This window comes from Sphaeramia orbicularis, chromosome 9 (assembly GCF_902148855.1).
Source record: "Sphaeramia orbicularis chromosome 9, fSphaOr1.1, whole genome shotgun sequence".
NCBI lineage: Eukaryota > Metazoa > Chordata > Actinopteri > Kurtiformes > Apogonidae > Sphaeramia > Sphaeramia orbicularis.
Window position 1 is genome coordinate 2,542,741 of NC_043965.1, and position 72,089 is coordinate 2,614,829.

General features: G+C 35.1%; 2 protein-coding genes across 4 annotated transcripts in view; both read right to left on the bottom strand.

The window, feature by feature from the left end:
• Positions 1-1,545: 1,545 nt before the first annotated feature.
• On the bottom strand, positions 1,546-43,766 carry ppm1f (protein phosphatase, Mg2+/Mn2+ dependent, 1F). 3 transcript variants are annotated; one of them, XM_030143204.1, is made up of 9 exons: positions 43,702-43,766; positions 39,970-40,193; positions 29,308-29,423; positions 28,118-28,320; positions 24,550-24,738; positions 24,301-24,444; positions 22,109-22,202; positions 19,422-19,788; positions 1,546-2,234 (listed from the first exon to the last, which is right to left on the bottom strand). In XM_030143204.1, the coding sequence occupies exons 2-9, from the start codon at positions 40,131-40,133 to the stop codon at positions 2,228-2,230; spliced, it is 1,284 nt and encodes a 427-aa protein (XP_029999064.1). In that variant the 5' UTR covers positions 40,134-40,193; positions 43,702-43,766; the 3' UTR covers positions 1,546-2,227. The 3 variants fall into 3 exon arrangements, with proteins under 3 accessions (XP_029999064.1, XP_029999063.1, XP_029999065.1); XM_030143203.1 differs by lacking the exon at positions 43,702-43,766 and adding an exon at positions 43,587-43,682; XM_030143205.1 differs by lacking the exons at positions 1,546-2,234; positions 43,702-43,766 and adding an exon at positions 43,587-43,682 and having other exon boundaries at positions 18,899-19,788.
• A 2,031-nt stretch (positions 43,767-45,797) lies between these two features.
• Positions 45,798-72,089, bottom strand: part of top3b (DNA topoisomerase III beta) — a 28,709-nt gene continuing 2,417 nt past the window's right edge. Inside the window, exons 2-18 of the mRNA XM_030144379.1 lie at positions 68,411-68,542; positions 66,309-66,415; positions 65,511-65,585; positions 65,239-65,435; positions 61,732-61,888; positions 61,525-61,638; positions 60,309-60,399; positions 57,277-57,431; positions 56,120-56,225; positions 55,508-55,654; positions 54,466-54,639; positions 53,084-53,212; positions 52,436-52,585; positions 50,330-50,430; positions 48,233-48,434; positions 47,351-47,538; positions 45,798-46,300 (exon numbers count right to left, since the gene is read on the bottom strand). Coding sequence (XP_030000239.1) covers positions 46,055-46,300; positions 47,351-47,538; positions 48,233-48,434; positions 50,330-50,430; positions 52,436-52,585; positions 53,084-53,212; positions 54,466-54,639; positions 55,508-55,654; positions 56,120-56,225; positions 57,277-57,431; positions 60,309-60,399; positions 61,525-61,638; positions 61,732-61,888; positions 65,239-65,435; positions 65,511-65,585; positions 66,309-66,415; positions 68,411-68,542 — 2,471 coding nt within the window. The 3' untranslated portion in view covers positions 45,798-46,054. The remainder of the gene's footprint in view (positions 46,301-47,350; positions 47,539-48,232; positions 48,435-50,329; positions 50,431-52,435; positions 52,586-53,083; positions 53,213-54,465; positions 54,640-55,507; positions 55,655-56,119; positions 56,226-57,276; positions 57,432-60,308; positions 60,400-61,524; positions 61,639-61,731; positions 61,889-65,238; positions 65,436-65,510; positions 65,586-66,308; positions 66,416-68,410; positions 68,543-72,089) is intronic.

Sequence of the window (72,089 nt, forward strand, 5' to 3'; positions counted from 1 at the left end):
GAACGTATTATTACTATATTACTATTTCGGACAATATAGAATATTATATGTATTTATATTATATATGTATATGTGTTTTTGTTTGTTTTTTTTGGTTTCTTTTTTTTTTTTTTTTTTTTTAGTTTTTATTTATATCTGGTATTAATATCTGGTAGGGTAAGTTGTAAATGGGTATTATCATATTAGTATATATAGGGAAAAGGATATGTGATATTGTTTTATTATAATTATTATTAATAATAATCAATATACTGATATGTATACAAAATAATAAATGCTATATAGTGATGATAAGGAATAGAAATTGGGGGTAGGAGTATATAAGGTTTTACTTCCTACTCCTTTTCGAGCATGTATAATTTTTATTTATTTATTTATTACCATCATTTTTGTTGTTGCTGTTTGTTTGTTTGCTTATCAATCATTTATGTACCAGTACTTATATTTTGTTGGCTGATTTTTGTTTTGATTTCACTGTCTACATGTTCAAAATAAAGATTTCATTCATTCATTCCAGGTTTCTACTCTGTGGCGACCTATTTATGATTATAACACTTGCATTACCTTTACAATAATGATTTAATGACCTGTTTAAATAAAGGATTCAATCAGTAAAATTTCCATATGTGAGTTATTTATTTATTTGTTCATTTGTTGTGTTCAGTCTAGCACCAGCAGAGCCAAATGATCTGTTATTATCCTGGGAGGTTTTGTGTGTGTGTGTGTGCGTGCGTGCGTTTGTGTGTGTGCGTGTGTGTGTCTTGTCTCATTTCCTGTCGCCTCTTCTCTCCAAACTGTACCGACTGTATTCCAGGCCTGTCAGACTGATCTCATTTCCCTCGGGGGTATTTAGTGCACAGTCAGCACATGTTGTGTTTAAGGCTGGAATGGAACATCCGGTTTCACATGTTGTGTCTGGTTTAGGGGAATAACCTTTAATTTCCAGGAAAGAGGAAGAGTCGAGCAAACTGTTTTAAGTGAAATGGAAACAGTTGCTTCATCCATGAATCTGAGTCCATGCTTTGACATCATTTTCATAAACTGATGTGTGTGCATTTTTGTCACCTTTAATATTTCCTATATTTTATTCTTTCATCCTTCCCCTTCCTTCACTTGTTGCTCCAAATGCACGGCTGCTTTATCAATAAAACCATCATTTTGTTCTTTTTTTTGTAACTTAAATCTTTATTGAGTGTTATGTACAATTATAACAGTAACCCCCCAAAAAAGACAAAAACAAACACACAAAACAAAAAACACCAACAAGCATAACAGACAAACAATAAAACAAATGAGTACAAAAGAAAACAATGTGCCCAGGAAGCAACTTTTTACTTTCTCAGTATTTATAGCGCTTAATTTTCACACTTTACAGTCAATAATAATCTTAAATGACAACATTATTAGTTGCATTTTTCATTTTTATTTTGCTTTTGCTACTTAAGTTTAGCTTTAATTACTTTTTTTGACACTTATTTTTTATTAGTCGTTTTATCTTTTAAAACCATAATTTTTTTTTTTTTTGCTTTCTTTAAATGACTGTAAAGTGTGAAAATTAAGCACTATAAATACCATAATTTTTTTCATTCATTCAGCATAATTCTTTAGGTTGATTTTTTTAAAAATACATAATCTACATACACCTTTTGCTTTTGTTGTTTTATTTCCTCATTCATTTTCTTTAATTCTTCCTTGAACCTAACCTTCATCCTTTCATTCTTATGAGTCTTATGTGTTATAAACAGCTTTTTTTCGCCGGACTGACCCTTTTTATCATCACGTCATCCCCAATGTTACAATAAAAAAATTAAATCGTCAAATAGTTGATGTTTTTAAGAATTCACATCAGTTTGCAAAGTGGTCACAGTCAGTAAAAAAAACTCCATGGTGACAAATAATCATAAATATGAACAAATATTTAACGTAACAGGACAATAATGATTATGACGTTTAAATAATCTGCATGATATTCAGCGTTGGACTCTGAACTGGATTATATGAACAGATGATGGAGCACGTTTTCATCAAACTCTAGTGGAATATTTCCATTTTCTGCAGCTTTATGTTTCCATGCTGTTGCATCAGTCTGATATATTTTGTTCCTCTTTAGGTCACAACTAATACTTATTCTGAGTTGTCATGAGGTCGGAGCATCAGTCACTCTGTTGTGCAAGTTCACAAGAATTTTTCCAATAAAGGTTTCCTGTATAAAACATCCAGGTAGTTTTCAGTATCTTCTTGAAAAAAAAGTATTTCATTTATTTTTTTACTATTTGAATGAATAAATTAAATCTTTATTTCGAACATGTAGACATTGAAAACAAAACAAAACAAAAAAAAATCAACTAACAAAATATAAGTACTGGTACATAAATGATTGATAAGCAAACAAACAACAACAAACAAACAAACAAACAAACAAATAAATAAATAATAATAAAAGTACAACAAATGAAATGAAATTATACATGCTCGAAAAGGAGTAGGAAGAAGTAAAACCTAATACACTCCTACCCCCAGTTTCTATTCCTCATGATCACTATATAGCAATTATTATTTTGTATGAATATCAATATAATAATAATAATAATAATAATAATAATAATAATAATAATAATAATAATAATAATAATAATAATAATAATAATAATATCACACATCCTTTTTCCTATATACACTAATATGATAATACCCATTTACAACTTATCCTACCAGATATTAATAAAATCTAAAAAAAAAAAAAAAAAAAAAACTAACAAAAACACATATACATATATAATATAAATACATATAATATTCTATATTGTCCTATATAGTAATACAGTAATAAGGTTATTTATTTAACCAGGTAATCCCTTGACATTAACCCTTTCATGCATGAACTGTGAGAACCTTCATGGGTCCAAACACAGTCATGTCCCGTCACAGAGCGAACTTTAACTGACTGCCATTCCAACATTTATTTCAGTAAACAGTAGCTCCTTGTTTTGGATAATCCCTTATGGTCCAATTAAAGCAAAAATGAATTTAAAAGTAACAATGTGGGTCAAATTGTCTCTAAAATATCCCGTCAGAGAGATTTTGAATACCGTTTTTTGACCCTAATCAAGATATTGAGTGTTTTTATTCCTCTTTAGGCATGAAAAAAAAATGCAATTGAAATTTTTTTTATGAACCTATTTTTTATGGAGTTGCAAAAATATCCACTCAGCTGGACATCATGCATTTAATTTTTTGAAGCAAACATGTATTTACTGATGTACTGAGTGAAAACTATGAAATAATTGTTTTAAATGCTGCTAATTTGGTGTTTGGTCACATTTTAACGTACTCTAATATTAGTTCTTACTCACTTTATAGAGATAATGTGCAAAAAAAAAAAACCATTTTGTTTAAGAAAAATGGTTAATTACAGTCTATTAACAATAACAAGCAGTTGATTCATACTCAAACATGTCAGTGCAGATCAGGTTTATCTAGAACAGCACAGTTCCAGTACTGGTGTGAATGTCAGTGTATGGGATAATGCACAGGCCACAGTCCACTGTGTCGGCTGATATGGAACTAAAACAATAAAACTCATGAATATACAAGAGAACAGCTGGAGAATAGCTGTCCACTGCAGTGACCACTACGCATGAAAGGGTTAAAATCTCTTTTTTGAGGGACACCTGGCCAAGACAGCACACCATTATAAAGTTCCAACTATTCTAAAATAAAACACGTTATAAACAGACAAAGGACAACACACACACACATACAGTAAAATCCATCTTAGGAAAAGCAATTGCACTCTTCAGTAACACTGTATTTATTTATTTTTTTATCAGAGCTTTGAACTCTCCCAGGTGGACCACATCATTCAGCTGTGATGTGTTCTTCAGAGTGTTCCATGACCACGCTGCAAAATAAGAGGAAGCTGCTCTACCAAGTTCTGTGCAAACCCTGGGTACCTGGTGGAGCAGCGTTCTACTGGAACCAAAGTTAGAACAATGAGAACGTCCCCACAGTCTACAACACTTACAAACGTAGCCTGGATAAGTGTTTTCTGAACTGCTGAACTAAGGCAGGTCCTGGTTCAATACTAAAAACCCATGCAGCCCAACTTTTAGGTTTTTATTAGTTATCAATATGCGCTCTGACACAGAGCCTGTCATCCACCCAAATTCTCATGTATTTAAAGATGACTCTTACTCAGTTGAATCTCCTCCTACGATCTGAACGACAACGTTATCTGAGATCTGGGAGTGAGCTCTGAAAGACCACAAATGGGGTTTTGTTAGCGTTAAGAACCAGCTGTAGTAGACCAAACAATGATGAGGCCTGCAGCTGTTAATACTGATTTTAATGCTTAATGATGACCACTAAGTTTTCTTTTCTCGGCTCCTCACAACTGTTAGTTTGTCAGACACCTGTGTCCTTCAAAACATGAATGTTTCTCTCAGTCAGCTTCTCAATTCTGCATATTGTAAGCTACTTTATCTCTAAAAATAGCACAACTTACAGTTTGACCTTTTAGCCCATAGCAGAGCATGAGCTCTCTCAGTTCTGGAATTCAACAAAGAGTTACTTTCCCTAACTTCCCAGAATGACTCCAAGGTCTTCCATTCTGTCCTGTGTCCATCTGACATTCTTTCTTTTACTTAGCAGCAGCATCATACGTCATATTTTATATTAACCAATCCCATGTAAGCTTAGCACAGCCTCTATAAGTTAGACTGATTTTCTGTATTAGGTAGAACTGACTTCTGACAGAGGGCGAAGCTTCGTTTGTCAGTTTCTCACTTGTGCACAATAAAGGAAGGCCTGACTGACAACCAATCCATTCTCCAGGAATTTCTTTGTCGTTTACGCCTCCACGACACAGCCGTTCAAAGGCACTCGTTTTGCACTGACTCCTTGTGGAAAGTTAAAGTTTTTTTCTTTTAACGATTGTGTTCTTACTATTGTGTTTTACTACTGTTGTTTCTGAAATTTGTGGATACTGCTGGAACCTGTAAACTTCCCTATGGGATGAATAAAGTATCTATCTATCTATCTATCTATCTATATCTATATCTATATCTATATATATATATATATATATATATATATATATATATATGTCGAGGCCCAAAATGGAATCTGGCCCGATTCAGAATCGGGCCGGCCCAGAATGGAATTCTATTCTAGGCCGGCCTAGAATGGAATCCTGCTGCTATAATGTTATTTTTATACCATGTTTAATGCAAATGATCTAAATTATTACAAAAATCAATACATGGAATTTGCAAATATGCGAAAAAAAAAATGAAACAAACCACATTTTAATTGTAAACTATAATAGACTTTATTTACAAACAGAACCTAGTGGTACTCCCCACCAATATATGGTACAGTGAAATCAATTGAAATTGACAATAGTTACTCAAGATATGTAAGACTGAAAATGTAAAATTATGACAAATTATGGAATTATGGATCATTTGCATTAAACATGGCATAAAAATAACATTATAGCAGCAGGATTCCATTCTAGGCCGGCCTAGAATAGAATTCCATTCTGGGCCGGCCCGATTCTGAATCGGGCCAGATTCCGTTTTGGGACTCGACACATACATATATATGTAATCACAGAATAAAAACTCTAATGAAGTGACAACAGTGATAGTATTCATAATAGCAAGATAAGATAAGATGAGACTTTATTTATCCCACTGTGGGGAAATTTCACAGAAAAATAAGACATTTATATTTGATAGTTTAGGTATTTAAATAAATATTCATATAAATAAAGAATTAGAATTAAAAATTAAATATTTACATATTCATGTTATCATGGTATAAAAGTAATATAAGTATTTAGGTAAAATAAATAGATAATAATAATAATAATAATAATAATAATAATAATAATAATAATAATAATAATAATAATAATTAGTGGTGTTAGAGCTAAATTTCCAACAGTAGGAATCCAAACGTTGCAGACTGGATTAGCGTGCATTAGTTTCATTTGTCGTATTTTCTCCGTTGCGTTCGTACTTTATTGAAATAACAGTTAAAGGAACGTTAGTTAGTTTTCTCCAGATGTAATTAATCTAAAGCCAAAGCAGCTTCATTTGAAATGCATCTGATTCTGAGAAACTGGAAGAAGAAAGAGAAAGCAGAAGTGAAAGTCAAATACAAACTGGATATTGAAATTAGCCTCTGGGATCAAATACCACTGACTCAGCGATTACAGGATCAACTGTTGTGGTTTTTCAAGACTGTGAATGAATCATTGTGGAAATGGATCAGTTTCTAGTAAACATACGGAGAGTAAAGGAGGTCAAAGTACACATACTGTTTACTCACATAGAAGGGATTTAACGTCTTTACTGCAGTAGAAGGGGTTTAGGTTGTTTTCATCTTTTGTCTTCTATTTACTTTTCATATAATACATTTATTTACACTTTTTCTCATGTGATTTTGTCTATTTCTGTCTCTCACATCTTTGTTACATCATCATCTTGTTTCATCTTTGACGCTGTTTTCATCTCATGGTTGTTTGTCATGTCATATATATTTTTATGCCATATAATAAATATTCAGTTTGGTCTTCTGTCATTTTCAGTTTTTGCATTGTTTTGCATCTAATTTCATTTTTTGCCAGTTTTATCTTGTTACATTTGAACATTTTCATCTTCTTACATGTTCAGTTTGTTCCGTTTTCATTTTGTCACATTTTTCTTCTACCATCTTGTTACATTTTCATCCTGTTTCATCATCTTTATCCTGTTTTTTATTCCATCTTTTACTTAACTTTGGTCTTCTTCATTTTCATGTTATGTTTTCATCTTGTTGTCATTTCATCTGGTCTTATTTTCATCTTTAGAGTTTTGTCTAATTTCTTTCTCCTTATTTCATTTCTCATGTTCGATATGCACTGATGTGTCCAGTGCATGAAGGCTTTTTTTTTTTCTCTGTTATTTTTCATCCATTTAGGCTGAAATTCATCTTTATGTGAAGGCTTGGAATGATGCAAAAAAAAAAAAAAAGTGTAATTTAACATGAATAAAACTAAAGTATGTCTTGGAAATGTACGGAAGCGTATTGCATTCACACTGAAAAAGAAATTCAGCTGTTTTTCTGAATTAATGAGATATTCTGGTTAATTCAGAAAAACAGAGGCCAGAGTCCGTCCATCCATCCATATATGTATCCATGTATCCATCCATCCATCCATCCATCCATCTATCTATGTATTCATCCATCCGTCCATCCATCCATCTATCTATGTATTCATCCATCCGTCCATCCATCCATCTATCTATGTATTCATCCATCCGTCCATCCATCCATCCATCTACAGTATCCATCCATCCATCCATCCATGTATCCATCCATCCATCCATCCATCTACAGTATCCATCCATCCATCCATCCATCCATCCATCCATCCATCCATCCATCCATCTATCTATGTATTCATCCATCCGTCCATCCATCCATCCATCTACAGTATCCATCCATCCATCCATGTATCCATCCATCCATTCATCCATCTATCTATCCATCTATGTATCCATCCATCCGTCCATCCATCCATCCATCTACAGTATCCATCCATCCATCCATCCATGTATCCATCCATCCATCCATCCATCTATCCATCTATCTATGTATCCATCCGTCCGTCCATCCATGTATCCATCCATCCATCCATCTACAGTATCCATCCATCCATCCATCCATCCATCTATCTATGTATACATCCGTCCGTCCATCCATCCGTCCGTCCGTCCATCTGTCTATGTATACATCCGTCCGTCCATCCATCCATCCATATATGTATCCATCCATCCATCCATCCATCCATCCATCCATCCATCCATCCATCTATCTATGTATTCATCCATCCGTCCATCCATCCATCCATCTACAGTATCCATCCATCCATCCATGTATCCATCCATCCATTCATCCATCTATCTATCCATCTATGTATCCATCCATCCGTCCATCCATCCATCCATCTACAGTATCCATCCATCCATCCATCCATCCATGTATCCATCCATCCATCCATCTATCCATCTATCTATGTATCCATCTGTCCGTCCATCCATGTATCCATCCATCCATCCATCTACAGTATCCATCCATCCATCCATCCATCTATCTATGTATACATCCGTCCGTCCATCCATCCGTCCGTCCGTCCATCTGTCTATGTATACATCCGTCCATCCATCCATCCATCCATCCATCCATCCATCCATCCATGTATCCATCCGTCCGTCCATCCATGTATCCATCCATCCATCCATCCATCCATCTACAGTATCCATTCATCCATCCATCTATCTATGTATCCATCCGTCCGTCCATCCATCCGTCTATCATCCATCTACAGTATCTATATATCCATCCATCTGTGTATCCATCCATCTGATGCACAGTGGTCAGTCTTGATATTTTGCTGTGGTTTAAAGATAAGATAAGATAAGATAAGATAAGATAAGATAAGATAAGATAAGATAAGATAAGATAAGAAGTGCAAAGTCCAGCTAAACCCTGTCCATTTCACTCTGTCCACTCTTCACAGCGGTGCACATGCTGGTCCTGTCACAGCTTCAGTGCACCACTGACTGTATTTATTGTGTTTATTTTCTGGTTATTGCTCAGAATCTTTGGAGCAGTTCTAATCGTGGAGGCCGACAGCTGCAGGAGGTCTGACCCGGGTCACCTCTGCTTCACACACTCGGCTAAAGGCTCCTGAACACAAATAATCCTGTTCCTGCTTCTGGGAAACTGGATTATTCTGAGGAAAAGGGATGTGGAGAGAAAGTGAAAGTGATGTGAAAGTGGTGTGTCACTTCACCCTGAAGGCATGTGTGGGGGTGGAGCCAACTGCACATAAAAACCCCAGGATTCCCCAGTTTAGCACCAGCATCAGGACTCAGGACTCAGAGACAAACACTGATCATCCACATCCACATCTACAGCCATGAAGTCGGTGGTCTTCGCCCTCCTCTGCTGCCTGGTCTTCCTCCATGTACACGGTACGTTCATTTGACATGTGTCAGGTCTGGTTCAGTCCACACGGATGCATCAGATTCTGTAGTTTATTTACTTTTATTGAGTCTTTTAGGTTAGTTCTACTAAATTCGAACTAGTTTTAAGTCAGTTTTTGTTTAGTTTCAGTATTAGTTTGAGTTTTTTGGGTTTTATGAAGAAAAACGACAAAAGTAGGAAAAAATATTTTAATGTTGTGCATCATGAAACATAAACATAAACTCTAAAAATTCCATTTACTTGATAAAACAGGTGAAAGGTAGTTTTATACTTTATATTATGAATGTGTTCAAACCATTTTTGATCACATTTAATACATTTTAGTAGAAATAATCTGTAGACATACTGTAGAATAAACTTTTTTTTTCTTTTTCTTTTGTGTGTATTATTATTTTTTGCTTCCTTGAATTTTCATTTCTATATTCTGTTGTGCAAAGAAGTCAATTAGTAGCAATCAGGAAGCTTGTATTGTTTCCATATTCGAAATAATAATAATAAAGAATATGAAAAAGTAGCAAAATATGCATTTATTTTAAAATAATTGGTTTCAATTGGCTAAATTTGCACCTAATTTTGCATGATTTTGTCATTGTTTTACATTTAGTTCAATGATACTTCATAAATAAAAAGTTTTTATTTATTTATTGAAAAATTCTTTGAAAATTGAAAAATTGTTTACTAAATCTAAATGACTAAATCTGTTTTTGGAATCACATTTGTTTGCTTTAAAATGTGTTTTAATTGTATTCATATCCTTTCAAGTGCAGCTGCAGTTCTGTTTTTATTTCATGTATAATATAATTTTTTTTGGTCAATTTTATTCTAATTTCAGTTGAAAACTACATATCAGGTGTCAAGAGTCAGTTTCAGTATTTTCAGTAGTTTACACTCAACACATAAAGGAAATACTTCATCCTACACTTTATGACAAACAAACGATCTATAAAAAATGGAACTGAAACTCAGACAAATGTATTGGAGTAAAAAGATGAAAAAAAAACCAAACCTCTAAAATGCAGCAAAGTAGAAGGATGAAGCTGCAAAAAAGGAAAATAGAAAAAGAAATGTCTGTAAAATGATCAAATGAATGAAAGTGTGTGTTTGTCGTCTTTCAGCAGGTCAACAGGAGAAAACATCCAACAACTGTAAATGTAAAAACGGTTACATCACCAAGAGAATCAGCTCCAAACACATCAAATCAGAGCCGGTGATCCACGAGGCCAGTGTCTTCTGTCCAAAAACAGAGATCATGTAAGAAAAGAAAAGATAAAACACACGCTCTGCCTCCTGTTTCTGCTTTAATATGTATGTTTGTATATTTACAGCTTTATATTTACACACACTCATATATATATCTTTTTCTGGTGTATTGATAATTTATTTCCTATTACTTTTTTATTCTACTTGAATGGAGTGAGAGCGTTACATCCAAATAATTTAATTCTGATTCTGATGTCGATCTCTAACCGGAAACTTGCATTTCTTCTATTATTACAGCATCACAACCATCACAGATGAGAAAAAGTGTGTGAACCCAGAGTCACCGCTGGGAAAACTCATCCTGAAGAACAAAGAAAAGTAAGATGAACTCCAGACTGCACTTATATACGCTAGTTTCCTTGGTTTTGTGAATTTTCAGCCTCTTTTAAACACATTAGTATTAAATACATATCATATACATCAGGGAAGTCAAACTTATTTTAGTTTAGGGGACACATTCAGTCCAATTTGATGCCAACTGAGTCAGATCAGTAAAATAATATGCATAATATCCAATAAATAATAACTACATTGATGTAATAATTACATTATGAAACTGTAAATCATGGCTCTTAAACTCCTGTTCTTTCAGGTTCCACATTCAGCCCAATTTGATCTGCAGTGGGTTGGACCAGTAAAATAATAACAGAATAAGCTGTAAATAATGACAACTGACAATTTTCGTCTTTGTTTTAGCGCAAAAACCCCATTAAATTATGAAAATACTTACTTTTTTTTTTTTTTTTTTTTTATAAAGTATCCAAACAAAAAAGATGTGAATAACCTGAAAAAAACTGACATTTCTTAAGAAAAATCAGTGTAATTTTAACAGTCTTCTGCCTCCACTTCTCATTAGTCCATGTGCATTCTGGATCAGATCTACAAAGACACTAAACACTGAGGAACAGGAAGAAAAGAGTTCAAATAGTGCTCAGTTTTCTTTGGACATTTCAGGTTGTTCATATTTGTTCAGGTTATTCACATTTTATTGTGACAGGAGAGTTTGTAAATGTAAACATTTTTATAATTTAATGTTATTTTTTTGGACTAAAACAAAGACAAAAATTTGAAGTTGTCATTATTTATAGACATAATGTAAGATTTTTTTCACATCAAACTGAGAAAAAAATCTGCAGTCATTATTTCTTGTTGGTTCTTCTGCTGTTATTATTGGACTGTAGATCAGATTGGTCTGGATGTGGAACCGGAACTAAAATGAGTTCCACAGCCTGGACTGTGGAATTTTTACACTTTACAAATTCATCCCACGGGCTGGATTGGAACCTTTGGGGGGACGCATTTGGGCCCCGGGACGCATGTTAACCTTCCTTTGACTTGGCCCTCAGACAGAATAGGATCAGAGAAACTTGTTTTTTTCTCATAGATGTGTGTGTTCCCTTGACCTGACCCTATTAAAGACTTTTTATGACCACGTGGGAACCATGTTTACTAACTGTGTTTTGTCAATGGTTTTTCAGGCACGACAAGAAGATGGCAGAAAGAATGACGACCTCCAGCCAAACCCACACCTCCAGTCAAACCACGTCCACCAGCCAACCCACATCCTCCGCCTCCTCGACCAGACGACGCACAACCACCCAGACTCTGAACTGAAGACACTGAAACACCGTTAACGTTAAAATATTCCTCTAAATTCAATAAGTCGTTAGAAAAAGAAGTCAATGGCCAGTCTTTTTTTTATTCCTCTGTTTTTATGTAAATAGTTCCAATATTTAATATTTCTAAGGTACTTTTTAAAATCAAGAAATAAACTGTGAAATGAACTGCACTTTGTCTTCAAGTTTTTGGATGAAGTCAGGGGTGAAATCCACATCCTTAAAAAGGACCAACAGAGAATTTTTAAAACTGAATAAACCTCTAGTTCTGTCTTAATTTCACTGCTTTTTTTTAACCCATAAAGACCCAAACATCCACTGGTGACCAAAACCATCTACTGATCTAAACTGTTTAATACCTGTTGATCCACTAATCCGATCAATACATGTGGATAACTGGTGTAAAATACAGTTTTACTTCAATTATTCATGGGATAAAATGTACAAAAACTTGTAAAATGAGAATAAAATGAGCAAAATACTTGAAAAATATGGAAAAAATGAATTTAAAAAACCTTAAAATACGGCAGAAAAGTGAACAAATTCTACTAAAGTGACAAAAAGATGAGTAAAATACTTGAAAAATAAGAATTCATCATTTCATCCCATCCAGAACCCTGTATTTATTCAGTTAACCCTCAAAAACCAAAACATCTACTGATCTAAACTGTTTAATACCTGTTGATCCACTAATCCTATCAATACATGGAAATAATTGGTGTAAAATACAGTTTGACGTCAATTATTCATAGGATAAAATGTACAAAAACTTGTACAATGAGAATAAAATGAGCAAAATACTTGAAAAATAAGGACAAAATTAACCAAAAAACTTTGAAATATGGCAAAAAAAGTGAACTGATCCTTCTAAAGTGAGAAGAAAATGAGTAAAATACTAGAAAAATGAGAATTCATCATTTTAATACCATCCAGAACCATGTATTTATTCTGTTAACCCTCATAATACAAAACGTCTGCTGAACAAGTGTGAATGTGAGAGGGAATGAATAATGGATCAATAATGTAAAGCACTTTGGGTGCCTTGAAAAGCACTATAGAAATTTAATCCATTATTATTATTATTATTATTATTATTATGCAACTGTTTAATACCTGTTGATCCACTAATCTGATCAATACATGTAAATAATTGGTGTAAAATTCAGTTTTATCTTGATTATTTATGGAATAAAATGTACAAAAACTTGTAAAATGAGAATAAAATGAGCAAAATACTTGTAAAATAAGAAAAAAATGAACCAAAAAAGTTTGAAATACGGCATAAAAGTGAAGAAATCCTTCTGAAGTGAGAAAAAAAAATGTGTAAAATACTTGAAAAATAAGAAGAATTCATCATTTCATCCCATCCAGAACCCTGTATTTATTCAGTTAACCCTCAAAAACCAAACCATCTACTGATCTAAACTGTTTAATACCTGCTGATCCACTAATCCTATCAATACATGGAAATAATTGGTGTAAAAAAATAGCATAATATCCTATAAATAGTCATTGCAAATGTTCTTCTTCATTTAATGTGAAAATAATATATTATGTATATAAATAATGACAACTCCACAAGTTTCTTCGTTTTAGCGCAAAAAAAAAAAAAACACATCAAATTATCAAACTATTTACATGAACAAAGACGAGACAGACATTTGTAAATAAGAATCTGTTCTTAATTGCTTGCCTGGGTCAATAAAGCTTTAATAAAATAAAAATAAATAAATAACAAAATAACGTTTAACAATAAAATGTGAATAACCTGAACAAATATGAACAACATGAAATGTCTGAAGAAAATGAAGAGTACTTTTAACACTGTTCTGCCTGTTACTGAATATTTTGTGCCTTAGCAGATCTGATGTACGTATAAATGATAAGTTGAGGCCTAATATTGTTAAAACTGCACTTCTTTTTCTTGGCTGGACTATAAACAAAACAATACATCATTATTACAGAATGTCATTTAAATATTTTGTATTAAAACAGTGACCCTAGTTTCTGTATTGTATTGTCTGTAGATAAAACAAATAAAAATACAGTGTGTGTGTTTATATAAAACAAACTGCACTTCTTTTTCTTAAGAAATGTCTTTTTTTTCCCAGGTTATTCAGATCTTTCTTGATTGGATATTTGTGAATGTAAATATTTTTGTAATTTAATGTTAGTTTTTGCACTAAAACAAAGAAAAAAATGTGTCATTATTTATTTATTATTATTATTATTCATTTATGTCTTTTTTTTCTCCAGGTTATTCAGAACTTTCTGATTGGATATTTTGTAAATGTAAATATTTTTGTAATTTAATGTTAGTTTTTGTACTAAGACAAAGACAAAAGGCGTCTATATTTATTTATTTATTTATTATTATTCACTTATTTGTTTTGAGAAGAAGAAAAAAACAAAACATTTTTATTTGTACAAGGAATTAATATAAGAGGAAACAGACTAATAAATAAAGGTGATCAAGACAATATAGCAATTGTCATGTACACTATTAATAACAAAATAAATTCAAATAAATTCGTCTCACATTTATACAACATAACACATTACTAGAACTTCCTTAATGATATAATAACATCTGTTTAGAGTCCTAATAATATAAATAACCAACAATGTAATAATTTATGGGCTGTTATGTTATTATTTTATTGGTCCGACCCTGGTTTAAATGGATAAAAATGACAATGACATGGAATCATTGGAGATTTATTATTTATTGTAACAAAAAGTCCAGGTTTCATATGACGTATTGATGAAATACTGCCTCCAAATTAGTTTTTTGATCCTTAATGTCCTTTTAAATGTGACCCTTTTCTAAGTGGATGTAAATAAAAAGACGTCCACGTTTCGTTCACATCGGTTTTAATGCAGCCGTCGATGTTAAATACAGTAAGACATCAAACACACCAATCGACGTTACAGTGCATTAATACGACCTTCAGTCATTACAGATGATTTTAATAAACTTAGTCTGACACGATTAAGATCCGTTAATAAAAAAGAAAAAAAAAAATAAAGAAAATCACACACACACATATACAGGCGTCTGGAATACTGTAAGAGTTTGAGATGAAGTAAATAAAACAACAGAGCCTTGAGCTTTTTTTGTTTTGTTTTGGCACTAGACATAAATACTGACGGTTTTTCCCCTTTTACACCAACGCAGTTAAACGGATATTTACCTTATTTTAGTTTCAACAGAAGAAATATCGAAGAGAACGAAGAAAACCACGGACGTTTTCTGGACAATTCTGCTTCAACTTATTGTTTTTTTTTTTTTTACCTTAATTTCATTTTACACTATCTTAAAAGGGAACTACGCAAGATTTTACCGTAACTAAACAGTTTTGAAGTAATTGTGATGCTTAAATGTCTTGTTGCGGGGAAAATGGAGACTCTCCCCCTTCCCACTAGGGGGCGAATACATGCAAAAAAAGCAAAAAAAACAACTAAAAGTAAAAAAAAGAATTTAAAAAAGCAAAACAACAGCCAAAGTCATGACTAAAATGAACAAAAATGAACAAAATAATGAATATTGTTGAAAAAAGAAGCACCAAAATGAACAAAAACAGCCAAAGTAATGAATAAAATGAACAAAAATTAATTTAAAAAAACCCTAAAAAATAATAAATAATGTGGAAAAAATAAGTAAGGATGTAAAAGAAACATCGAATGTTAAATCCAAAGGGAATGAAGAAAACCACAGCTTTGGTTTTGGACGTCCTCTGGACAATTCTGCTTTTACTTATTGGCTATTATTTTAACCTTAATTTCATTTTATAGTTTTATTAATATTGTGATCGATATAAAATTCTCTTAAAGTGCATCAGAAGGAGCCTGAGGAGGAAAAAAAATCTGATATGTGGAGTAAAGTCTCAAAAAATTACAAGGAGAATCATGATATTTCAAGAAAAAACGCCATATTATTATAAAATCATGATATTTTGAGAAAAATGGCAAATTGTTTTAGAGAAATAAATCAGAACAGTATGAAAATAAAGCAATAATTTCCGAAAATGTTATATTATCACACTAATAAAGTTGTAACATATGTAATAAAAATACAAATGAGTATAATTGTAATACTATGGAAATGAAGCCAAAATATCCTTAAAAAGTACTTATACTTTAACAAAAATGTCAAATTATTACAAGAATAAACTCATAATATTATATGAATTAAGTTAATTAAAACATTACAAAAACAAAGCCATATGTACAATATAAAAAAAATATATTAAGACCATAATATCCTAATATTACAGTAATAAAGTCATAATATTCAGAGGAAAAAGATTTACGATTGTAACAGTTAAGTACTGATAATTTTATTTTTAAAAAAAATGTCAAATTATTACAAGAATAAAACTGTAATATTATGGAAAGTCAATAATAATCCTATAATCCTTGAAAACATGTAACATTCGAATAAAAAAGTCCTAATATTGTAAGAAAACGTCAAATAATTGGGAGAATAAATTCATACTATTGTTTGCATTAAGTTGTAATATTTAGAGTTAATTCTTAATATTATAAGACTTCAGTCATAACATTTGGAGACAAAAAAAAAAAAAGACTAAAACTGTATTATTTTAACACGGAGGTCGTAATATTGTAAAATTATCACCTTTTGCACTTAAATGTCATTTTGCACCTTCTCTATTAGAATATTTCAGCTCGTTTTGCACCTTACAGTTCTATTTTTAGCACATTTCAGTTATTATCCAGATTCCATTCTGATCTTTTATACTTTTAATTTATTATATATAGTGTTTGCTCTTGTGCTGTACTTGTTTTTTACTTATATTTGCTGTCATATTTGCTCTGTTGTTATTGTATGTGTGTCATGCTGCTGCTAAATACTGGAATAAATAATAAATAATGTCTGTGTCTATTGTGACATTAACTTAGTAAAGTAATTATATATTAAGGAAAAATATCCTAAAATTCCACTTTTATTAATATAAAAATAGAGCCGCTGCTGTTTTCATGTATTTGATGAATTTAAAAAAAAAACAAAAAAAAAAAAACAAAAACAGGTTTAATGTTTCTTTATCATGACATTATTTCAGACGGATTAAATTAAAAGTTTATTGTTGAATTATCAGTTTTTTTATGCTCCTCCTCCTCCTCCTCCAATAAATGTTTCAGACCTGTTAAACTGTGGTTGAACCTCCTCAGACCCACCTATGGGTTTTATGTCCACGTTTACAGACAAGAGTTTCACAGCTTTACACAAAAAAAAAAAAACAAAAACAAAAACTGTCCACTGCAAAGGACATTCCAGAAAAATGTTTTAAAAAATGCATCTGAAAAAAACGTTGCGCCACGATGTTTCCAATATGGTACGGAAGAGGATTAGGGCCACTGGGGAAAAAAATAAAATTAAGGTCCAATATATATATTTTTTATTAATATTCTGAGAAAAAAGTCAGAATTCTGACTTTAGTCTCAGAATTCTGACTGTTTTAAATATTTTTAAAATAATTTTTCTGAGATTAAAGTCAGAATTCTGAGAAAAAAAGTCAAAATTCTGACTTTTTTCTTAGAATTATGACTTTAATCTCAGAATTCTAACCTTAATCTTAGAAATCAAATTTAAATCTCAGAATTACGACTTTTTTCTCATAATTCTGACTTTTTCCCCAGAAATCTGACTTAAATCTCATAATTCTGATTTTTCCACAGAATTCTGATTTAAATCTCAGAATCATGACTTTTTTTTCTCAGAAATCTGAATTTAATCTCAGAATTCTGATTTAAATATCAGAATTATTAATTAAATTCTGATTTAAATATCAGAATTATTAATTAAATTCTGATTTAAATATCAGAATTCTAACTTTTCTCAGAATTCCGACTTTAATCTCAGAATTCTGACTTTAATCTCAGAATTCTGACTTAAATATCAGAATTCTAACTTTTTTCTCAGAATTTTGACTTTTTCCTCAGAATTCTGACTTTTTTTCTCATAATAATAATAAAAATTTATGGACGTTAATTTTATTATTTTTTCCAGTAACCCTAATTCTCTTCCATAGTACAGGTAATTATTTAATTAAAAAAGCCAAACCTTGCACTTTCCTGGGTCTCAGGCGGTTAAGACATTTTAAGACCTAAAATTCAGATGACTGTTCATTTTTGACATTTTTAAGGTTCGTCAGTCGCTTCGCGTTGGTGGAAAAGGGGACGTTTGTGTTGGTTTTTTGTAGCAGCTTCCGTATTTTATATTTTCCAAACATCTTCCTCCTGTTGGTCTAAAAAAACACAACACTGGGTTTTAATTTGTTCATTTCCTGCAACGGCTGAAGTAACAGACGACAATAAAGGCACCGCGGATGCTACGCAGCGACAGGAAAAAACCGAAGCACAGTGACGACGAATCCAGTCCCGCGACAAAACCCCAGTCATGAGATGTTTTTAATGGACCACAGAGTCAAAAACCTCCGAGGCACCGTTAATACTGATGAAGCATAGAAGAAGAAGCAGAAGAAGAAGAAGAAGAAGAAGAAGAAGAAGAAGAAGAAGAAGAAGAAGAAGAGGCGTACACGATGTGGACAAAAGTATGTGGACACAAATTCAGATGGTTTTTACTTCATTTCTCTCAACATTGACTATGATTTTAAATGTTCTTCCTCTAAATTTCTAAAATATTTTTTGTACTCTGACTGTAAATAATACTTTTCTACCACATCTAACCATGTACTTTCATCACATCTCACTGAGGAAGAAGAATCTAACATTAAACTTTAAGGAAATATTGACGTTTTTATGTCAAATCATCATGGACAAAATTTTGAAATTTAGAGGTAGAACATTTAAAAGCATAGACGGATTAAAAAAAAAAAAAAACTAAATAAAACTAAATCAATGTTGATATAAATTAAGTCAAATCCATCTCTGAGTCATTTTAGAGGCAAAGATAACAATTTAAACCAAACTCACCAATACACTGATATTCATCTCATAATATAAAACTATATTTTTCATTAGTCATTATTGTTTTGTATCCCAGACCCGTTAGAAAAGAAACACCTGAATTCAACGTGTCCACATACTTTTGTCCACATAGCGTATGTGTTACTGTTCTACAGAATAAAACCAAAACCCTTTTTCAAACTTAAGGTAAATGGTGATGTGATGTTTTTCTTCGTAAATAGACACTGACTGATTGTTTGGCCTTAATGCCTGAATCCATCATGTTCCATTTTGTTGAACAGCTGTCTATAATTTGTGCCCTAGTGGGTTGTGTTGTTGTGTTGTTATGTTGTGTGTGTGTGTTGTGTGTTGTGTGTGTGTGTCCGTCTCAGCGTCGGTGTGTAAAGCCCTTGGATGTGAAACGTGGCGTTGTGACCCTCTGTTGCGTTTTTAGCCTGAAATAGCACCTGGGAAAAAAAGAAAAGCACCAACAAAGCAGATTCATGCTGAGACAGGCAGTAGCTTGGCACAGTGGGGTGTGTGTGTGTGTGTGTGTGTGTGTGTGTGTGTCCTCACTGCTGTGGTGCATCCTGGGTAGTAGAGTCCGCAGTGGGTTTAGAGTTTTTCTCCAGCAGCTGCAGCGGCGGACGCAGGAACACCAGCATCACTGTGATGTTGTCGCTGGACCCCGCCGCCTTGGCCTGAGCGACCAGCTGCTGAGCCACCCTCAGTCCGACGGCGTCCTCGGACGGAGCGTCGTCGCCGCCCGCCTCAGGGTCGGCGGGCTGCAGGAAGGCATCCCGGACCAGCTGCGGGACCTCCGAGGGTTTGACGGTGTCGAAGAAACCGTCGCAGGCCAGGAGAATGTAGTCCTCGTCCCCCTGCAGCGAAACGGTGGAGCAGTCGGCGTCTCCGGACACGTAGGGTTTCTGGTCGAAGTCGCCTGGAGGTCAGAGGTCAGATTAAGATCCTTTGAAAGCAAACAGTTGAACAGACAGCAGAAATGTTGGAGGGAATGTGGAGAATTTGATGTAGATCACACACGATTTTTTGGAAATGTGATAAAATAACTGTGTTTTGGGAAATGGTGTGTAGAGAACTAAAACAAATAATGGGGTATGAGATTCCATTGTGCTGTGATGTTTTGTATTTTTGTAACTTATCTGATGGAAATGTAGTGAGAAACGATGTATACTTGGTTAAGATACGTTTAGTGGCTTGCAAAAAAGCTATTACAAGGAACTGGGGAAGGACAGAAGCACCAACACAGGAGCAGTGGATGGCAGTCATTGATGGAATTTACACAATGGAGAGGGTGACTCACAGACTGAACTACAGGAAGCACAAACGGACAAAAAGTGGAATAAATGGACTGTTTACAGAGCGAAGAATGATGGAAAGACTGGATAAAAATGTGCTGAAACAGGTATAATGTACCCAAGCAATGTTGGTTTGTTCGTTTTTTATTGTTTTGTCAAATATGTGTAAAAAATGTCAATAAAAACTTAAGTGACAAAAAAAAAAAAAAAAAAAGATTAAGATCCTTTATTAAGATTCTTACATTTTGCCACACACTGAAATTCAACCTCTGCTTTTAACCCATCTCTAGAACATGCAGGAACACACCAAGGTTATTATCGTTAACGAAAACTAATGAAATGACGAAAACTAGAAATGAAAAAACAACTTCATGAACTGAAATAAATAAAAACTATAATTAAAAGAAAAAAACGATAACTAACTGAAACTGTATTGTGTGCTTCCAAAACTAACAAAAACGTATAAAAACTGTGGATAAAATTCTCTTTGTTTTCGTCTTTGTCAATGTCTGATTGATACGAAATCGATTTATTTCGCTCGAGCAATTTTAGCTAGTGGCACCATACGACACTTCATGGTCCATCACTTGTGTTCACTTGTGGTTTCCAGTCGTCTTCTGGTCCCCACTCTACCTGGAAACATGGAGACTGAAGTTGGGAGAAAGCAGCAGAGTCCTGTCTGGGATTTATTTGAATACGACGACAGAGAAGAAGAGAAAAGATATTAAAAAAAAAACAAAAACCTAAAACTAAACTAAAATGAAGCATTTAGAAAAAAATTAAAACTAATAAAAACTAGAAAACCTGCTCTAAAAATGAATTAAAACTAACTAGAGAAAAAAAAAATCCAAAACTAAATAAAACTAAACTATAATGAAAAATCCAAAACTATTAGAACCTTGGAACACACTACACACTGCAAACCAAGGTTATAATAGTTTTGGATTTTTCATTATAGTTTAGTTTTATTTAGTTTTGGCCTTTTTTCTCTAATTCAGTTAGTTTTAATTCGTTTTTACAGCGGGTCTGCGAGTTTCGATTAGTTTTCATTTTTTTCTAAATGCTTAGTTTTAGTTCAGTTTAGTGTAGTTTTAGTTTTTTCATATTTTTTTTATCTTCCTCACTGTCGTATTCCCAGACAGGACTCTGCTGCTTTCTCCCAACTTTAGTCTCCATGTTTCCAGGTAGAGTGGGGACCAGAAGACGACTGGAAACCACAAGTGACGGACCGTCAAGTGTCGCATGGTGCCGCTAGCTAAAATTGCTAGAGCAAAATAAATCAATTTCGTATCAATCCGACATTGACAGAGACGAAGGGAATTTTATCTATAATTTTTATCCATTTTAGTTCGTTTTAAACGCACACAATACAGTTTCAGTTACTTATGGTTTTTTTTCTTTTAATTATAGTTTTTATTTATTTCAGTTAACGAAAATGTTTTTACAATTCTAGTTTTCGTCATTTCGTGAGTTTTTGTTAACGATAATAACCTTGCTGCAAACTAGGAGCAGCGAGCTTGCCATAGCAGGAACCTGGGGAGGAAACAGGGGGGTTAGGTGCCTTCCTCAAGGGCCCATCAGCCAGCAACTTTTTTCTGCCAGGCCGTGGAATCGAACCGGCGACCCTTTGGTCACAAGCCAACTCTCCAGTCGACTCTCCAGCCCTCTGGGCCACGGCCTTCATTTCATACTGATCTGACAGCGTCATGTTCTGTTATTTCTGCCCTCTAACACTAGGATACATTCAAAGCTAGTCATGTTTTCATGTTTGCTGAACTCATCTCTTTTGTTGTGTTGTGTTGTTCACTATATTTTTTCTATTCTGCTGTTGTGCACTTTTGCTTTGTCTGTCAAAGCACTTTGTAAACACAGTTTTTAAAGGTGCTATATAAACAAAGTTGTTGTTGTTGTTGTTGTGATTTGTGTCATCTGACGTGGACTCACCGATGGCTCTGGACACGGCGTAGGTTCCGTTAACGCGCCAACAGCCCATGAAGGTGATGCAGCCGCCCAGATCCTCGATTCTCTGTTTCTCATCCTGGACAGTGAAGAAGCGGACGTTAGAGTCATTAAAGCCTCATGGTCTTAAGTCTGGGGGGGGGGGGGGGGGTCGAAGTCATTTTAGTTCAGGTTCCACATTCAGCGCAATTTGATCTCATGTAGGTCGGACCAGTAAAATAATAACATAATAACTTCTAAACATCGACAACTCCAAATTTTTCTCAGTTTTAGAGCAAAAAAAGGACATCAAATTAGGGAAATATTCACATTTACAGACTGTCCAATCACAAGAGACTTAAATAACTTGAAAAAAGGGAAATTTCTTGAAAAAAATAAATGCAATTTTAACAATATTAGGCCTCAGTTTATCATTTATTCATGTGCATCACAGACTGGATCTACAAAGGAAAAAAAACATTAAGTAAAAGGTAGAATATTGTTAAAATTACATTTAATTTTCTTTAGATATTTCAGGTAGTTCTTATTTGTTCAGGTTATTCACACTTACTGCTAAAGGATAGTTTGTAAATGTAAATATTTTCATAATTGAATGTGGGGTTTTTTTGCACTAAAACAAAAAAAAACAATTTAATTTTTCATTATTTATAGACATAATGTAATATTGTTTCACATAAAACTAAGAGGAAAACCCCTGAATTAAAACCAGTTCGACACCCTTAACTGTAAATATCTTCAGTGTAATTTCTGCACTTTGTAAATTCATCCCATGGAGCGGTTTGGAACTTTTGGTGGATCGTAAGTTTGCACCGAACCGTTAACAGCAGCAAAATACAACAGGTATGTGCAGGGAAAAAGATAGAAAAAAAAAAAAAAAAAACGAGTGAAAAATGAAATATAAGAGAAAAACACATTTGGCATTTACATTAATATTTATGTAAATAAAGAATTACAATTAAAAATTTAATATTATTTACACATTTACATTGTGGTTGCACATACACATAGTGTTATATGGGGGGAGGTTACAGTGAACTGTTTAGGTCCTTGTGTTCTGGTACCAGTCTGCCCCCTATTGGTGAGCGTGTGGAATATCAATACTACACTGTTGCCCATAAAGTTGTAACAATTTTCTTTTCAGACACATTTCTGTTTCTGTTCCCATTTATACACATCGGTATCACCTTCGACTAGGTCTATAGATTACACGCTGAGTCCCAGTTTAACTTTATCAACAACAAATGACATTATCACAATCATTTCATGAGAAGAGGTAAAAATATTTTATTCCAACTTTAGGGGCAACACTGTAAGCCCAGACATTGTAATTACTAAAATGCTTTAATTACAATGTACTTAAATGATTTCAGTTTTATGACACTACTCTAAAATGTTAAGTATATTCTACTAATTTGTAGACAGCTGAAAGTATGAAAAAGTTTCAGTTGAAGGGATTTAAATAACTCAGTTTTTAGTCATGACCACACCTTTTTACATGTGCATTGCATTGTGGGTATTTGGCATGTTGTTGTAAATGTGTTCTTTTTCTGTGCAGGGGTTCAGCGGGGTTGTGGTGTTAGTGTTCATTTGGACTGAATGTGTGTTTGTCAGTGTTTATTGGCCTTTTTGTGTTTGTTTTTGTATTTTTGTAGAGCTACACCATGAGTCAGAGCCAGAAGAAAAACAATGGCTTTCCTGTTCATTTCATATTATTTTAGAGTGATATAATTCTTCATACCTTGCCAAATTAAAAGCACTTCCTGTGATGGCAAATTGCATTGAACTAATTTCCTGCTTTACACATATCCATGCTACAATATACAAAGTAAAATAATTATATAAAGTAATTTATATCGCAAAAGGTTCTAATTTAAATCAACTTGGAATTGAGTCCAATGAACTGATGATATTAAGTCAATGAGCAATTGACATTGCAACAAAATTTAAGTTAAATTAACTTGGCATTTAGTGTGTTGTACTTAAAATAGCAATTCCATTCAAATCAAGCATTTAAGTTTAATACACTCAAGTTTCCATTACTTACATTTTTTAAGGTAACGGGCTACTTCAGATTTTTTAGTAAACTCAACTTATCCGGTCTTACAGTGAACTGTGTACACAGAACCACTTAAGAACACACTCTGTTTTGTTTTTGTGTGTGTGTGTGTTGCCACTACCTCTCGTTCTGGTTTATGTGGATCCATGAGCGTTACAGCGTCTCCGTTTCGGACCAGTATGGCCTGGGAGTCTCCCAGCCAGGCCAGAGTCAGCTCCTGATCCTGGATCAGCACCGCCACGCCTGTGGAGCCGCTCCGCAGACGCTGACGACGCAAACGCACAAACAAACATTACCTGGTGTCCCTTCAGTCCAACCCGGGACCGACTGTGGATTTACGCCTTGATGACGTGCGTGAATGTGTCGGTACCTCTCTCTTGGCTTTGGTTCGGAACATGTCGTCTGTTTGCGTGAAGGCGGTTTTAAACGCCGTGGATGCGTCGGTCTTCAGTGTGTCCTGTTTACTCAGAGCGACGTGGAGGTGAGTGGCAGCGTACGTGGCGGCGTCCACACCTCCGTGACCATCGAACACAGCGTAGTAGGCGCGATTAATCCCATCCTAAATAAAAGTAAAACAGACAGAGAGGAAAGGGCAGATTAGACCAGTGTTTCTCAACTTTTTTTGAACAAAGGCCCACTAACGGCATCATTTCTACCGTTGTCAATAGGGCTGTGTATTGGCAAGAATCTGGTGATGCGATACAAATCACAATACTATGATCATGATAAAATATATCCTGATATATCATGATACTGTCAAAAAGGCAATTTTTTGTTTGTTTCTTTTTTTTTTTTTAAAGATTATTTCCTGGAATAATTGAATTACACCAGAAATATGCACAAGTACTAAACCCATTTTTATTTGATCAGAACAGGATCTAATGCTATATCACAAAATTGTTCTAATTCTCCAAGTTTCCAAATAAACTACCATCTGCCACTCTCAGACAGCGAAAAGTGCTTTTAGGATGCTTCAAATAACCGTTATTTAATAAAACAGTGTAAAATAATAATAAATAAGGTATAAACAAAAAAGAAAACCAAAAAAACAAAAATGAACCTCCGCCATATCTGCATTTGAATAAATAACTAAAAATATCGATACATTATTGTGAAATTAAATATTGCAATATATTGCAGGACCGATATTTTCCAATACCCCTAGTTGTCAAGCGTCACTGCCTTCATACAGTCGTGGAAAAAAATTTTTAGACCATCAAAAACAATGGTTATGCAATGAAGTCCTAACTCCTGTGTGTATCATGTGACTAAAACGGACAGAACATAAAACATGGAATGCCTAAAAGCACTGTACGTTCTGACCAAAACAATACGGCGTGCGCGTGGCGTCATCACGCATGCGCATCAAAGGCAAAATCGATAAGCAGAATCTTTAAGCAGGCAGGCAAACGATTCTAAGGAATCGAGCTACTGGGAACCGGTTCTCAAAAAGAACCGGTTCTCGATTCCCATCCCTAATCATATCTGCTACTGTTGTTCTGATCCATTATTCACCTCCTCACCAGAACCGCTACTGTATTGCACTACCGCTGCCATTGCAATTAAACCGATGCATACGCTTTATGTTCTATTATAGTTTATTCTTTATGCCACTTACTTATTGTTCTATTTTTACCTCATTAAAAAATATAAATAAAAAGTGCATGGAATTCCTTGTACATATATGATCATTTTTAATTCAAATTCTATATTTATACTGTCGTGGAAAAAATTATTAGACCATCAAAAGTCATCAAAAACAATGGTTCTGCAATCCAGTACTAACTCCTGTGTGTATCATGTGACTAAAACAGACAGAAAAGAAAACATGGGATGCCTAAAAACACTGTTTTTGTCAGTACAATGCCATAGATATTGATGTAAGAACTGAAGGGATTTTGGTTTTTATCAAGAAAACATGTTAAATGGATAGATACCAGCTCTGAAATTAAACTACTATGAGCTATTTCTGTTGTTATCGTTATATTTGTCCAAACAAATGGACCTTTAGTTGTAGCAGGCATTAAACTGAACAAGAACTTGAAAAAACAAGGGGTGGTCTAATAATTTTTTCTGCGACTGTATTTCTGTGCGTCCAATGAGTTGGAATGAGCATTCCTCAATCAAAGAGGGCGCTGCTCTGAATTATCAAACTGGCTAAATATCACAAAGAAGAGTAAAGTTTTATGAGAAGAAGAGAGTCAATAATAATAATGATAATAATAATAATAATAATAATAATAACAACAATAAACATGGCGATGTCAGAGGGGGTTCTACTAATGTGGATATTAATGCTGATATTGTGAAGGGTAGTTGTCATAAATATGTTGGTAGTTTTTTACTAACAGTCACTCTTTGAAAAGTTCCGCCATTTGTGCAAATTATTCTCTTCAAATCTCAACACTGCCTCCATGGTTCCTGGTGGTAGTGGAACGTATTCTCCGTCTGAGTACGCATCCACATGCTGCATTTGAATACAGTTTTATTCATCAGTTCAGATCTGCACTGTTCCTTTTAAGCTTAAAGTTTTTATCTGTTTATCTGTTTTTGTTTTCTCATGTCTATACTGTCGTGGAGGCATAAATGACAAAGAAATTCGTGGAGAATGGATTGGTTGTCAATCAGGCCTTCCTTTATTGTGCACAGGTGACAAACTGACAGACGAAGCTTCACCCTCTGTCAGAAGTCAGTTCTGACCTGTCCAGGAAGTCAGTCTAACGTATAGTAGCCTGTGCTAAGCTTACATGTGATTGGTTAATATGATGTATGACTCTGTTGCTAAGCAGAAGTAAGAAAATAAGATAAAAACGGACAGAATGTAAGACCTTGGAGTTGTCCTGGGAAGTTTTAGGGAGTTGGGTTATGCTGTACCTTGTGGTATTGTAAGAGATAAAGTAGCTTAGAAAACATGCAGAACTGACAAACTGACTGGGAGTAAACATTCATGTCTAGGCCTGTGGTTAGAAAGAGAATGAAAACTGAAGAGCCATCACAGGTGTCTTATCCACTAACAGAATTCTTATGGTCAGTATTAAAATCAGTATTAATACTTTTCATTGCTTCCCTGCTTTAATGCTTTTAATGTTTTATGTGAAGCACTTTGAATTGTCTTGTACATGAAATGTGCAACATAAATAAACCTGCCCTGCCTTGCCTTAAATGGGGTCTTTTTTTTTTTTTTTAATTATTTATCATTTTTACTTACAAAATCACAACAACAACAAGAAACTACAAGTCACCGGAAATAAAAAAAACAATAAACCACAATGAACAAAAGAAAGCCAATAGTCATGAGGGAAAAACAAAACAAAACTGATGGATGACAATGGACAAGAACCAAGACAATAGACAAAAATAGCGAGAAAAAAAAAAAGACAATAGACAAAGTATACATATGCGTGTATATATATATATACACACATATATATTAGAAGTGAATAGACAGAAAAGAAAGAGACTAGACAGAAAAAACAAAAAAAATAGACATACAACAGATGACAGACAAAACCAAACATCTAAGAAACACCTTGGAGCCCTTACACGGGGTCTTTACATATATGTCAGGGTAGAGACTGCGATCTGGTAGGATCGGCGATTCTACCAGTAGAGACTGCGATCGTAGTCTCTACCAGTAGAAACTCCGATCAGAGTCTCTACTGGTAGAAACTCCAATCCGAACCCTAACCCTAACCCTAACCCCTAACCCTAACCCTAACCATAACCATAACCCTAACCCTTCTACTGGCAGGATCGGAGTTTCTACCAGTAGAGACTACGATCGGAGTCTCTACTGGTAGAATCGCCGATCCTACCAGATCGCAGTCTCTACCCTTACATATACAACAACCTACTGAATACAGTGTGAGGTTGTGAATAAGTGCTCTGTCCAAACGTTCCTGCTCAACTGTTTGTGGAGGTTAAAGGGAGTCTGGTACCTGGAGGCCAAACAGCTGGTTGAAGTCCGCCAGAGCCAGGTGTTTGTCCTCCATCTTCCTCCTGGTGTTCTTGATGGCGTGAACAGAACACTGGAGGAACTGGGACGGTGGGGGCAGGAGCTTTGGGAGGTTCTGATGCCAAGCCAATGCCACATTTATCAGATTATTGAAGAAGAGTCGCTGCACTGCATCTGACTGGAGCACTGACAGAGAGAAAAAAAAAAAAGAACAAACAGACACGAGGTGATCCTCAGTGCAGTTAGTGTTTAGTGCAGGGGTGTTAGCTTCAGTTCAGGGGCCACATTCAGTCCAATATGACCTCAAATGGACCAGACCAGTAAAATAATAACAGTGAAGAAAGTAAAATTAAACCAGAAAATATTTACATTTACAAAACTTTCATTCAAAATCTGAACAACATGAACAACATGAAATTTCTCAAGAAAAATAAGTGCAGTTTTAACAGTATTCTGCCTCAGTTTATCATTTACATGTACATTATAACTTACAGACCAAAGTGGATCTACAAATACACTAAACATTTAGTAACAGACAGAATACTGGTAAAAAATACACTTATTTCTCTTAAGACATTTCAGGTTTTCACATATTTGTTCATGCTATTCACATTTTTTGTAGAGTAGATAATAGAAAGGATGTAATTTTCTGTTTTAACACTAAAACAAAGAGAATAATTTGTAGTTTTTCATTTAATTTCATTTTTCATTATTTATAGGTCATGTTATGATAGTATTTTACTGGTCTGACTCACTTTAGATCAGATTGTTCTGTATGTGGAACTGGAACTAAAGTTATTTTGACACCTTTGATTGTTCATATCTTCAGTGCATTCCACAAATTCATCCTGAGGACCAGACTGGACCCTTTGGTGGGCCGGTTTTGGCCCACGGACCACATGTTTGACTACTGTGGTTTAGTTTTATTAAGACGTGTGAGACAGTTCAGTGTTTATATCAGAGGCATATACACTATATGGACAAAAGTATTACGAAACGTAGAATCCAGGTGTATCTTTTCTAACGATGTTGTTTATAAACTATGTGGACAAAAGTATTGGGACACATCATGTCTACAGCTGTAAGATGTCCTGTTCATGAGGATTTGAGATAAAAACTTCTAATATCTAATAATATAAACATCTACAAAGTAAACTAAAATAAAGAACTTACAGACAACCTCCTGCTCCTCGTCCTCCTGAGGGAGCTGGAAAGGTGAAAGGTCAGCGTTGAGCAGCTGGGACACCGCCACCTGGCAGAGGAGGGCGCTGAGGCGTGGAGGAGCGTTCCTGAAACCACAACAACATGATGCATTTAATCACCTGATCTGACTCAGCACCACAAAACAACCACCGCCACCGCCACGGTTCATCCTGTCATTATGAGGCTCAGCACCCCCGCACCGGTGCCACTGTGGAAACTCAACACTCACTGAAGTGACTTCACCCACATCTGAGAACTGCTACAGTCCCACAGTGAACTTCAATAAATTTAGTGTTTTAAGGTTTTTGGACGTTTTGGATGCTTTTCCAAATGTCAGTGTACAAATATGACAAGAAAAATAAAGCTACATAGAATAGAATAAAATAGAATAGTATAGTATAGAATTGTATGACATAATATAGTACAGAATAATATAGAATAGTGTAGAATAGCATAGTATAGTATAGAATTGTATTATATACTATGGTGTAGTATGGTATAGAATAGTATAGTATAGTACAGAATGATATAGCAAAGAATAGAATAGTATAGAATTGTATGGTATAGTGTCATGTAATATGGTATAGTACAGTACAAAATAATATAGAATAGTATACTATAGACTTTACTGTCACTAAAATATCATTGTACAGTGCAACAAAGTTTGTTTATATGTTCTATAAAGTGCTCAGAGTAAAATACACATATCAATTATAAGAACAGTTAAGAATAAAAATAAAAATCACACACGTATGCGAGGTCAGTAACAATAGAACATGTGCGGATGAACAGGTGACAGTAACAGCTATAATGTTAAGTATTGTCAGGTTTTTTAAGTAAAGGGTTAGGGTTAGTAGGACCATGTCCTGAGTATGGGTTCCATTATTATTTATATAGCAGCAGAATGCAGTTACATAGTAAAGTGTCCATTACTATTTATTCATCATTATTTATTTATTTAATTGAAAAGTGTAAATCTTTCTTCTGTAACGACAAACCTAAATCTTTTACAAACTCAACAGCACCTGCAAATCTGAAAACCAAGAGGAAACCCTGACAACTGACTGATGCACAATAACAGACACAAGTCAACCACACTGGGCCTCAACAGTGGCATGACACCATCCTGTTCTTTTTTTTTTTTTGCTTTGGAGGATCCTCCCTGAGTCAAATGACCTGAAGCATGTGCATGGAATTCAAGAGAAGAGCTGTGGAAAGTAAAAAAAAAGTGTGTCGATGTTTCCTTTGGCGCCTCCTTTCGCCGCTGACTTCTCTCAGAACCACAGATGTTCTTATGAGTCCTCCTTCCTAATGATGTTTACGTGTTTGGGAAAAGGACATGAAGTCATTTTTTTTTGAGTCACCTTGGTTTCTCCTCCTTTGCAAAGTGATGTTTTACTGCAGAGGAAAGGCAGCGTGAGCAGAACAATAGCATTTCACAGACAGGAAGTGAACTCTTCCTGTCAGAGCCTGAATCTGCATAAGAGGGCACAAAAAACCCAACATACCACCACAACGAGGCTTCAGAAAACTACTGAAGCCATTTGTTCAGGTTTCAGCTGATGCACACATGGATTCTGTGTGTTTTATTTTTTTGTTTTTTTTTTTACATGTTTTTTTGATTTTGGAACGATAGCTTATATTACAGAGCATAGCATGTATAATAATTAGGGCTGTGCATCAGCAAGAATCTGGCGATACGATTCAAATCACAATACTAGGACCACAATGCGATATATCACGATATATCATGATACTGTTAAAAATACAATTTTTTATTGGTTTTGTTTCTTTTTTTAAAAGATTATTTCCTAGAAAAATTGAATTACACCAGAAATATGCACAAATATTTAACACATTTTTATTTGATCACAACAGGATCTAATGCTATATCACAAAAAGTTCCCGTGTTCAAACTTAAATCATATTTTACAGACATTACAGTTTAAGATCCTGTTCAAATGTTCATATTCTATTAGTTCAGAACTAACATCAGAACAGTATTTTAGTTCAATCCCAACAAAGGAACTAGCATTATTTAATAAAAGAGTGTTAAATAATAATAAACTAGAAAAGCACTCCGCCAAGGTACATCAGTGACATCCCCCATCACCACCAAAATTTAATCATTTGTTCCTTGTGCCAGTATCAGCATTTGCTGAAATTTTCATCCAAATCCATCCATAACTTTTTGAGTTATCTTGTACACGGACAGACAGACAAACAAACAAACAAACAAACGCCAGCAAAAACATAACCTCCTTGGCGGAGGTAATAAGATATTAATAAAAAAGAAAAACAGAACAACAAAAATGAACCTCTACAATATCTGCATTTGAATAAATACCTAAAAATATCGATACAGTACTTTTTAATATCGATATAGTATTGTGAAATTAAATATTGCGATATATTGCAGAACTGATATTTTCTTACACCCCTAATAATAATTAGGGCTGTCAAAATTAACGCAGATTAACCCATCATCATGGTTAATCTGATAATAAATTTTAACGCAGTTAACCCATCTGAACATCTCTGGTAACACATTTGGGTCAGTTTATCTAAGTAGAGTTACATGCATGGCAAATGGGCAGTTGAAAAGTAATCCACAGCAACCGTGTGATTAATCCGATTAAAAATTTAAATTGTTTCACAATAATAATAATAACAAAAACAGTTAAAATTTGGTTGTAAAGGCTGAATATACTTGACCCATTTGGTCCAGCGTATAAAGAAAAACGTTTTCTTTCTTTTCTTCTTCTTTTCTTTTGGAACTGAAAAAGTCGTACCGTGCATCCCTGTCCAGACCGACGTTCTAATAGTTTTGGATTTTTCATTATGGTTTCATTTTATTTAGCTTTTTTTTTTCCTCTAATACCATTAGTTTTAATTCATTTTTAGAGCAGGTTTGCAAGTTTTTATTAGTTTTCATTTTTTTCTAAATGCTTAGTTTTAGTTTAGTTTTAGTATTAATTTTAGTTTTGTCGTCTCTTTTCTCTTCTTCGTCATATTCAAATAAATCGCAGACAGGACTCTGCTGCTTTCTCCCAGCTTTAGTCTCCATGTTTCCAGGTAGAGTGGGGACCAGAAGACGACTGGAAACAAGTGACGAGAAGTGACGGACCGTGAAGTACCGTACGGGGCCGCTAGCTAAAATTGCTAGAGCAAAATAAATCGATTTCATATCAATCCAACATCAACAAAGACAAAAACGAAGGGAATTTTATCTGTCATTTTTATACGTTTTAGTTAGTTTTGTAAGCACACAATATAGTTTCAGTTAGTTATCATTTTTTTCTTTTAATTATAGTTTTTATTTATTTCAGTTAACGAAAATGTTTTTTCAATTCTAGTTTTTGTCATTTCATTAGTTTTTGTTAACTTTGGTCCAACCAGGTCGGATCACAGGACATTCCCAAAATATATACCAGTGGTTTATCCAGAAACCCACACTGTCTCCAACATTTGGCATCACCTGCAAAGTGTGCAATAAAATAACAAAAATAAAATAAAAAAATATTTCCACTCAAACTCCCACCAGATATGAGTTAGTGCATTTCCATTGTGATTTACAGGCATCCAATCAAACTTCATTGGACATTTCTGTGTGGTTTAAAAGCGTTTTAGCACAAGGGGAAAACAATCACCCTGCACTGAGAGCTCAAAGTGTGTCACTGTTCGTATCTATGTGGATCAGAGTTCACCTTTTTAACATGTATTTACAGTGTCAACAGTCTGCGGTGCAATCACAACATCACAACCTGCACAAATTCAACCAAACAGTTCTACATGACTCTGCAGTTTGATTTAATCGCTGGAACTTTTCTGCAGATTCCTACAAGTTTCACCAATCATTTATTTTTTTTTAGTATGTACTGACAAGAACACAGCACATACAAGTCTGACAGTTTGTTAATATCTAAAAAATAATTTGTCACTTTGCTGATTTCCCTTTAGGTGTAATTCAGTCACAAATAAAGTGTATTTTGTTTGAATTTTTGTAACCTTTAGTATTTTTGGTCATATTACTCTGAATATTAAAAATTATCCTTCACTTATTTCATGCAATTTTCACTTAATCCAGCAAATTTATTGCAAAAACATCCCTATATGAATCAGTTTTTTTCATAGAACAGGCTTTATTGGCATTAGAAAGAGAACAGAAGCTGCTGTGAAAGTGAGCAATAAGGACAAAAATATTATGAGGATTTTCCTTTGAATTCATCTTCACGATAAATGTCATTAAATGTTATTTTCCTCCAATTTACAGACTTTAAAGATTTTTCATCCTGAGCAAAAGATAAAGAAATTTGGTTTGAATCTTTTCCTTATCATCAAAACATGACAAATATTTCAGAAATAACTAATTAAGTTATATTTCCTCCCACTCCTTTTCAAATGTGCAAATGAAGTCATACTTTGTTTTCATGCACATGTACAGGGTTTTGTTTGTTTTGTTTACTTATAATCTGTATTCGACATAAACTAAAGAAATGTGGTGATAGAACGTTTGACAAAAGTTAGAATGACAGAATATGTTTTTTCCAATATCAGAATCAGTTACAATTAGAGAATAAAATAAAAAATAAACTCTTATTTTATTTGATGATATAAACGAAGTAAAAACTAAAGACAAAAATGTTATTTTATACATATATATATATACATACACACACACACACACACACACACACACACATATACATTTCTTTATTTTTATGTAAAATGATGTAAGGGTATTTTTAGGACTCCAACGTACTTTTGTTGTTTGGTTTTGTCTTTTAATCTGTTTTTTATGTCTATTGCACATTTTTGTACGTGTGTGTACATACACATATATAAGTAGATTTTGTGTATTGTCTTTTTTGTTTTTCTCTCGTGATTTTTGTCTATTGTCTTGGTTTTTGTCTATTTTCATCTGTTTGTTCTCTGTTTTTTTTTTTTTTTTTTTTTTTTTTTTTCCCTTCGTGGCTATTGTCTTTATTTTGTTTGTTTTGGTTTCTGCTTATTGTTTTTTTTTTTATGGTGACCTGTAGTCTATTGTTGTGATTTTGTAAGTAAAAAAATTGTATAAAGTGATCATGATAATAATTGCAGAAAACATTACATTATAGTAGTTACAGCCTGTGATCTGTAAGGAATAATGATTATTCCTTTACCGTTTCATCGTCCTAAACCTGATCTGAAACGGTGTGTGAATCGGTGCTGTGTGTTTTGAACGGTGTCGGCTGCTTTAATTCTTTGCGTCCTGCAGAGTCAGACTCAGTTATGCCAACGTTGCACAATAAAAGAACAGGGCAAGAGCAGAACTGTCAGGAATGTGAGGAATGCACACACACACACACTCTCTCTCACACACACACACACACACACACACACATACACACACACACCATGGGAGGAAAACACACAGCACTGAGGTCAGACGCATCAACAACACAACAACACCGACACTGTGTATGATCGACTAAAACTAGAATACAATGAACTCTGATGTGAACAGTTGTATCCACAGTGCAATGTTTGTACTTAATTCACTCATTATTGTTATTATTATTATTATTATCATTATTATTATTGTTATTGTTGTTGTTATTATCATCATCATTATTGTTATTACAACATACTTATATTATTTACGGATATATCATTAGGAGTGTGTATTGGCAAGAATCTAGCGATACCATACAAATCACAATACTAGGATCACGACACAATATACGATATATCACGATACTGTTAAAAAGTCAATTTTTTGTTTGTTTCTTTTTTTTTTAAATGATTATTTCCTTGAACTGAATTACACCAGAAATCTGCACAAACACTAAACACATTTTTATTTGATCAGAACAGGATCTAATGCTATATCAAATTTTTTTCCTGTGTTCAAACTTAAATTCTGTTTTACAGACATTACAGTTTAAGATCCTCTTCAAATGTTCATATTCTATTAGTTCAGAACTAACATCAGAACATTATTTTTGTGCAATCCCAACAAAGGAACTAACATTATTTAATAAAGGAGTGTTAAATAATAATAAATAAAATATAAACAAAAAAAGAAGAAAAAAAACAACAAAAAAACAAAAATGAACCTCCACAAAATCTGCATCTGAATAAATACTTAAAATATTGATACAGTACTTCTTGATATCGATACAGTATTATGAAATGAAATATCGCGATATATTGCAGAACCGATATTTTCTTACACCCCTAACTCTGATGTGAACAGTTGTATCCACAGTTCAATGTTTGTACTTAATTCAGTCATTATCATTATCATCATCATTAGTATTATTATTACACACTTATATTATTGACATATATATCATTGTTACGACTGTTACTATTATCACTTTATTAGGATGGTTATTTCTGTTCTTATAAATGCATGTATATGTCTAATACACTATATGGAAAAAAGTCCCACAGGACTTGAGGGCTCAGTCTACAGTTTGACGAGTCTGAAAACGATGCAGATCATGATCCTACACAACATTCTTCACCACCGTCACCTCATCCAAACCTAATCCTGGACCGAAGTGTAGACGGCGCTCTCCACCCAGTGTTTCTTTACTTCACTTTAAGTCCTTTTTAAGACCGAGATCATCACAATCAAAGACCTATTTCAGGTCCAGTCATGCTTGTGCTGATGCTCAGTGTGAATAAAGAACAGTATTGTGTACCACCCATGTGACTGCAGGGCCTTTATAGCAGTGTCAGTGTCTAAACAACAGACCAACCAGTTTCCCAGTTTTAGTTTCCCCATACATGACCCAGGAAAGAGATTAAATTAGTATTTGCACTGGATTTTAACACAAGTGTGTGAATTTTATTTGTTTTATCTTCTGGTTATGCCTTCTAGATACTATTTTTCCTAGTACTGTGTATCTGTTTTTTTCTTTTTTAAATATCTTTTTATTTAACAAAAGAAAATCCACCAGATACAGTACAGGGGTTGGACAAAATAATGGAAACACCTTAAAAAAATCAACAAAATATAATTTAATATGGTGTAGGTCCGCCTTTTGCGGCAATTACAGCCTCAATTCTCCGAGGTATTGATTCATACAACTTGTGAATTGTTTCCAAAGGAATTTTCAGCCATTCTTCAGTTAGAATACCCTCCAACTCTTTTAGAGACGATGGCGGTGGAAATCGACGTCTTACTTGAATCTCTAAAACTGACCATAAATGCTCAATAATGTTGAGGTCTGGGGACTGTGCCGGCCATATGAGATGCTCAACTTCATTAGAATGTTCTTCATGCCATTCTTTAACAATTCTAGCTGTATGGATTGGGGCATTATCATCTTGAGGTGAAGGTGTTTCCATTATTTTGTCCAACCCCTGTATATACATAGTGATACTGGGTCTTACTTTTTACAATTCTCCTTTGTGTTTTCTTCCCACCTCCCAACATAAAGGAATAAACCTAAAGGAATAAACCAACTAAACACACTCAAAAGTAACAGGCCAAAAATACATGTATGTATAAATAAATTAATTTAAAAAATGTGTATCTGTTTTATCAGTTTTAGTATCCAAACCAATCCAACTTTATTTGAAAAGCACTTTAGAACAACTACAGTGGACCAAAGTGCTGTACGGAAGAATAAATAAAAACCAAAATAAGAGAGTAAAATACAAGAATAGATTAAAAGACATAGAACTGTAAATAAAATTTAAAAAAAAAGTGCTGTACAGAAGAATAAATAAAAACCAAAAAAGAGTAAAATACAAGAATAGATTAAAAGGCATAGAACTGTACAAAAAAAAACAGTGCTGTACAGAAGAATAAATAAAGCCTAAATAAAAGAATAAAATATAAGAAGAGATTAAAAACATAAAAAGCTGTACAATTAAAAACTTAAAATAAGAAAAATAAACCAATACCAAATAAAACAACTAAATAAAAATAATACATTCAAACGTCTCACATGGTTTCAAAAGCCAAGGAGAAAAGATGGGTTTTAAGAATATTTATATTTTACTAGTTTTCTCATATCTTGTATTTTTATCTCTATCTTAGTACAGCACTTTGCGTTGTTGTAAATGTGCAGTAGAAATCAACTCGACCTAACTCACATAACTGAGGTTTTGTTTTCGCAACACTGGGAAAAATGCCTCAATCGTATAATCAACATCATTCCCATGAAAACCTTTGTTGCTCAACAAAAATTCTAAATGAAACCCGTCTGATTCTTGTAAAACACTGCTATAATACTGCATGTGTTTCTCCTTCTGAATATGACACAGTTTTAGTACAGAGTATTTATAAATCATGGTTTGTCTGTCATTCATGCAGCCTGAAAACAACCTCACACAACTGTCAATTTAACAACGAAGGGGAGAAAAAAAAGTTTTAATATAAGGTTTTTTGGCCACGTCATCCTGCTCTATCAAATACTATATGAATGTTTCAACTCCATGGAACTTTGTTTAACCCTTTATCAGGCAAGTGACTAGTTTTGGTCATTTCCGCACACATTCACATTACGAGTCAGCGACAGTAACAGTTCCAGTGAAGACAGTGAGTCAACAATCTCAACAAGTCAACAATTAACCTCTCTGTTTTTTGTTGGGGTTTTTTTTGCCACTTACAGGTAAAGAACCAAATATGGTAACTTCACTGACCTTGATTTTCTACATGACAATAAAAAAATGTTGAAAAATTTCACAAAAGTAATTAAGTGGGAGGACCCCAGGAAGAGTAGCTGATGTCCTGCACCAGCTAATGGGGATCCTAAGAAAGAAAGAAAGAAAGAAAGAAAGAAAGTCGTCCAATAACATACTAAGTAGGGATGCACCGATACCACTTTTTTCCAGACCGAGTACTTACATTTGAGTACTTGCCGATACCGAGTACCGATACGAGTACTTAATAATCCCATTCCAGTTGTTAGTTCCTTTTGTAAATGTGCTTTATTGTCGTTGTCATTAGTCTGACTGGAACAAAGTGCTGCTACTGACATTTAATGTGTTGGAATGAGCGTTTGTCAATTAATCCACCAGGGGGCACCGCTCTGAATTAACCAAACTGGACAAATACCACGAAGAAGAGTAAAGTTTAATGAGAAGACGAAGAAGAAAGTCAGTAATAACAAACCTGTAGACAACAGAGGGAACACTAATGTGATACTAGTGTTGCAGCGTTTTCACTGGTAAGGTTTAACAGTTTAGCTTCAGCAGGAAGAGAAAAGAGAAATGAGACACAAGTTTGGTTTTCACTTCTGCTGGTGGCGGTCCGCACCGCTCCGTACTCCCGTTGGTATTCTCATTCTGTTTACGCATCCGTGAGCACCTGGTAAACACATGGAATGTACGCAGAGGACGGACAGAACGCTGCGTCTGTATCTGTCTGTGTCTGTAACGTTACTGTCAGTCAGCGTTACTTTTATCACCGTCATTTATTTTGAAAAATCTCCACACTCTCCACACTCCACACACATTATTCCTCCTCCTCGTACCTGCTGCACTGAACTGCAAATGTCACACGGCCGTAAGTGGTATCGGTGCATTTGTATCGGATGTCTTTTACGAGTACAAGTACACACACTGAGTATCGGAGCCGATGCCGATACTCGTATCGGTGCACCCCTAACACTAAGGTTGAAATTTAGAATTTCAGAGTATTTCTGAGTTTGCTAATACGACGATGTATTAGACCCACAACGAAAAATAAAAACACTAAGAAAAAAACACACTTGTCACTACAAGAATAAAGTTAGACTATTTTAAGAATGAAGCCATAAAAGTACGAGAAAAAAGTTGTAGTTTAAAAAAAAGTCAAAATTTAATGAAAATAATGCACTTTTATGAGATTAAAGTCGTAATATTTTGACAACAAATTCACAATAGTGCGATAAAAAGTCATAATTTAGAAATTGTAAGCCTTAAGTAAGTTGAGTTTCCAGTACCTGACAATGAAAACTGAGTTGATGATGAACTGTTATACATTTAATTCTTTTAACTTTATGCAACCGCTGTCGAATAAGTCTAAATCAGACTTTGGTAAAACCCTGATGATTTTCCAGACTTCACTGTTGTGTTTTAGACCATATTTGACATCTGAGTACACAAAATTAGCTGCTAATAGACGTTTCTCAACTCCAATTGTTAACATTTTGACTGTATTTGCCCCTTGATTCAACCAAAATTAATCAGAACACGGTTAATGAACAGTTTCTAACCACAAAGATTCCCTGAAATCTCTGTTTTTGTTGATTTGAGCCACACTGGTGAATCTAAAATACAGTCCAACAGATATGGGTCAAACTAACTCATAAAGTCTGCAAATCTGTAGCGCCAGAGCAAGCTTAATTTGATGCATTTTAGGTCATTTCAAGAAAAGAAAAAAGGAAAAACTTGCATCTATGTTTTCCTTGCTGCTCATATTTCATTATATTATTAGTTTATTGCATTTGCTGAAGATATTTGAAGGCTCAATATTGTATTTCAGACTTTCTAAAATCTAAAATACAACCAACAAGACGCCAAATGATGGAATATAAGCAGAAGGAAAGGTGTTCACATGGACCAAGGCCTCACTAATCCATTGTGTGCTGGTTTGTCCTGTGGTTACTCATCTGCACATCATTGGGCTGTGCATGAACCCAGTGGTACCTGTCTGCCAGCAGCCTCAGTCCCAGCTCCAGACTCTCCCCGTGCAGCTCCTCCAGGGACACTTTTCGGCTCAGGGGGTTGACCGGCAGCGGACAGCCGTCCTCCAGAACAGACGGGAACTCGTCCACAAACCTCCTCAGGAAGCTCCTGGCCTCCTCCTCCATCCCGTCGGCTCCGACTGCAGCTGAACTCTCAGGTGAACGAGGCAGCGTCGCTTCACAAACCTAAGATCGAACAGAAAAATGGAGTTCTAACACCACATTTCAACAGACGAGTCAACGCTCTGACTACAGATATACCATAAGATCAGTGTGACTTACACTTCTGATTCATCTTATAGAAACGTTTTACACAGTAAGAGTGTATAAGTTTGTTAAAACTTCAATTTAATTTTCTTTTTGACATGAATATTAACTGAACAATATGACTTTAAGATGTTACTTAAATTGTAATAATAATAATAATAATAATAATAATAATACATAACGTGCCCTCACTTCAAACCCTTGGCCTTCAGTAAACGACAAAGTTTTCACACATATGGACGGACAGATGACGAACTGATGACAACACCCTGTGGTGAGGGCCGAGGATAAAAAAACTGCATTACATATTGACTTGTTTACATCTTAAAAAGTCTCTACTCTATTTACAAAGGTGGAAGAAGTAATCACATCGGTTATTTAACTATAAATGTTTTAGAAAAGACCAAAACAACATTTTAAAAATTATTGGTATCATCAGAAATCTGCTCTAAATGCAGCAAACAGCTAATAATAGTGATAACTGTCTTTAAGTAAAAAGATTACCTGGAGTCGCTCTCATTCTTTAAGGTTAATTCACTGTTTAATTCCTGATTTTACTTTGTTTATATGTTTAGTCTTTATTGAGGATCCCCATTAGCCGATGCACAAACGCCAGGCTACCCTTCTTGGGGTCCTCTAAAAAATAAAAATAAAAAGGTTCAGGATGCAAAATCAAAATACACAGATACAATAAAAAGAAAGGAGAGGAAGAAAAGAAAAGAAAAGAAAAGAAAAGAGAGAAAAAAAAACAATTCCTAAAATGGAAACATAAAAAGACTAGTAACTCTGAAGCCTGAATAGTGACTTTACATGTTCTGTTTTTTTTTGTTTTTTTTTTACATGCTTTCTTACTTGAAATGCTTCTAATGTTTAAAGGAAGAGTGTTCCATGAAGAAACAGCTCTATATACAACAGTGCTTTTCACTGAATTAGTTTTTGGCCATGGTAATGTAAGTAGACCTTGAGTTGAGGCTCTGGTACTGTACGTCGAGTTTGGCAGTTGGTGATTTAGTTTTATACAACTTTGGAAAGAATTATTAGACAACTGTGACAAAAAAGTGAAAAGCTAAAACTGGTGTCACAAATGTGACATGTGAAGACAACAGCGCTTTCATTAGATATCAAAGGATGCACCAATTACAAAATTCTCAGCTGATGCAAGTATTTAAATGTACATTTTGGCTGATACTGATATTACATCCTGTCTGTTGTAAAAGAAAAAAACGACAGATGCAGGAACAATGACTAAGAGTAATTGGAAAAGAGTCATTTCCCCTTAGTCGAATGTAATCTAAAGTAATTCAATCATGTTTTATTGATCTGAGCCTAATATATTCATCTTATGAACATTTATGACAAACACTGCTTTTACATTTGAGCTGAAAAAGTTTGACTTTTTATGTTTAACAGGATTAAATATTAGTCATCCAACTTCTAACAGGTAAAAATTAATCTCAGATGGATAATTCTTTGCAAGATTTGACATTATCATTGGTTATCTGCTTTTCTTTATTCTTAACACATGTTATTATATCAACTTTTATATATATATATATATATATATATATACACATACATACATACATACATACATATATACATATATATATAAAAAAGCCTTTGCTTCTTTCTGTCCCTTCTCAAACTGTGTTTATGAGTTGATTCATACGTACACTTATGTTAAATCTATTGTATTTCGTTACTTTTTCTGTGATTAATGACCATTGATGGGTGCTAATATAATTACACTTCTTGATTTTATTGTTTTGTTTAGTTCGTTTTTCTTTTTCATTTCAAAGTTTGAAACAAATAAACAAATAAATAAATAAACCTTTAAAATCCATGATCATATAAAAAGTGCTGACAGTACATCGCAAAAATACTGTAGGGTCAAGTCACGCGCCTGTTGACTTTGAATCAAAAAATTTGAATTAAGATAATGATTTCAAACTTTGTGTAGTTCAATAGTGTAACATCTTAAGTTTCTAAATCCATTAAAATTTTTGTCACAAAAGAATTTTCAAGAAAATTACGGAACTAAATTCAGTCCCTTGGAAAGTTCTCTAAGAATGAATAATAACATAACTTATCATTGCTATAATTTGAAATCTCAATCATATATTTCTATTTTCAATATAGTTTTATGACCTTTTATACATCCTTTTATCATTATAAAAATCATTTTGTCTGAAAAATGGGTATGAATTGCTTTTTTAACCATTTTAATATCAGATGGGGCCGGTTATGTAGGGAATTTCAGTTTTCTCAAAAAACATGTTTTTTTTTTTTTTTTTTTAAATCACTAATCAATCAAATGAGCTAAACCAATGGAAATTTCTGAAAGTAAGTATTTCATCCTCTGTTTAAGCATGGCTTCATTGGAATTTAAGATTACTTTGTCACTAATCTAAAAAACATTTATTTTTTTCCTACATAAGCAAAAGTAGATCTCAACATGAAATAGCTGGCTTGCAAATCTGCAAATTTTATCAACAAAACGGACTCATAACATGAAAAGTCGGTGTTTTAAAACTGATGTTAATAATTCATGTTCTTGCAGTGCATGTTTACACTAGAGCTCATTTTAACTACTTTTGTAAGTTATTTTCTGTAATCTCTACAATCAATACTGTGAAAATGTACAAACTGAAGAGTAACTAGGTCTGTCAGACAGTTCCAGAGGAGTACAAAAGTTCACTATCTGCCTCTGACATGTGGTGGAGTAATGACATAACGCTGCACTAATGACATTATTTCATATTAAGTATATTTACCTCAGATTTTGATGTTAAACTACTCATATGTAAAGGAAACATGCAAACACTTTTTAGCTCCAACCTTCTTCCTTCCTGCCTTTGGCAGCTAGCTTGTTGCAGCCTCGAACTCAACTTATATAGTGCTTAAAACTGAATTTCTGGTGGATATAATCTACTATACTAACAGATAAATTAAGTGTTATCTGTGTAATGTACAAGTTAATGCACAACTACAAACTTTTACGTGCATTTAAGCTAACTCTGGACTGCAAACGTGAATGAATGCTAACATAACACAAAGCTAACAAACCTACATTTCTGTGCATTTTGCTAACAGGAGGGCGAGTCGAAATGCTAAAAAACGGAGCTAAAATGTGAATATTTTCCAGTTTGTGTCGCCTTTTTCAGTGACATGTCATGCTAGAGTGTTGTCTTTTCTGCACATGGAGGCGTTGTCACCCTTAAAAACATGAAACATTTCGCTGTGGGATAACAAAGCCACCGCCGTGTTTGTGAAGTTCTCCTCAAATATAACGGTTCTAGTTTTTTCTCTTACCTTTGGGTTTGCTTTAGTTGAACAGTCTCTTACACAAACTACAGTCCGTCTGACAAACACACCCTCCCGTTGGCGAGACACAAAAGAGCTTCATGAATTAAGTAGTGACACAAACCTGCGCAGACTCAGCTGATGGTAAACACACCACCCTGATGTTTCAGTGCGGATTTACACCATCAACCATATACAGAGATCTGCGCTGCTACTTCCGGTGTTTCTTCTTCGTCTTCTCTTTTTTTGTAGTTTAATAATGATCCGGTACATTAGCGCCCACAAGCGGTATGAGCGATTCCATTGAAAAGGAGGCATTTACGACGTCAGGAATTTTTTAAGCATAAAAAAATTAACAATAAATTAAACTTTACCGTTAATTAAAGTGTCCTACGCATTGATACATTTGTAAAGTTAAGATAATTGATTTAAAATATTAATAAAAACTGTCTAGAACGCTCATCCCATTCTCTAATACTACATTTTACCTTCTTTGCTTTGCTTTAAACATATTTATTCCATTTAAATCAGTTAATATTGTTTCATAGATATACATACAGTTAATTCAGTTCATATTGTTAATATTGTGTCTATTCATATTCTATGTCTAATTGATTTTATTTTATTCCACTTGAGTTCTATTCTACGGAAGAGGATTAGGGCCACTGGGAAAAAAAAGTAAGATTTGATATATCATTATCATTATTATTATTATTATTATTATTATTATTATTATTATTATTATGAGAGAAAAGTCAGAATTCTTACTTTAAACACAGAATTCTGACATTTTTCTCAAAATTCTGTCTTTTTTCTCACAATTCTGATTTTTAAAAATTCATTATACACTAATTACGTCACATGATTACCAGGAAGCTGTGTCATCTGGGTCTTATGAAGGCCCAAAGAGACCTTTCCATTTTATATTCAGCTTTTTTTTAAAATTATTTTTGTTAGTTATGACTTCCTAAATTGCTCAAACGACCTCAGAAAAAAAAAAAAAAAAAAAAAAAAAACTACCTTCAGCACAAAAAAAATTGTATTTGTGCTTGATTTGGTTCTCTAACAACATACTTTACCAAATTATCTTTCATAAACATTGTTTTTTGGTTTTTTTTTTGTATTGTTGGGACTCTATATGTAAATTCTTTTCTGTTATAAATCCTTAATATTTTAATTAAAATATCCTCCCAGGATTTTGCTCAGTCTTACTACCCGAACATATTCTGCCATCTAAAAAAAAGTGTCATGATACAATGAAAATCACATCGAAATTTGCCAAAGCATCTGTTCGTTCTATTCCTTTTTATTTATTTATTCATTCATTTATTTTTTGTACTGTTCTTTCTACTCCTGGTGTCTTCATAAATGGCTCATTAACTTTCATTTTAAACCCTTTGTCAAAATGTCTCGGCCTTTTTTGCCGACAATAAAAACTGATTTAAACATTTGAGGGAAGTTTCTCTTCACTATTTTCTTTTTTTTTTTCTTTCATTTGGATTTTAAACAGTGTTTCCTAGTTTAAAGCTTCTGTCTGTTATGTTCTTTTACATGTTTAATGCACCTTTATGTATTATCATATGTTTTTTCCATGTATTTATTGTCTAAATCCTTTTTTTTTTTAACATTTATAGTTTGTTTTTTTTTTAATCTTGGCATTGCCTTCTCTCACATGGACCCGAGTGACGTATTCCATTCTTCTCATGTTCCATGTGCTAGTACAGACAGACAATAAAGTCTCCTTGAATTTGTGAATTGAATTTAATTTATACAGTTTGATTAGTCATTATATTCCTTTGACATGAGGCTGAGTTCATTTTGCACAGAAGCAGCCGACAGAAACGTCCTTGACTTTTATATCTGAGGACATTTCAGAGCCTGGACTTTTTCACTTTTCCTGCATTCAACACTTTGACCTGAGTATCTCAGTGTTTCTGCAGGCTTGAATCCACATTTTTACAACATTTTTCATCGTTTGTCACATTTCATTCCTTCCATTCACATAAATCTCAGTTCAACAGGCCTCAGTTATTGTGTTGAACCATCTGAACCATGTTTACATCCACTAATGTTCCATTTGCATTTGTCCATGAATAATGTTTGTTCCACTGACACTGAAGCTGTTAAACCTCATACCTAACAACGTAATGTAATGCAATCTAATCTAATCTAATCTAATCTGATATAATACAATATAATAAGAATTAACACATTTTAAGGATAATTAAGGCTTTAATTAGGACAATCACATTCAAGCCCTGGAGTCTGTTCTTCTATTTTGGCAAAGAATAAAGAAACTGTGGACTTTTTCAAATCTGGCAAAAACTATTTGAGTGCATCAGAAAGATGAGAAACACTTCATTTGTTTTTCTCACAGGTTTTACTTTTGGGTTTAATTCCATTCACATGTAAAGTCCACTGACGACACAAACACATCCAACTATACAAAGTACGCCGCCAACGCCGCCATCTTGTCTTTAGGTTTCTTGGGGTTGCCGCGGCGCCCCCGTCCTCGTCCCCGCCCCCCTCGCCGCGCCCCCCCCGCCCCGGTGCATGGGGTGCCTCATGGTGGCGTGTTTGAGCTCCACCAGGTCCTGGAAGATCTGATCGCAGAAGACGCAGCCGGTGTGTTGGGTTTCACCGGCAGGAAGAGGACTGCGAGTTTTATTAAAGTCCACGGCAACCAGAGAGGCATCACAGGCATCACAACTGTCCTGAGCAACCTGGGAGGAGGAGGAGGAGGAGGAGGAGGAGGAGGAGGAGGAGGAGGAGGAGGAGGAAGAGGAGGAGGAGGAGGAGAGGGTGGAGGAGGAGGAGGAGGAGGAGAGGGTGGAGGAGGTGGAGGAGGAGGAAGAGGAGAGGGAGGAGGAGGAGGAACAGGAGGAGGAGGAGGAGAGGGTGGAGGAGGAGGAACAGGAGGAGGAGGAGGAGAGGGTGGAGGAGGAGGAGGAGGTGGAGGAAGAGGAAGAGAAGGAGGAGGAAGAAGCAGAGGAGGAGGAGGAGAAGAAGGAGGAGGAAGAGGAGAGGGAGGAGGAGGAGAAGGAGAGAGAGTAGGAGGAGGAGAGGGAGGAAGAGGAGGAGGAGGAAGAGGAGGAGGAAGAAAAGGAGAAAGAGGAGGAAGAGGAGGATAAGGAGGAGGAAGAGGAGGAGAAGGAGCAGGAAGGGGAAGAGGAGGAGAAGAGGGAGGAGGAGGACGAAGAGGAGGGGGAGGAGGTGGGGAAGGGGGAGAAGGAGGAGGGGGAAGAAGAGGAGAAGGAGAAGGGGGAGGAAGAGGAAGAGGAGGAGAAGGAGAAGGGGGAGGAAGAGGAAGAGGAGGAGAAGGAGGATAAACAGAGGATGTGTTAAAAGCAGCTGTGACTGAAAACAGACAAATATCAAACACACGAACTGAAACATCAGATGAACACAGTTTCATTATGAAAAGAACAGGAGAAGTTTTACCACAGACTATTTTACCGTCCAGGACCTGGGGTCTGGGCTCAAAGGGTTTGTTATAAATAATAAAATATGTATAAAAATAAAACACGGTTCAGTCACAAAAATCAAAGTGTTATTTCTTCCACTTCCTCAAAAATGAGCAAAACCAAGTAAACACAAAAACACACAAAATCTACATAAAAATCAACTAAATCTAAAACATATGACCCTGGTTGGTTTCAGACTTTTACGTTAATGCAGAAACATTCCAAACTGTGCATTAAACTTCAGATAAAGTCAGATTTTTAACAGTATTATTAGAACGTGTGTTGCAGAACCACTTCCTGTCGTCTCACCTGAACTCGATGCGCGTGTTCAAAGAAATGAACCACCACGTTACATTTGTTACAGGCCATCCTCCACTTGGGTCCAGAGGTGGGGTCCAGCACCAGGACCCCCGAGTCACATTCCACACACTGTCCAATCCCCAGAGAGTTGAGCGAGTGTTGGCAGGAGGGGTGGGTGCACTCATTACAGCCCATACCTGAAGGAAAGAAGAAGAAAGAATAAGCACAAGACAGCACTGAGATGAGATGAGATTAAAAAAGAAAAATGATGAGAAGAAACGATAACAGAAGATAATATAAAAAAAGAAAAAAATAAGAAAAGAGAACAAGAAAACAGAAAATATAAGATAAAAAGAAAAGAAAAACGTTAAGAAAAGACTAGAAAAGATATGATAAAAAAGACAGAAGAAAACAAAAGATAAAAAGAAAGGAAAAAAGATAAGAAAAAAGATAAAAGATTAGAAAAGATATGATTAAAAAACAAGAAAAGATAAGATCTAAAAAAAGAAAAATGATAAGATAAAAAAGAAAAAACAGAATATAAGATAAAATAGAAAAGAAAAATAAGAAAAGATAACATAAGAAAAGAAGACAAAAAAAAAAAGAAGAGAAGATATATGAAAAGATAAGATAAAAAAAGAAGAAAAGGCAACATAAGATAAAAAAGAAAATATAAGATAAAAAAAGATAAGATAAAAAATAAGAGGAAAAGAGAAGATAGAAAGAAAAGTTAAGAAAATACAAGATAAAAGAAAAATGACCCAATCTGATTAGATTAGATCCGATTAGATCACATTAGATTAGATCAGATCAGATCAGATCCTGTCCTAGCATATTCCATGTTCAGTCTTCATTCTGTTGCTCAGTGAATACTTGTCAGAGCAGTGGTACCTTTCTTCATGTCTCTGAAGGGGGGGTTGCTGAAGCAGTATGGACACAGTGGGTAGCTCTTCCCTCGGGCTCCGGACGTCCACAGAACCAGCTCGAAGTCGTCCAGAGGACAGCGCAGCTCCTTGTACAGTTTTATGGCTCCGTTCTGGGGGAGGCTGTAGGTCTCATCACAGTGGGAACAGTGGAGTCTGCTGGGCTTGGCCTGAGGACACCAGGACAGGGACAGCGATGAAGAGGAAGGTGAGGGTGAAGGTGAGGATGAAGAGGAAGGTGAGGGTGAAGGTGAGGGTGAAGGTGAGGGTGAAGGTGAGGGTGAAGGTGAAGGTGAGGGTGAAGGTGAGGGTGAAGGTGAAGAGGAAGGTGAGGGTGAAGGTGAGGGTGAAGGTGAAGAGGAAGGTGAGGGTGAAGGTGAGGGTGAAGGTGAGGGTGAAGGTGAAGAGGAAGGTGAGGGTGAAGGTGAAGGTGAAGGTGAAGAGGAAGGTGATGGTGAAGGTGAGGGTGAAGGTGAGGGTGAAGGTGAAGAGGAAGGTGAGGGTGAAGGTGAGGGTGAAGGTGAGGGTGAAGGTGAAGAGGAAGGTGAGGGTGAAGGTGAAGGTGAAGGTGAAGGTCGGTCGTTTAATGTCAACACGGTACAATGAGTTATTGACTCTGAGTATGTTTTGGCTTTTCCACTGAATGGAACAGAGAAAATTAATCAAAGAAATGAACAAACTAACAAACTAACAAAAAAAATAAAAATGACAAACTATGAAGAAAATCAACAAAGTATGATCAAATATAACAAAAGCTAAAAAAATGACAAAAACAATCAAAAATGAAAAACAAATAAAGAAAATCATTACATCAAAAGACAAAATATGACAAAAAAAAAACAAAAACAACAAAATGATAAAAAAAAATTTAACTAAAAAGACCAAACCAGTGAAAAATAAATGAATAAGAATTAAACAATTTAAGAAATGAACAAACTAATGAAAATAATCAGGAAATCAAACAAAATGACCAAAATAATAAAGAAAATCAACAAAATAATGAAGAAAAAGAGCATAAATGAACAACAGAATAAATAAAATGCTGAAAGTAACGTTCAAATAAGTGCATTAAACAGTAAATCCTACAAATACATGAGCAAAAAGTACGAGTAAAGTTTCCTAAAGTTCCTGAAACTATAAATGTAATAATCATCAGACAGAACAAACACAATGGCAGAAACGTTTCCATCAGAACATGTGAGTGAAACGTCCAGCGGCTGATTCTGCTCATTTATTCAGATCCAAAGAGGACCGACCAAACACAGACTGGACTGGAGGCATGATTTATGCATGAACGTCTAAGTGGTTCTGACGACGACCACAGCGTTTAAGAGCACGAAGGACGCAGCGCCAACCTCACATGACTCACAACACACGCACACACACTGGGAACACACACACATACACACTGGGAACACACACACTGGGAACACACACACGATACACACTGGGAACACACACACACACTAGAAACACAAACTGGAAACATGAAAACTGGGAAACAAGCACTGGGAAACACACATAGGAAACACACACCAGAAACACACACACTGGAAACACACATAAGAAACACACACCAGAAACACACACATGAAACACACCTACTGGGAAACACACACTGGAAACACACACACACACTAGAAACACACACACACAGACACACACTGGAAACACACACTGGAAACACACACACACTGGAAACACACACATGAAACACACACACACACTGGAAACACACACATGAAACACACACACACACACACACACTAGAAACACACACACACACACACACACTAGAAACACACATACACACACACACTGGAAACACACACATGAAACACACACACACACACACACAAGAAACACACACACACACACACACACACACACACAAGAGAAACACAAACACACACACACAGTGTACACACAGCTCTATATGCAAAGTGTCGTGAGAAAACTTTTGTTATATGTTACTGTATGAATAAAATTTGATTGATTGATAGATGAGTTGTGACTGATGGGACCGTCGTGGCTGAATGAATACAAACAGGACGGTGAACCTGACCTGGATGTACTTCATGAAGCGGTGACACTTCCCACAGCGGGACAGGGGTTTTCCAGTGGCAGCGATGGGGGAGAAGGACACCTCCATCAGCTCATCCATGCCTTTAACACACAACAGGGATTTATTATTAGAATATTAGAGTTAGCCTACTGCGTGGACATGTTTCTGTGGATCTTATGTTCAGCCTTCATGGTGGAGGACGATAAGACTTTAATTCAACTGAGCCTCTGTGGCAGCAAAACGAAGATTTATGACCTCCACCAAGGAGCTTATGTTTACCTCCGCCAAGGAGGTTATGTTTTCAGCTGGGTTTGTCTGTCTGTTAGCAAGATAACTCAAAAAGTTATGGATGGAGTTTGATGAAATTTTCAGGAAATGTTAATAATGGCACAAGGAACAAATGATGACATTTTAGTGGTGGTGGTGGTGGTGGTGGTGGGGGTTCAAATTAAAAACACCCCTTCTTGGAGTCCCTCCAGAATGGAACGCTCCCACCTTCTATGAGGGGGGGCTCTGAGTACACTGCTCCCCAAACTAGGTACACAGAACAATAAATGTGAGATCATGAGACCAATTAACCTTTTAAATTTTGATTTAAAAACACTTTGTAAAATTCTGACAAAAAGACTGGAAAGTCTACTGCCAGGACTCTTAAAAGTAGACCAGAATGGGTTTATAATTGACAGACAATTCTACAGGGGTTGGACAAAATAATGGAAACACCTTCACCTCAAGATGATAATGCCCCAATCCATACAGCTAGAATTGTTAAAGAATGGCATGAGGAACATTCTAATGAAGTTGAGCATCTCGTATGGCCGGCACAGTCCCCAGACCTCAACATTATTGAGCATTTATGGTCAGTTTTAGAGATTCAAGTAAGACGTCGATTTCCACCGCCATCGTCTCTAAAAGAGTTGGAGGGTATTCTGACTGAAGAATGGCTTAAAATTCCTTTGGAAAGAATTCACAAGTTGTATGAATCAATACCTCAGAGAACTGAGGCTGTAATTGCCGCAAAAGGCGGACCTACACCATATTAAATTATATTTTGTTGATTTTTTAAGGTGTTTCCATTATTTTGTCCAACCCCTGTATAATGTAAGAAGGGTACTAAATAATTTAACATGACCGAGGGGGGAGCCAAACACAGCTTTCTCAGCATGAGATGTTGAGAAAGCTCGAGACAGGGCAAAGTTATTATTGCTAATGAAAACTAACGAAATGATGAAAACTAGAACTGAAAAAACATTTTCATTAAGTGAAATAAATAAAAACTATAATTAAAAGAAAAAAATTATAACTAACTGAAACTGTATTGTGTGCTTACAAAACTAACTAAAACATATAAAAATTATGGATAAAATTCCCTTCGTTTTCATCTTTTAATGTCAGACTGATATGAAATCGATTTATTTCACTCAAGCAATTTTAGCTGACGGCACCATATGGCATTTCACGCTCTATCATTTGTCGTCACTTGTCATTTAGAGTCGTCTTCTGGTCCTCACTCTACCTGAAAACATGGAGACTAAAGTTGGGAGAAAAAAGCAGAGTCCTGTCTGGGATTTATTTGAATATGATAAAGAAAGATAAAAGATATGAAAAAACTAAAACTAAACTAAAACTAAGCATTTAGAAAAAAATAAAAACTAATAAAAACTAGCAAACCGGCCCTGAAAACTAATTAAAACTAACTGAATGAGAGAAAAAAAAAAGTCATAACTAAATAAAGTAAAACTATAATGAAAAATCCAAAACTATTACAACCTTGTGACAGGGTGGAGTGGACCTATTTATTTGAAATTCTGAGATATTTTAGTTTGGAGGAGGGCTTTTGTAATTGGGTTAAACTTCTTATACAATGATCAATATGCTGAAATAATCACAAATAACATATCTAAACCAATTAAGATAAAAAAAATAAAATCAAAAATCTAAAGTGTGTATTACTATTCCAATTAAAACAATATATTTCTTTCACATTTACTTTGTGTTTTGTTCACTGCTACTTTAGTTTGTGTACCCACTGTTGTAATATTTTTATACTTTCCATCAAACACTAGATGTCCTGTAGACAATCATGCGTTTCATTGGTGAACTCACTGGTGATGGAATCCACAAAGTAGTGGAACTTCCTCTTGAATATGTCGAGTGCGTGTTGCAGGACCTGCTGGAAGTTGGCTTTTCCCAGAGCGATGAGGTTCAGCTGCTTCTCCACCGCACTGCGGATGGTGGGCAACACCAGCTCAGCATCTGCAGGAAAACAGCAGCGCACTGAGGATTTATTATTCACCCACCTGTCAATTCACCTGAACCTTTATTTAACAGTGAATACAAAAACTATTCTACACTTTAATGTCTGTGACAAACTCGTAACATTTGGAAAGAGACAGAATATGGCAACAGCCTCCACAGACTGTAGAATAGAACAGAATAGAATAGAACAGAATAGAATAGAATAGAACAGAACAGAATAGAACAGAACAGAATAGAACACAATAGAATAGAATAGAACAGAATAGAATAGAACAGAACAGAACAGAATAGAATAGAATAGGACCGATAGAACAGAATAGAATAGAATAGGACAGAATAGAATAGAATAGAACAGAATAGAAGAGAATAGAATAGAACAGAATAGAATAGAATAGAACAGAACAGAATAGAATAGAATAAATCTAATAAAAACATTGAACAGAGTCAAGTCTTCATATTAAACAGCTAAATTGGACTGAATTTGCGTTTAATGACCTATCTTGTAGTAGCCGTGCACCAGAACGATGCCCAGATTGGTGGGCTTCAGTTTGCGTCCGTTCTCCACCGTTACGTAGTTTCTCTGGCAGATGTTGTTGATGTGGACGGGGATGCTCGCATCCGTACCTGCAAGACCAGGAAACAAACCAGTTGGTGACACAAACACTGAAACTGTTGGCTGTTCTAGTTTGTCAGCAGGTCAGGTCATTCATGTGTCAGTGACTCTAATTATCTCTGTTTTTAACCCTTTAAAACCATTTGTATCATATTTGCTACACCAGGTTCTGAGACCTCTTTCTAATCAACAAGGTTACTACTTTCCTTAAAAGCCTGTTGTATATGACCTGATATGTGTTTTCTGCCCCCTGGTGGATGATCATCCCACTGCAGCCAGTTGTTGTTGCCTTTTTCAATATGGCCGCTATCGTTAAATCATCCACACACTTTTTTGCAGGAAAGTCTTGGGTAATTTTCAAAAAGTTACACTAAGAAGAACATTTATATTGTTATTCTTTTTTTTTTTTTTTAAAACAAGAACTTCATATGCACTAAAACAATGCATAGTTACTTCATAACTGATTCTTTATAGTACAGTTAAATTGTGCTAAAAATATGTGATACTGCAAAAAGGGTCATAATTACAATTACAACCCTAACCCTAACCCTCTACTACAGGGGTGTCAAACCCATTTAAGTTCAGGTTCCACATTCAGCTAAATTTGATCAGAAGTGGGCCAAACCAGTAAAATAGTAACATAATAATATATAAATAATGTCAAGTCCAAACTTTTCTCTATGTTTTAGAGCGAAAAAAGTAAATTTACATTATGAAAAGATGTACATCTACAAACTATCCTTTAAAAAGATGTGAATAACATGAACAAACTGAAAAAGTAAGTGTAATTCTAACAATATTATGCCTTGGTTTATCATTTACACATGTTCATTATAACTTACAGATCACAGTGGATCTACAAATACATTTAACAACAGGTAGAATATTGTTAAAATTGTACTTACTTCTCTTAAGACATTTCAGGTTGTTCATATTTGTTCAGGTTATTCACATTTTTTACGAAATTATACTTTGTTTTAGTGTAAATACATGAAAATATTTACATTTACTAAGAGATCAATTTGGAGTTGTCATTATTTATGTTATTATGATAGTATTTGACTGGTCCTGCCCACTTGAGATTGAATTGGTCTGAATGTGGAACCTGAACTAAAAGGATTGTTAATATCATAGTGTAATTTTTGCATTTCACAACTTCATCCCGCAGGCCAGACTGGACCCTTTTGTGGGCCAGATTTGGCCCTGGGGCCGCATGTTTGACACCTGTGCTCTACTGTGTGAAAGAGGCCCAGCCCAGACAAACCGATGCCGTGTTTCTCCATGAGGGTGATGAGTTCGGCCTCCGTCAAGTAGTCCGGCGGATTCGTCTGCTTTTCCACCAGCTTGATCTCGTCCACGGTGAAAGCGTCTCCGCGTTCACAAACCGGCATGGCCTCCTCCAGAGGGATTCCCTGCCACGGCATCACCGCCGTGTAACCTTCATATGTGGAATACACTCAGTCAGATCCATCCAATACAACAATGGTTACTGTAAATATTAGCACTTCTTTCAGCAATATTAACCCTTTATCAGGCAAATGACCATTTTTGGTCATTTCATTAACCCATAAAGACCCATTTTTGACCCATTTTGCTATTTTTTTCCTCTATTTTTAACTTTTTTTATCACCCTTTATTCTAATATTATGCTCAGTATTTTGAAATCTCAAGTGAAAATCTTGAGTGTGAGAGTACAATATTATTATCATTATTATTACTATTATGAATATTATTAATATTGATACTATTAGCATTATTATTAATGTTAATACTATTATTATCATTTTCAGTATTATTGTTGCTATTATTATCATTATTATTATTATTATTATTATTATTATTATTGTTGTTATTATTAGCATTACTATTATTGTTAATACTATTATTTTTTTCATCATCATCACCATTATCATTATTATTATTATTAAAATTATTATTATTACTATTATATTGTTACCATTAGTATTATTATTTCTGTTAATTCTATTATTATTATCATCATTATTAGTATTATTGTTGCTATTAATATTATTGTTAATACTATTATTTTTTATCATCATCACCTTTATTATCATCATTATTATCATTATTATTATTATTATTGCTATTATATTGTTACCATTAGCATTATTATTACTGTTAATACTATTATTATTATCATTAATAGTATTATTGTTGCTATTAATATTATTGTTTCTATTAGAATGATTATTTCTTTTATTACAATTATTATCATCATTATTATCATAATTATTGTTAATGTTATTATTAATAATAATAATAAAAACACGTAGTCATCAACCTACCTGGTGATATCAGCGTTTTGCCGCTACATGAGAAGGACTCTCCTCCGATGTTGAAGTCGATGGTGGTCTGTAGATACTTGCAGTCCTGACTGACAGTGGCGATGAAATGCCGTGTGATGTACTCGTAGAGACGCCAGCCGTCACTTCCTGTGCAGAAGCAGTGGACGAAACCAGGTCAAACTCTTCTATTAATGTTTCTGATGCTTCGTTTAAAGCAGCAGAATGTGGCTGTGACTTTACTGAGGTGAGAGCACATACACTACAAACAAAAAGTTAAGGATATTTTGAATTTTTGGGCTATTTTTTTTCAGTTGGGATTCTTGCACAGCGCTTTTAACTTTTTTGTGTGTGAACTGAATTGAAAGACATTTTTTTAATGACCAGACATAACTTTATTTACAAATGGCAAAAATGACCAAAAAAATGACCAAAAAAAAGAAATATCCTTAACTTTTTGTTTGTAGTGTGCGTTATTTGTGGATATTCTGGGAAGTAAAAACAGAATCATCATCATAATGAGTAAGAAACAACTTCCTATATAAGATATTTAAAATCAGGATATCAGTCTGATGGACCTGTTACAGATATAGTTCATATAGTTCGATGTCCCACCTAGTTCCCCCTCTGACGCCGCCCGCATGGGGGTGATGGGTGGGTGGTCTCCAGCATCTGTTCCTTTCCTGGGTCGGTTTATTCCAGCAGAAAGCAGAGTCTTCACCTGGTAGACATGTAATGGACCACATTTAAGTGCATCCACACACAAACTGACACTGAATATGAGACCCTGCATTTAGGGTTTGCACTAAGATGTTTTCTTTTGATAGTTTCTAGTCTGGTAGAACTTAATTTGAGCAAAAAAAAATTGGCACAGACATTGCATTTGGTGATGAAGTTAATGATACAATGAAGTTGAAACCGTGCACCTGAATGAGGAATAGAATAGAATAGAATTATAAAATAGAATAAATTAGAATAAAACAGAATAGAATGAAATAGAATAAAAGAATAAAATAGAACTGAATTGAACAGAATAGAATACAATAAAATAGAGCAGAATAGAATAGAACTGAGTAAAACAGAATAGAACAGAACACAATAGAACAGAATGAAAGAATAAAATAGACCACAACAGAATAGAACTGAACTGAATTTAACAGAATAGATTAAAATAGAATAGCTTTAATTGTCATTGCGTGTTCAGTGCTTTTCCAGACAGTGCAACAATATGAATAAAAAAACCAACACGTCAGAAAATAAGAATTGAATATGAATATAAATTTTTTAGAAAAAGCCCCTAAAAAGTAAAAGAAGAAAATATAATATCGAATTTAAACAAAAGTAAAATAAAAACAGAACTGAAGTAGAACAGTAGAAAAGGAGAATTCTTGTAATATTTCTTATGTACAGTCAGTGTTGTGCTGCTACTGGAACCGCAATTTCCTGATGGATCAATAAAGTTCAATGTAATCTAATGTAATCTGTATTCTAATGCATTTGGTCTGTGTAAACGTAAATACCACAGTTGTTTATTTGCGTGAAGTACATGAAGTGAGACTCATGGAGAAGTTTGTTAACACCAGGTGTGAATGGAACTGGAACCGTCACAGTGTTAACCCTTTTTTTTCCACATTCAACACCGATTTTATTGATATCAAACCTAAGTAATGTATCACTAAAATAAGACTTCACTTTGCATACTGTACAATGTAAGATGAGCACTAGCAATAATATTAAGAATGTTAACCCTTAAATCCCAGCTGCTGCCTCACCTCCTCCGCCCAGAAGGGGCTGTTGGCCTGCTGCTTCAGGGTTCCCTTCAGGTCAAAGTTCTCCGGGTACTGGGTGGTCTCAGTACGGGGGTAGCTGATGTAGCCCTGCGTGTACAGACGCTCTGCGATCTGCATCGTATGCTGGGGACCCATGCCTAACACAACACAAACAACAATCACTTATCATTTCTTGTAGTTTTATTTAATTAAACTATAAAACTATGAACTGGAAACTAATCATTTCAATGACAGGAACTCAATTAAGTCTTATTTTTGGTGTCAGTGGAGAAAAATTCCATTAAAACCTAAACTTTTCAAATGGTCTTGGCTTTTGTGTTTAATTATAAGCATGTTATGTCTATATGGATGATAAAACATAATTGCTAGGCCTGTAACGGTCCACATACTGAACCGAACCGTTTCGGTACACAGCTGTATCCAAACGGCACAGTATGTTGAGAAAAAGAAAAAGGAACTACAGATGTCGGTCAATGCGGAACTTTAAATCCACGCAAGTTCCACATGGACATATTGAAGGAGTGCACATTGACACAAAATACGAAATAGCAGCACTCGCTCTCTCTCTCTTTCTTTCTCTCTCTCTCTCTCCCTCTCTCTCTCTCTCACACACATACTGTATAATAGCAGTTTGTTAGCTGTTCTAAACTAAAATAAATAATTAGGTTAATTTTGTTGTCAGTGTTTCTCTTCAGTTTGTTTAAACAGAACACCAGTTTACCCTCTTGTTAATGTTGCACTTCATGTGGAAGTTTTTTGTTGTTCTTTTTATGCAGAATGTGAACTGACCGAACTGGGATTACATTTTTGTTGTTTGTTCAAAACTACCTTTCTGGTAAAAATGCAATACTAATGTTTAAAATACATTTAGTAATATTTGATTTGTTTTATTTTCTATTTGATTTATAGCAGCAGAATTATATTATTCCAGTTTTTCTATATTCTATTGTCTCCAAAAATTGGGGGGAAATGTTCAAAAATTCATAATAAATGCATTAAAGACATTTTGAGGGGTTTTCTTTCTTCCTGTACCGAACCGAAAAAACAAACCGTGGCTTTCAAAACCGAAAATGTACTGAACCGAAAATTTTGTGTACCGTTACAGGCCTAATAATTACTCCGCAGCTGAACACAGTATCTCAGACCTGTACTGGTTTTGCATGTGTTAATCAGATTAAAATAGTCCCAGTGTCCCTGTATGTCAGCGTCATGTTATATGTGAATCAACCCCCAGTTGAATGTGTGAGGTTGTCAGGTTCTGTTCTATGTTCCAGTCCTGTGGTCTGGATGCAGATCAATCTAACAGTAGAAGTGGGCGGGACTTTCACTGGAGGAGAACTGAACTAATCCAATCAAAGTCCATATATGACTTCTATCAGTGATCAATAGGAACTAGACTGATATCTGGGTGCTTCTATGAAACTGGACCTAAAAACAGGACAGAGGGGCTAAACATTCAAACCAGATGTAGACGAATGTTATGAAGCAAGTATGGAAGCACTTTGGGTCGATTTAAAAAAAAAAAAATTACTGAGATAAAAGAGAAACTATTTTCAGATAAAACACATTTTTATATTATTTTTATACAAAAATCCGCATGTAACAGTAAAAAGGACACGAAAATTACGCACTACTATTAAACTGTTACAAAATCATTCGTGATTTATATGTGTTTAAATGTTCAGGTTCTGCATGTAACACCAGTGGACATGATGGGTTCCACACCAAACCTGGAATGAGACTGAGACTGATGAAAAACCCACATGTGGATTAGAAAAACCACTAGGATCGACACATTTAACACAGTGTCTTTATTTATAGTCTATAGAAGACCATTTACAGACATGTTTTCACACCTAATGCACTGACACCTAGGGAGATTTAATGTCCATATTTGGGTCCTATTTTTGGACCCAATATTTTATTAAAAATTCATTAATTATGGGATGGCTCAGAGGAAGAGTAGAATTTTTTTTTGCACTTATGTGAGGTCATCATTAGGGTTAGGGTTAGGGAAATATGTCTACATTTACCTTTTATTATTGGGTCTAAAAAGCTGAAAAAGTGACAGATACTAAAATAAACCCCGTTTCAGAGAAACACACATATGTAACATTTTATATGCTATCAACCATCAAAATATGGACCATTAGGAGTAAAGGCACATTTTTTCTATTACAACAAATCGTCAACAACTCAGAAATCAAAGTATTTCACAACTGTGAACCAAGGTTATTATCGTAAACGAAAACTCACGAAATGATGAAAACTAAAATTGTAAAAACATTTTCATTAACTGAAATAAAGAAAAACTATGATTAAAAGAAAAAAAAAAACGATAACTAACTGAAACCGTATTGTGTGTTTACAAAACTAACTAAAACGTATAAAAATTATGGATAAAATTCCCTTCATTTTTGTCTTTGTCAATGTCGGATTGATATGAAATCGATTCATTTCACTCTAGCAATTTTAGCTAGCGGCACCATATGACACTTCATGATCCGCCACTTGTCGTCATTTGTCGTTTAGTCGTCTTCTGGTCCCCACTCTACTTGGAAACATGGAGACTAAAGTTGGGAGAAAGCAGCAGAGTCCTGTCTGGGATTTATTTGAATACGACGGCGAAGAAGATAAAAGACACGACAAAACTAAAATTAATACTAAAACTAAACTAAAACTAAGCATTTAGAAAAAAAAACAAAAACTAATAAAAACTAGCAAATCTGCTCTAAAAACGAATTAAAACTAAATGAATTAGAGAAAAAAAGTCAAAACTAAATAAAACTAAACTAGAATGAAAAATCCAAAACTATTATAACCTTGCTGTGAACAAACTTTGCAGACATTGTCCCAAGGAAGATACATAGAAAGTTTGAAATGAATTCAACCAGTAGTTTAGTCAGAGAGAACTGTTATTGAAGATAACATCAGACCCAGAGCCTTCACAGTAGCTCGTGCCCGACAGACCGGTGAGATAAAAACTAGATAAAAACCACTTGTGTGAAACGTACCGAGGGCAGAACTGGCCACTCTGAGCATCTCCACTGTGTTCAAAGCCTGAGGCCTCTGCTTCGCCTTCTCTTTCTTACTCACTGACTCCACCTGGAACAGAGACACAGAGACGTTTTAGTAATACTGACAAATAAAAATCTAAGAGATCATCTATGGTCACACTCCTGTGGTGAATCTGCAAAACCTGAACCTGTGTAACATGAAATGCATCAATTACAATGTGTTTGACAGAACTGATGATTCCTACAAATCAACTAATAACAAAGAGGCCACATTTACTGTTCAAGATGAATGAGTGGCTTCCTAATATTGGCATGAATGTTAAATTTAATTGGTCATGTTTTTAGATTAGGTTAGATTAGATTAGATTAGATTTGGCTAGGTTAGGTTAGGTTAGGTTAAATTAGATTAGATTAAATTAGAATAGATTATATTATATTAGATTAGGTCAAATTATATTATATTATAATAGATTAGACTAGATTGGATTACATTAGAATAGATTATATTAGACTACATGTGAGACTATATCCCCGAAATCGAGTTTCGGGGATATAATAACTATTAAAAACTATATACTATACTATAAACTATATATAACATTAATATCAACATCATTTTTATAAAAAAAATCCATGACACATCACGTCTACAGCTTTTAGATGTCCTGTTCATGAAGATTTGAGATTAAAAAAAAAAAAATCAATATTTCCTTAAAGTTTAATGAGGGGAAATGTGAAGAAAGTTGATGGTTAGTTGGTCATGGATGCATTTTTTGAAGCTTGGTTTAAATTATTATCTTTGCTTCCCACAAGAGAGGGTTTTTACTTAATTTCTCTCAACACTGATTTTGTTTTTTTATCCATGACTATGATTTTAAATGTTCTTCCTCTAAATTTCAAAAGTATTTTTCATGCTACAACTGTAAATGACAATTTTCTGCCACAACTAACCATCTACTTTCATCACATCTTACTGAGGGAGAAAAATCTCCCATTAAACTTTAAGGAAATATCGATGTTTATATCACAAATCATCATGAACAGGACATCATACAGCTGTAGAACATGATGTGTCCCAGTACTTTTGACTATTTAGTTTAGAAACTAACAGCTGCAGATCTGGAAAAATTTACGCCACAAAACATGAATATTGATGGATTTCAAGTGTTGACAGAGTGTGAAACAGCCCCGTCTCTCTGTCAGTCTCTCTCACCTGGGCCTCCCTGGACGTTTTGGCCAAGTTGACGAACATCTGTCCCACCTCCCTGTCAAAGACCCGGACCCGGTTCCAGTCCAGTGTCAGCGGGCTCTCCTTCCCTTTGAAAACCTGATCAGAACCAAACACAGAAGGTCTGAACATCTAGCACAGTTAGAGGGAACCCTTATACCTCAGCTGGAGGTCTGACCCCCCTGGACCCACCTTCGCCTGGATGACCCAGTAAGTCTCAGGTTTGAAGGACTGGATCTTATCGTGACGTTCCACACAGAAGCCCAGCGTCGGGGTCTGACATGGTCCAAAGGAGATCAGGGACGAGTCCAAGTTTCCGTATTTACCCTGGAAATACTTAGTCTGGAAGCTGAGGATGTAATGAAGGAACAGAAAACAGATCTAGGTCACAGTTATCGTAATCATATTAAAAAACAGCCGATCAAAACGTGTCACTGCAAAAACACAAAAAAAGGAAATTGAAGTTTCCAATAAAACCTGGCAGTTAACAAGTGTGGAAACTGAACTATTGTTTCAATTATTGCATGAAATTTTTAGGATGAAGCGTCCAGTTTTAGTTGAATAATCACGGAACAGTTCAACCATGAGGTGCATCTTTTTTTATTTTCTATAGAGGGTATGCAAATACGTCACTTCCCCCTCGGGCCACGCCCCTCTAAGTCAGACTGAGTGTCTTAAACCAACCTGCTCAACATGACGGAGTATAGCAGTAAACACAGCCAGAGAAAAGGGAACATGTGAAATATGAAACTAAATGAAGGACAATTGGACTGGACATGGATCTGTACGAGCTACCAAAGAACAAGTGGTCCATGAACACTGACATGTGGACACAAATGGAGGACCCAGACCTGATCCAGGGTGGAGGGGATCAGCGCTATTTTTACCTGAAACAAATATACATGGTTTCATCATCACTGACAACCGGGGTCCAAAACTAGGACCAGAACCAGCTGATCCACAGTGCATTTACAGCAGACTGTGGACTGACCCCAGTGAATATATGCATGATCTACTGGGACTGAGGAGATTTACTGAGTCTAGTTCAGATCCAGTCCTTTATCCAACACAGATACTACTGCTGTGGACCAGCAGGGCACCACTGGATTCTGGGAAATTATGATATTTTTCCCACCTGTTTGTAAATTACAACATTATTCTTGTAATATTATGGCTTTATTATCAGAATATGACGACTGTAATCTCATAAACAAATTACATTTTTGTTAAATTATGAGGTTTTTTTTATAACTATGACTTTATTCTCATCGCATTGTGATTCTTTTTGTATTTGAAATTATTATCATAAAATTACACGTTTTATGTCGATATTTTATGACTTTATGCTCGTAGTTACAAGTGTTTTAATTTTCTTATGTGGCTCTAATACGCCATCGTAGCTTTATTCTCCAGTTCCCCCGTATTTGAAAAACTAGGTTAGCCTCAGTTTCAGTTAGTTAGTTTAGTTTAGTTTAGTTAGTTTTACTAATCATGTAGGAGCACAAGGTTCACAATCACAAAATGAAGACAAAAACCATGAAAGATCTGATCATGAAACCAAGAGCTGCACTAAGAAGTAACGTTAGCCAAAACAATATGTAATTTAAGGTCTGATTTTACCCAAAAATACAGCACAAATTAATACCTGACACGAAACAGGATCCACAGATCTAGGTTTGGTTTCCTGGATTTGTGGATCCATCTACTTCTCTTTTCTTTGTCTTTCGGTGTCTGTAAAATGATAGCTCCCACTGCTTTAAGAACCTGTTCATACAATCAATTGCACAACAGCTCTTCCCCACTTTTTTATGAAATATTGTTCTTCAGTTTAGACGGTATTGAAGCCAACGCTGCTACTCATCTCCCTCTTTCTGTCACTCAGTGGGCGGAACCGCAGTGACTTCCGCTAGTGGTGACGTCACGTGCATACCCTCTATTATGACTTAGGCAATTACGCTATGAGGCTAACGATATGTGTGGACATTAGAACTTTACTAAACCAACCAACAGAATGTTGGACTCAGACTTCCACACAGTTGCTAAACTCATGGTTGTCATCTCGGTCGCTCATATTCATCGTTCCCCTGCCAACAGTCGGCCCAACAGCCTCTGAACCTCATAGACCAGGGTTTGCACACATTTATCAAGGTCAAATTGAAGCATTTTCACCTTATTGCTGGGGTCAAACACATATCTACAGAAATACATACACTCGTGATTATTTTTTCACTGTCTATCACAATGATGTACTGTACATTATATTATGCTTTAAACATCTAAAAATAACTATATTATAATACTGGAAGGTCTCAGAGCATCTGTCTGTGTGTTTATCTGTGTGGTTCTAAGAAATTGAGATGTTTTAACGGGCCAATTTGGTACCTACAGCTGAGGAATAGTCCCATCTCGACATTTAATAACATTTTTTTCTTATAAATTCCCTTTTTTAAAGTCAGGAGGGACTGATTTAATTCAGGTTGCTAAGGAGTTGCCAGGGAGAGGGACAGGAAGCAGCTTTTCATGTCAGTAGGAAGTTGTGCAGTACCACACTGCAAGACGGGAAATGAAGTTAAAAACACGAACAACAAATTTACTAACTTCAGTCCCTAGACATTGGTATTAATATATTAATTGTTGTTTAAATGTTAAAGAATGATTTATGAAACAATTTTTATATCAGTACTTATAAAATATAGATTAACCTGTTTTCCCAAAAGTCAATTCCTCCTAGCATCAAAACTACCACATCTAGAACTTGTCGTTCCCCATGGGTCAACGCGCTAGTGTTTCATAATAGCAAAAAGTTTAAAAACTAAAGGAGAACACAAAGTTTTATTCAAAAAAGGGAAGACACTTGGCGTTCTTCAGACACACTCTTAACAAACCAAAGATTACGATAAAAACGTACGTGGAGTCGACCTGAGAACACCTGGGAATGTTCTTTTTTGACATAAAGTTTTATTTGTCTAAATGTATCACCTCTAAGTAGCTTTGTCTTGGCATCTAATCTGGCAGAGTTAATATTAAAAATACATAAATAAATAAATCACAGAGTTAGAATTCCAAGCACTTTAAGCTGCAGCAGACTTTCATGACCAATTTTTCATCAAATCTGTCAACCCTCAGTCATATCCTTAGTATCACGAATCTGTAAGTCTTTCTGTGATTACACACCTGAATCTCTTGCATTATGGTGAACAGTTTCTTGGCTGCTACAGACATGATGCAGAAATGGCAAGAGCTCCCTTCCCTCTATGCATATTCCTCCAGCCGTTTCCGCGTTTCAGCCGTTTCCACGTCGTGTTTGTTGCTTTTTCACGCCACTGCCAAGCAGCTGTGCAAACCTCCGTTTCCCACAATGCACGTTGCGACAAAATTCTGAAGATGCCCGAGAGACCTCCCCGCTCTGTTTGTAAACACATGGTTTATTTATGATGGATGGCACGAAGAAATTATTCACCGTGAGGGAAGAGATTCAGGTGAGTAATCACAGAAAGACTTACAGATTCGTGATACTGAGGATATGACTGAGGTTTGACAGATTTGATGAAAAATTGGTCACGAAAGTCTCCCGCACCTTTAAAGGAAAATTCAAGCACTTTTCAGACCTTGAATTCACAGCATTGAAATTCAAGCATTGTCAAGGACTTCACAGCCCCGTACAGACCCCGACAGACCCTGTGGAGCTGTAAAACGTACCGAGTGAAGGCACATCCAATGCGCAGATCCAGCTCCTGCCGTGCGTCCACCGACAGGGCTTCGTTGCGGTTGGGTTCTCCCAGGCGGTTCATAGCGTTCCAGATGTCGGTGTCAGTGATGGAGCTGAATTTGGCTCGGTAAACGCTCTTCTCTCGGCCACTGGACTTGTTCATCACGGGCTGGATGGCGTCCAGCACCTGGAAGGCAGGACAGATACTAGTCCAACTCCAACTCTACCAGACATCAAACCCCGGACACGTGATGTGAATTACCTCGAAACAGATGTTCTCGCCTTCTTTATCACAGTCCAGCCATAAAACTACGTAGTCACAGCCTCTGGCTTCAACCTGGAGAAACACAGCAAAACTGTGGTGAGCGTCAGATATGACACCCACCGCTAAAGCACAGAAGTCCAGGAGGAACATGGGTGTTTTTAATGAGCAAGATCACTTTTTTCAGATTCAGGTTCAATTTATTGTCATTACACATTGAACATGGCAATGAAACAGCTTAGTATCTAGTCAAAAGTGCAATAGCAACCATGTATGCAGTACAGAGTCAAAGGCTTAGGCTCCACCAGATCACAGATTTTGATTCTGTCAGATAGTTTTGATCATTGTAAATATTGTAAATAGAGAATTGATCCTTTGTTTTTGTGTTAACAGTTCAGTGTCTGTAGGGGAGGGAAGCCATATTGTTTTCACAGTTTTCTCCTGTTTTTTGGTTAAGAAGGTTAGTAATTGTTGTTCTTTTTGTTTGTTAGATAAGGAAGTTTTCTGCTTAAGAACCATTTTGTTTGTTTTGGCCATGCCCTCCATGACGCCTTTTGTTGTGATGATAAATAATTAAATATTATATTGGACTGTATAGTAGCTGCATGGGCTTTTATTGGAAGCTGGAAGAAGGAGGGGAGCCATTTTATGTTATGTTCTGGTTTCCCTAGCCTGGGGTGTAACAACGAACGAGCACACACAAAAAAAATCAGATTTCACCCAAAAATTCAAAAGAACGTGTCTGAACGAGTGCACCTGTCTGAACGTAGTGATCGACTATACTTCTGAAAAACCAACCTGGAGGAACTTGACCATGTTGAGTTTGGGGTTGGCCTCCTTCTTCTCTGTGGGAGCTTTGCTGAACAGTTCTGCAGGATCCACCTTGTCCCAGTTGTTGTACTTCCCTTAAAAACACACAGGAGGACTGAGTGGTCATTTCTATTTAAAGACTTCACACAAACACAGCGTTCATTTAATGAAAGACAGAGGAGCAGACACAGCATCAGTACAGTGATATTTATATGATGCGCCAACATACATTCAAATACTGACACCTTCAGCTCTATATATACACTATGTGGACAAAAGTATGTGGACATGTTAAATTCAGGTGTTTCTTTTCTAACAGGGGTGTGGGATACAAAACAATAATGACTAATGTCAGAATCAAGGTTATTATCGTTAACGAAAACTAACGAAATGATGAAAACTAGAATTGAAAAAACATTTTTGTTAACTGAAATAAAGAAAAACTATAATTAAAAGAAAAAAATGATAACTAACTGAAACTGTATTGTGTTCTTACAAAACTAACTAAAACGTACAAAAATTATGGATAAAATTCCCTTCGTTTTCGTCTTTGTCAACGTCGGATTGATACAAAAGCGATTTATTTCCCTCAAGCAATTTTAGCTGCTGGCACCATATGATATTTAACGGCCCGTCACTTCTCGTCACTAGTCGTTTATGGTCATCTTCTCATCCCCACTCTACCTGGAAACACGGAGACTAAAGTTGGGAGAAAGCAGCAGAGTCCTGTCTGGGATTTATTTGAATACGACGGAGAAGAAGAGAAAAGATACGACAAAACTAAAATTAATACTAAAACTAAACTAAAACTAAGCATTTAGAAAAAAAAATGAAAACTAATAAAACTAGCAAACCTGTTCTAAAAACGAATTAAAACTAACTGAATTAGAGAAAAAAAAGTCTCAACTAAATAAAACTAAACTATAATGAAAAATCCAAAACTATTAGAACCTTGGTCAGAATATAGTTTTATATTATGGGATAAATATCATTACATTAGTTAGTTTGGTTTAAATTGTTATCTTTGTTCCAAAATGCATCAGAGATGGTTTTTCTGTAATTTCTCTCTTTTCTTTTCTTTTCTTTTCTTTTCTTTTCTATTGATGTTTTGCTGAACTGACCATCTACTTTCATCACATCTAATTGAAGAAGAAAAATCTCTCATTAATCTTTACGGAAATACTGATGTTTATAAACTATATGGACATAAATATTGGGGCACATCATGTCTACAGCAGTAAGATGTCCTGTTCATGAGGATTTAAGACAAAAACATCAATATTTACTTAAAGTTTAATGGGAGATTTTTGTACCTTTTTTGATTTTGTTTTAAGCCATGACTATGATTTTAAATGTTCTTCCTCTAAATTTCTGAAATATTTTTCCTACTCTGACTGTAAATAATAATTTTCTACTACAACTAACCATCTTTCTTACTTTTTTCACATCTCACTGAGGAAGAAAAATCCACTGTTGGAATGTAAAGAAATATTGATGTTTTTATGTCAACTCATCATGAACAGGACATCTTACAGCTGTAGATATGATGTGTCCTAATATTTATGTCCATATAGTTTATAAACATCACATTGAATATTTAAAATCATAGTCATGGATAAAAAAAAAAAAAAATCAAAGTTGAGAGAAATTAAGTCAAAACTATCTCTGAGTCATTTTGGAAACAAAGATAATTTAAACCAAACTAACAAATGCAATGATAATTATGATATTTATCCCATAATATAAAACTATATTCTGACATTAGTCTTATTGTTTTGTATCCCAGACCCCTGTTAGAAAAGAAACACCTGAACTCAACGTGTCCACGTACTTTTGTCCTGACATTTAAGCTGCAACATTTCAGATATTTTACAGCAGTTACGCTGAGTGACTCTGGGAAACTGTATCAGAGAGTGGATTTTGGGGGGATTTTCAATCCAATTCACACCGATAGAGCATCTGAGAGAAGTGTTACTGCTGTGAGTTTAAGGTAAACGGACCGATTAGAACATTTCACAACAGCAATGAAAGACAAACCCATGAATGCATGTGTATGAAAGTGGAAGGACTGTGGTTTGACGAATACTTACCAATGAAGTCCAGACTCATCACGTGACCACAGACTGAGGTCATCTTAAAGCGAACACTCTGACCCTGGAAGCTGCCAGTGTACTCGTGTACTGAGCATGCTCCGTTCAGTCCTTTACGACTTGTACAGTTTCCTAAAAAACAGGACAAAGAAAGATGTTTAATGTTAATATTGTACAAAAACACTTGTTGTTCGGAGTGTTTAGGACTGCATTTCCAAAACAAACGAGAATCTCTTATCAACCCACAGCCAAGAGATCCACGTGTAAATGTCCTTGAATTAAGCAAAAAAAAAAAAAAAATGTTGAATTAAGCAAAAAAAATCTTGAATTAAGAAAAAAAAACAAAAACCTGAATTAAGCAAAAACAAATATTGACTTAAGCAAAAAAAAAAATCTGCCAATGGAACAAGTGAAAATTATCTTGGTGAGATATCTTGAAATCAGATCTTCCAGATCTATTGTCTATAAATCAGTTCTTATATCTCACAGAAAAGTTCCCCTTTAGGTGATTATGTCTTATTTTAAGTCTGATGAGATATTTGGACTAGAAATGAGACAAATACACTTGGTAAGATTTAGATTTTTGCAGTTTATGTCGTACTCTGAGAAATGTTTGTCGGAAGTCTGTACCTTATATGTGCAAATGTCGTGATGTAACTACTTATAAACTGTACCAAATTAAGCAGGAATTCAAACAGGTTGTAGAAATCCACTGGATTTTTGCCCAAATTAATAGAAAGATAGTTTTGCAGCAGCTGGAGGGTTCAAATTCAAACTGTATGAACTATTAGGGTCCAAATACACAAAAAAATGAACCACAGACTAATAAAAGTGGGTTTAGATAAATATGAGCCCCTTACATGAATGTTCTGATGATGGAAAAAGCAGGAAAAATGGAAACTTCATAGAAATTCATGATGCATTGTTGTCAATCTGCATCCTAAGGAGATACGAAATCTCATAATGAATTCATAGTTTTAACTTCATTTACTCCTGATCTCTGACTTGCTGCCACGTGGAAGATCAGTGCGGCGGACTGACTTTTCCAGGAATGGAGGCGGCAGCGGGGGTCGTCCATGGTTACCTGGACTAAAAGCCAAACGCTGACCTCAACTCTGAATACAATGAATGATCTCAAGGCTAATGAAAGCTAATGGCGGAAACACAGACGTAACCAAAAACATCGGAGCTTCATTCACATGGACGACCAATCACGAAGAGGTCTGCGGACCCTGGTCTGACAGGAACGGGCATAAATACAGGCCGGTCCAGACCCTGCGCCAACAAACCCAACCCAAAACCAAAGACCAGTCGCTCCAATCTGAGGTCAGGACGTTGGAAGTCAGCCATGGAACAGATCCAGGTAAGAAACTCGCCTCTAAGAACTGAACTGAACCTCGACTCAGCATCAGCCCAAACAATTCCATTCATTATCAATAAATGAACTGGTTATTTAGACTGAGGTCAGTAATATTAATGGAAATGTCATCGAATGTAGTCTAAGATAGAATAGAACTAAAGCAGCAGGTCCTCACATTTCACCTGTTTTCAAGATGATCATCATGATTTCAGTTCATTTATGACAAAAGCAATTCATACAATTAGTTTAAGGCCAGAACTGTGTGATATATTAAATTCATTCATTTTTGACATATTGTCTAAATTGGCAGAAAAAGTTTTGTTGTATCCTACCGGTGTTGAGGAGGGAGCGCTTTACATCCATTAATTTTTTAATTATATCATTACATTTATTTATCTAATTTTACTATATGTTTTAAATTAAAATCTCTCTCCAAAAAAGGCTAAAAACTTGAATTTTTACAGAGAGAAGCTAATACCAAGAAAAAACACTGCAAATTTTACAGAAAGAAGCTAAAAAAAAAAAAGATTAAAAACTGGATATTTCACAGAGTGAAGCTGAAACCAAGATAAAAGTTTAGCAAATTTTACAGAAAGAAACTAAAACCAGGATCAAGGTTTTGGAAATTTTACAGTTAGAAGCTAAAAAAAAAAAAAAAGATTAAAAACTGGATATTTCACAGAGAGAAGCTGAAACCAAGATAAAAGTTTAGCAAATTTTACAGAAAGAAACTAAAACCAGGATCAAGGTTTTGGAAATTTTACAGTTAGAAGCTAAAAAAAAAAAAAGATTAAAAACTGGATATTTCACAGAGAGAGGCTGAAACCAAGATAAAATTTTAGCAAATTTTACAGAAAGACACCAAAACCAGGATAAGGGTTTTGCAAATTTTAAAGTCAGAAGCTAAAAAAAAACATAAAAAACAGGATATTTCACAGAGATAAGCTGAAACCAAGATCAAGAGACCAAATCTGCACAAATATTAAACACATTTTTATTTGACCCCAACAGGATCTAATGCTATATCACAAAATGTTCCTGTGTTCAAACTGAAATTCTGTTTTACAGACATTACAGTTTAAGATCCTATTCAAATGTTTATATTCTATTAGTTCAGAACTAACATCAGAACAGTATTTTAGTTCAATCCCAACAAAGGAACTAACATTATTTAATAAAAGAGTGTTAAATAAGAATAAATAAAATATAAGCAAAAAAAAACCTAAAACAAAAAACAAAAATGACCCTCTGCCATATCTGCATTTGAATAAATACCTAAAAATATTGATACAGTACTTTTAAATATCGATACAATATTGTGAAATGAAATATCACGACATATTGCAGAACCAATATTTTGTTACACCCCTATCTACGACTGTGTGTAACTGGTGTGTGCGTGTGCAGCTGGTGCGTGTCTTTCTGCTGTGTCTGCTGACCCTCCACCAGTGTCTGTCGATGCCTCTGGGAAACCAGTGCGTGGACGAGTCCTTCTGCACATACAACCTGCAGGACTACTACAGTCAGATGGTCAACATGCCCAGCCACATCAACGAACGTAGCATCGCCAGCTGGAGCTACGTGTGAGCAAACGCACGCAAACGCACACAACCATTTACAGTCAGTGAAGCCAGACATGAGTATTTCACCAGTTTCTAAATTTTGGTTTTCATGCTTTGCTTCCTGATCTAGTTCAAGTTACTTACTGTTGCTGTCAGCTGGAAACCTCTTATGTCCAAAAATGGTTATTTTTCAGATAACTGCAAAAACGATGTATATTGAAAATTAGCGGATCTCAACCTTTATGTCATCATGAGCCTCCTGCCCCCTAACCCTACACCCCCCCTCAAAAAAAAAAAAGATGCAGTCTGCTTTCCAGATATTATTTTATGCTGATTTCACTGATGATTATTACTGTATTTCTCAAAAAGCTGGCAACAAACACTTTTTTTTAAGACTGAAGTGTATGTATGGTGGAGTTTGGGCATTATCTCACAAGGAGATTTCATGTTTTAAAAGAAAAATAAATAAATATACAATTTCTGTGGCTGCAAGGAACAAATGATTAAATTTTGATGGTGATCGGGGGTGCAGATCTGTGTTGGCAGAGGTCTGCGCTCTCTGAGTGCCCTGCCCTAACGTCTGTGATCCGTCCCCAGGCAGAACATCGACCTGAACCGGGTTCCTCAGGTCATCCACGAGGCCAGCTGCCACACCAGTCACTCCTGCAGGGGCCTGGACAGCACGTTTGATCTAGAGACGATCCCTGTGTCCATGCGAATGCCCGTCCTCAAGAAAAACCCCAACTGCTTCTCCACA

Coding starts and splice junctions, on each gene's coding strand:
- ppm1f (XM_030143204.1), bottom strand. CDS start 40,133: ATGGAGGAGGAGGCCAGGAGCTTCCTGAGGAGGTTTGTGGACGAGTTC. Junction 24,739..28,117: donor ACCAGCTGTTTGGCCTCCAG/GTACCAGACTCC, acceptor ACTTTTATTTAG/GATGGGATTAATCGCGCCTA. Junction 22,203..24,300: donor CACATAAACCAGAACGAGAG/GTAGTGGCAACA, acceptor TTCACTGTCCAG/GATGAGAAACAGAGAATCGA.